General features: G+C 40.6%; 3 protein-coding genes and 1 non-coding gene across 5 annotated transcripts in view; all 4 read right to left on the bottom strand.

The window, feature by feature from the left end:
• The window catches only part of LOC131224677 (probable LRR receptor-like serine/threonine-protein kinase At1g63430), a 24,806-nt gene extending 10,606 nt beyond the window's left edge, over positions 1-14,200 (bottom strand). The window contains exons 1-7 of one of the 2 annotated variants that reach the window (XM_058219959.1): positions 13,970-14,200; positions 12,923-13,061; positions 11,604-11,675; positions 11,298-11,441; positions 11,045-11,200; positions 7,709-7,825; positions 7,352-7,422 (exon numbers count right to left, since the gene is read on the bottom strand). In XM_058219959.1, coding sequence (XP_058075942.1) covers positions 7,352-7,422; positions 7,709-7,825; positions 11,045-11,200; positions 11,298-11,441; positions 11,604-11,675; positions 12,923-13,061; positions 13,970-14,054 — 784 coding nt within the window. In that variant the 5' untranslated portion in view covers positions 14,055-14,200. The remainder of the gene's footprint in view (positions 1-7,351; positions 7,423-7,708; positions 7,826-11,044; positions 11,201-11,297; positions 11,442-11,603; positions 11,676-12,922; positions 13,062-13,969) is intronic. The other variant, XM_058219960.1, reaches the window with a different exon arrangement.
• Positions 14,201-38,219: 24,019 nt separating this feature from the next.
• LOC131225043 (protein FAR1-RELATED SEQUENCE 5-like) lies at positions 38,220-39,791 on the bottom strand. The gene has a single exon (XM_058220468.1). The coding sequence runs from the start codon at positions 39,789-39,791 to the stop codon at positions 38,220-38,222; it is 1,572 nt and encodes a 523-aa protein (XP_058076451.1).
• A 6,972-nt stretch (positions 39,792-46,763) lies between these two features.
• On the bottom strand, positions 46,764-50,118 carry LOC131224675 (receptor-like protein EIX2). Its single transcript, XM_058219954.1, has 2 exons — positions 49,274-50,118; positions 46,764-48,832 (listed from the first exon to the last, which is right to left on the bottom strand). The coding sequence occupies exons 1-2, from the start codon at positions 50,061-50,063 to the stop codon at positions 46,791-46,793; spliced, it is 2,832 nt and encodes a 943-aa protein (XP_058075937.1). The 5' UTR covers positions 50,064-50,118; the 3' UTR covers positions 46,764-46,790.
• A 13,412-nt stretch (positions 50,119-63,530) lies between these two features.
• Positions 63,531-63,637, bottom strand: LOC131226325 (small nucleolar RNA R71). Its single transcript, XR_009161718.1, has one exon. It is a non-coding gene; the product is annotated as a small nucleolar RNA R71 (small nucleolar RNA).
• Positions 63,638-72,089: the final 8,452 nt, after the last annotated feature.

Raw genomic sequence — 72,089 nt, 5'->3', positions numbered from 1 at the left:
TGCGCCATTTTAGAAAAACGGTCCACAACGACAAAAACGGAATCGTGCTTTTTTATAGTCTTGGGAAGCCCGAGCACGAAGTCCATACTAATGTCCTGCCACGGAGCATGTGGCACTGGCAATGGCGTGTACAACCCAGTATTTTGCTTTCTTTGCTTTGCCAGCTGACATGTTCGACACTGCCCTAAAACTTTGGCTACGTCGCGCTTGAGGCTTGGCCAATAGAAACGATCTTCCACGAGGGCAATGGTCTTATCACGACCAAAATGGCCAGCTATCCCTCCTGAATGAAGCTCCCAGATGAGGAATTCACGAAAGGACATACGGGGAATACAAAGTCTGTCTCCCTTGAAAAGAAAGCCATCTTTAAGAACATATTCACCTATAATATGCTGGTCACTAGAGAATGACGCGTAAGTACCCCCAAAATCAGGACATATGGGGTATTCATCTTTCAGTTGCTCAAATCCGACTACCTCTACACTCAAGGAGTTGAGCAACGCCACTCTCCTACTAAGGGCATCCGCTGGTTTGTTTTCAACCCCGGCCTTGTGTTTCAAAACAAACGAATATTCCTGAAGAAACGCTACCCACTTGGCATGCCTTGGGTTGAGTTTCTTCTGAGAATGCAAATATCTCAAAGCCTCATGGTCAGAAAACAAAACGAATTCTTGCGGTAGGAGGTAGTGTCGCCAATGTCTCAGGGATTGCACTACCGCATAAAATTCTTTATCGTAAGTGGAGTATTTTTGTTTTGCCTCATTCAGTTTCTCACTAAAATAGGCCACTGGGTGTCCTTCTTGACTCAACACTCCACCTATACCGACACCAGACGCATCGCACGCTACTACAAAGACTTTAGAAAAGTCAGGTAGACGCATGACAGGAGCTTCCACCATCTTGCCCTTAATTTCTTTAAAAGCCTTGACGGCGGCTTTAGACCACACGAACTCTCCCTTTTTCATGCACTCGGTAATGGGAGCCATGATCGTGCTAAAACCCCTAATGAACCGACGATAAAAAGTTGCTAGGCCGTGAAAACTTCGCACCTCTTGAATGTTCCTTGGTTCTGGCCACTCAACTATGGCCCTGACTTTTTCAGGGTCTGCGCGCATCCCTTCAGATAACACTATAAATCCTAAGAACACAACTTGGCTAGACATGAATGCACATTTCTTAAGATTAGCGTACAACTTTTCCTTCCTAAGGACACTACAGACCTTCTTTAAATGTTCAAGGTGTGATTCCTTAGTGGTACTATAAATAAGAATATCGTCAAAGTACACCACTAGGAATTTTTCCATGAACGGCCTCAAAGCTTGGGTCATCACCCGCATGAAAGTACTGGGTGCGTTAGTCAAGCCGAAGGGCATGACCAACCACTCATACAACCCATCTTTCGTCTTAAACGCCGTCTTCCACTCATCTCCTGGGCGTATACGAATTTGGTGATATCCACTCTGGAGGTCTATCTTAGAGAATATAGTGGACCTGGCCATCATGTCAAGCATATCATCAAGTCTAGGTATAGGGAACCTATACTTGACAGTAATTTTGTTTATGGCACGGCTATCCACACACATGCGCCACGTGCCGTCTTTCTTTGGCGTCAACAATGCAGGCACGGCACACGGGCTCATACTCTCTTGGATGAAACCCTTTGCGAAGCTCATCAACTTGCTTCTTCAACTCTGCATGCGCTGCAGGGTTCATCCTGTAGTGAGGAAGGTTCGGTAGAGTAGACCCTGGGACAAGATCAATGGCATGCTGTATGTCCCTCATAGGTGGCAACTCATTCGGTAAGTCTTCAGGAAATACATCACTGTATTCCTTCAGGACCGAGGTCACCTCACAGAGCAACTCTGATGGAACCTCAAGTGTAATTTCTCTAGCCACAAGGGCATACACCATAGAATCCTCCTTAGCCTCTTTTTCAAACTCTCTTGCGCTGATTATATGTAAAGACTTAGGTTTGGATTTCCCCATTTCTCTAGGCTCACTTGCCTTCTCATCCTTCTTCTTCCCTAGTGTATTCTCAGGTGGCATGGGATTAAGTTTGATCTTTTTACCATTATACATAAAAGTACACGCATTCGAACGGCCAAAGATCGTGACATCATTATCGAATAGCCACGGTCTACCTAGGATAACATGTCCCACATCCATAGGTAAAACATCACACCACAGGGACTCTTTGTATGACCCAAACTCGATGGGGACTAGACATTGCTGGGTGACAGGTAGGGATGTCTTGTCAACCCAAGAAACTTTATACGGGTCTGGATGAGGTGTGGATTTCGGTTTTAAGCGATCTAAGGTGCTAGTGGAAATCACATTCTGACAACTTCCACTGTCCACTATCACCTTACAATTCTTTTCACCACACTTGGCAATAGTGTAGAAGATAGTGCTTCGACGCCAGTCAGCACTACTTCTAGACTGAGCTAACACACGCCTGACTACTGCAAGCGTTGCTTCTCCATCCACTTCTTCATCAGTAAGTCCTCCTTCAGGGTGATACTCTTCAACTTCATAATCACCCTGGTCATCTCCACCCTCGTGGGATTCGCCTATAACTAAGGCTCTCCCACGGCTCTTCGTAGGACACTGATTAGACATGTGGCCAAGGTTGCCACACTCATAGCACCTCACTTGGCTCATGTTACTAGGACCGGCACCAAGAACCCCTTTGCCCTTGTCCTCCCTAGGCTTAGGCGGAATGGTCGCCTGTGCCCTAGGTTGATTACCAATATTAGGTCTAGTTCCTTGGGAACTAGATCTAGCATTGGAGTCTCGGGACTCAAAACGACGAAAGACAGGAGCCTTCAGATACTGCTTTAACTCTTGCACGACTTGATATGCTTCATCTAAGTCCGTTAAGGGCCGAGTAATAAGCTCGCGCTGAAGATCCGCACAAAGGCCCGTCTTAAAACGCGAGAGCGTTACTAGAGGGTCTTCTCGGATATCACATCGCATCACATACTCTTCAAATTTAGCGATGTAGTCAGCGGTAGGCATTGACCCTTGGCGTAAGGATTGCCATTGGTCAAGGAGCTTCTGACGGTATGAGAGAGGAAGGTACTTCTCCTTCAACTTCTCTTTCATCTCATACCAATGTGTGATAGGGGCTCTACCAACTCTCTCTACCCTACGCTCTGTGTTCCAGAAGAGCTTGGCTTGACCCACAAGCTTCATCTTAGCAAACCGCATTTGATGGTTTTTCGACATGCCATACCACTCAAAGTAGTGGTCCATGTCAGCAACCCAGTCAAGGAATGCCTTGGGATCCAAGCGTCCATCAAAACTCGGGGCCTCAACTCTCACACTCTTCATCGCACGCTCATCTGGATCATAACGGTCTTGATGACCACATGTGGTTCGTGCCCCTCGCACCACACCACGACCGTTACCACGATCTCTATCCTCACTACCACCACGTGTGGCAGCACGTTCTTCAATGATTCCTTCCACTTGGGAGTGCGCATCTTCCCCTACAGCGGGGTTTTCCTTTTGGGACGCCTCTAGTTGCTCCACCTTAGTCATGGTGGTGGTAATTTGGTTCTCAAGGCGGGCAAACTCACGCCTTTGACCCGCTTCTAGGGCGGTTATCTTTTGTATCAATTGAGCAAGTTGCTCAGATAACTGCTCGTTATTCATGGTAGGTTGAAGTCCGAAACCTCTACCTCTTCTCGTGGGCATACAATGAAGACTTGAACCAAACTCTACCTAACTAGACTACTAGGTGTTATGACTTTCAAGATGAATGCGATGAATGCAAAACTACTATGAACTGACACAATTAAGTTGAAACAGGAAACAACTCAAATCTGAAAATTTTCCAGATTAGGAACTTTCTAAAATTGAAAAGTTTCTAAAATTGAAAACTTTCTAAACCTAGAACTTTCCTAAGTTAAACCTAAAAATCAAAACCCTAATTTGATAACTCGATCTAGACAAAAACCATGCAAGCCTAGGCTTTGATACCAAATTTGACGTAGGACAGCCCTAATTATGATGCATGCTCATGGAGATAATTAAACAGCGGAAATAAAAGGAATAAATGATCTAAAATTCTAACAATAATCATCATAACTGAGAAAATCATAAAGGAAACATGCAATGGAGCGGGCCATCACTACAACCATGGAGTATGGAATTCAATTACTACTTAGGTTGGATCCGGCGAGGGATGAGACCTCCCGATCTTGCATGGTCACACCCAATCGATCAATGAAGATCACTAGTCCGAAGAACCAAGAAGTTTCTCGGATTAGGGATTTGAGAATTTGGGGATTTAGGGTTTAGATCGGTTCTCAAGATTTTGATCGAAGAGGAATTAGCCAAAACAAAAAAATAGAAGAAAGAAAGTTATTACCTTGAGGAAGTTGGAGGGGCACAAGAAGAAATTAGAAGAAGAAGATCAAGGGGAGAGAAGAAGCACCATTAGAGAGAAGAGAGGAAGGAGGCAACCAAAGGGTTTTCTTTTCATTCATCAATAGTTGAAATTCGTATTTAGGGCTTTACCCCACTTAAATAAGCACATAAAGACATAAAATTACTAAAATACCCCTAGGATAAGCAAATAAAGATATAAGATTACTAAAAGACCGCTAACTAAGTCAAAAAACGTGCAAATAACATAAGTATGGGAAAGTTTGGGCGCTCGGTCCTCTTTCTCCAATCTTCCTTCACATGTGTCTTCCCTAAGTGGGGTCTTCTATATATCCAATCACATGTGAAAGGTCTTCAGCTCCTCAATATTCGCCTATCCACAAGGACGGCACTTGTGGTTGGCGCTTTCTTCGTTGGTACACCTTGAATGCACCTGTGTCCGCATCAATATCGGCTTGTGTACTTTGGCTATTAAAAGATATAAGATGGAAAAAAGGAACCACTTCAACACAAAGAGAAAGACCAACAAGTACAAAGAAAAAGAAGTGAACTCCCCATTCTAATGCAGAGGGAAGCATGTTTCATAAGAAAGGGGCACTCTCCAGTGGTACTGCTACCACTGTAAGCTTATTGTGGTACCGCGCAGATGTGGGCCCATTGATGTACTTCACCATCCAACCCATCTATCAGATGCGTCACCTCTAGAAACCCCAGTGCTATAAGTTGGGCCCGATCTAAAGCTAACATGGGTCACGGAAAAGGGTATGGACTGTGAGGGAATGCCCACCCTTGAGACACAAGGGCCCACTTGAGTCGCAAAATAGCCTGTATTTTGGCTTGACCCTTCATCTGGACTGGCTGAAGAGTCTGAGACTCTGAATAGCCTTGATCATATGCATAAACAACACAGTGGACCCCAAAAACTAATCAACAGTGTGTTTCCTCTCAGTAAGCTACCTGTGCTATGGCCCATCTGGGTTTTCAATCAGTCTGATCTTCGGTTTTGGAAGTTTTCTGTGGTAACACATCTTATGGAAAGGTTGGATTCTGTGAAGATATCACTGGATCCCACATCTGCCTGGTACCACCATAAGCCTACGGCGGTAGCAGTAGCACCGGATCACATCTTCATCGAAAAACAGTGTTGTAGATGCTGTACGGACCCATTTTCACTACTTGGAAGCCCAAAGGGAGGCCAGAATTGGGGGCATAGGCATAGTTTGCACCACCATATCCGGTTTCAATGATCATCTCACTTTTTTAAGGTACTTCTAAGAAGTAAACTAGCTATATCTGCACATTTTGTAAGAATTAACAGCTCCACAAATTACGGCCTAAACATACCAACCATTTTTATAAGAATCATGAAATGTATGTCACACATTAATCATTTTATGCCAATATGTTCCCTTTATTTATATGCATGAGACAGTTACAGTAAACACATATCTCTTATCTTGAAAGCTTTTCTATATCTTATTCCTTCTGTAAACAAAATATTTACAGTAACAAATCTCTTTCACTAGTAACTCATGCTTGTATCATGGTTAAAAGACTCAGAGAACCAGACCGCCTTGTTGGGTCTTGAATTGAGTTGAGGGCGACTCACATATAAAATCCAGGTCTGGACCGAGTCAACTCAGACAAGTCGCATCAGACTCATCGGAGCCTTAAAACCATAATTTGCATGGACTTGGGTTATCAAGCATGGATAGTTAAGACACATGAAACAATAGAAACCCATATTGCCATCTTTCAATCATGCCCAAAGATAACAGCACGAAGGAAATAGACAATCCTTGGCACAAAGTACCAGCGTTTCCACATGGCCAGCACTCCGAGCCCACCCCTCATAGAGCCAGACTGTTCATTCTTGGGAACCACTGTGGATGGGTGATGCTGCAAAAAACCTCTTGGATCACACAATTCTACCAAGGGACTGCGAATGGACAGTTAAGGAAATAGCAAAAGTAGTCCATACACAATGGACAGATGAGATTCACCAATCTGATGTCTGGGAATAATCGGTTAGTAGAATTTTGGTCCATCGACCACCAAAATGTGACCATCAGATTGTGTCTGATCACTGAGGGTGGGCCCCAACCATAAAAAATGATGAATTGGATGGAAAAAACTGGCAAATGGGGCCAAACCTGGCATAATGCCTCACATATAGACAAGTGATGTACAATAAGTGCGAATCTTAGCACAAGATACTAAGGTACAGAGTTTAGATGGGGGCAGCGTCCCACACATACAGGACTCTGAAATACTGGCAAGTCTATAATGATATATTGCCATTCCAAAAAACAAGTCACAGCATCAATACAAGCAGTCAAGCACAGAAATACATCAGACCCAAGTCACATCATCAATGTACTATGTGTAACATGCTAATGTTATGTCGCTACTCGTGAAAATACAATAAAGAGGGTATGACTATGAGACTGAATTCTCTATTCAGCACAAACAAAGGGTTGTTAATAGAATCCGAACAAGTAAGGCCCATGGTCTGCTGGGCTAGAGTCCAGAAAGTCGACCTGAAGGGCCCCAACTGAATCTCTGGCCTCCTCTCCATAGAATGTAGATCACTGCTACACTTTTCCCTAACCATCTATATTAAGGGAAATGATTAAAGGGCCACATGACTCTCCCATCGAAAAAGAAATATATTTTGTAAGGCCAACCAGATCAACGGTCCAAATCACCACAGTATGGGCCCTATTTGTGCAGAACCCATGCACAATAGGGAACTGATCTTGTTCGAAATAGAGTCTTCCTCATAAAAGAAATATAATGATGTTAAAGTAAGGAAAAAGGTCGTTCATGTTTCTTCATGATTGGAGTGTCTACATTTCTTCATTCAACGCATGCATCTAAGTCCTTTTCGAAAAAGAAAAAGAACAAAAAAAAAAAAAAGAAAAGGGAATGCTGTGGGAAGGGTTTACAGGATACACACCACATCGCTGAGTATTAGAATGCTGCAAATTGGAGTCTCTATCTTGAAAGCAGTTCCCCTGAAAGCTTGATCTACAAACAGTAATGAATTGCAAGCCTCACTAAAAGTCTAGAACAGAAGTAGATACAAAAAGTTTTCTTAGGGCCACATGCCATCCAATCATGTTGACTCCCAAGCAGTGCATCAGGTGGGTCACATATGTACAAAAACAATGGAGAGAACATATAACCCACTTGGTGAGTGGAATGATTAGGGTCAATTCATCTACATGGTGGGCCCTACCTGATGCACTACCTTGTGTAGATGTATGGCTTACTGCCTTAGCACATCTGGCATAAGAAGAGTTCATATAGGAACCTTGGAAGATATTTCAAGCATGGGGGTATCTTTCCAACAAATGAGTTGTCCGAGAAATCCGCTATTCGTAACTGAAGTAACCGGCAGAGGCCAGTGGCATTTTTGTGAGGGGCATACCTGAAGAAGTGATCAACCAGATTAAGAAATCAATGGGAAAAGAAAATAAAGACAGTGGAACTTTCAAATTTTGAAAAACTAAAGTGTACTAAAATAACTTGAGGTTCGTTTATCCTAAACAAGTGAATGTACTGATGAAAAGCAGATTTTTACACATCTGCTGGCCCTAACTTTGAGAAAGGGCTATATGTGGATACAGCCAGTGGCGCTAATCTTAATTCAAGGAATGCATGATCTGGATTTGCCCAGCAGGTTAAAGACACAATATAAGAATATCAAACAATAAAGATCTGGCTCCACAAAATGATTGAAATATATCAATAGTAGAAATGATAACAATAATAAACAAAAGTGAGCAGCCAATCTCATATATGTGAGAGAAAGGTTGCCCACATGCACTTTGATGGTCATGCTAGTGCACATTGTCTATTTGTAGGGTGCAATTCAGGTGGGTTGAGCCTGACCTGACCCTAACAGGACCCAACCTGACCCAAATTCCAACCTGAATTCCTTTCTACTTAACCCTATACCAACCCAACCCAACCCAAATACATGTGATAATTCCCAACCAGACCTGAATTCGCTCAACCTGAACCCCAAGCCAATTCAAATCAGGTTGGAGTTTCCAAACCTAACCCAACCCGATGACCCTGACAACAGGACCTAAGCACGGGTTGGGTTAGTCAGGTCCAGGTCAACCCAAACCCAAGTTGCAGCTCTATCAATGAGGTCCAATCTAAGTGTCCGTAGGTATCTTTTTTCTTCACACACTAGCGTGCGATTAGTGTTTTCCATTATGATAATCAATCGTAATAAGTTAATAACAGAAAACTCAGGTAACTGGTTTTCCATATTCTAAAATGGGTCAACCTAAACCTTCTTAAATTGAAGAGGTCTATTGATCCTTGCTATCATAGTCATGACAAACTAAATGATTTTCCAGCATATCCACTATCTCGGAATTCAGATGCTGCATCAGGCAGCTATTGCCAAGGTTTTAAAACCTGCCAAAGCCGACCAAACCAGTTAAGTTGGAGAATAATCCTGAATCAAACCATCAAAAAATTCATGTTTTTGGACGAGACATTGTGCAACTCGTTCAATTTTGGCTGTAATGGTTTCAGCTCACAGACAAGTCCCACAAAAAAAAAAAAAAAAAAATGGAGTTTGAAAACCTTGAACCCTTAACATTGTCACATATAATGTAAAGCAACAACAAAGAAGCTGCATGAAAGGGTATGAAAATTTTTAGAACTCTAACATGCCTGGAACATGTTCAACACAGAGAGTAAGAAGTCTAGAGAGTTGCACATTCTATGCAATTATATTTCTAGTACTTGCATAAACATAGAAACTGTGAAGACAGATTCCAACTAAAGCAACTGCTTTCATCTCCAGACTCCACTCACATTCAGTACACCCATTTGCAACTTCTGCAGGTATACAAACAATCTCTACCTCATCTGCAAATCCAATTTCCCTGTGTAAGTGACTCTAAAGCAACCAGTCACTAAGGGTGGCAATGAGCCAGCTCACCTGCCCAACCCAGCTTGGGGCCGGGTTTGGGCCTCACCTGCATGGCCTGATCAATTTTTGGGTCAGGCTTGGGCTCAAGTCATTTTAGCCCAGCCTGGTGTGACCCAACTTTATATACATGTGTTATATCCTACAAAAAATGCCATTCTAATCCTCTGGCAACCCATCCATCTTGAATTTAGACCATTGGTTCCATTCCTCTGAAAGGTTTATTTCTTTGTGCACATGTGGCCCACTTGATCAACAGATAGATTAGAAACATCCAAGTGGGAAATAGGGATTTATCAATTTTTGGCGGGTCAGGCTCGGGCACAACCATTTTTTTCTGGGCCAGGCTTGGGCTTGGGTCTTAAGTGTCAAGCCAAGCCCTGGCCTAGCCTGTCCTGGCCCAAACCCAGCCCATTGCCACACCTACTACTCACAAGAAAACACCTGTACATCATTCTCTTCCTACGCATTTTGGGCATCTAGAAAATGAAAACCACAAGCAGGACTCCATTTACTCATTTTCCCCAAAACTAAACAAGTCCTCGGGTAGCAATTTTTTTATTTTTTATTTTTTATGACAACAGGGTGTCCCCACCCCATTTTGAGGTGAGATTAATCCCTATGGATGCACGCAATCACTGGGAAATAGAGTCCATTGGGTAATCCAGGGGAGGAGAATCGAACTCGCGTTTGTGGGGGGGCAAACCCACGACGCTATCCATTTGCCCAAACCCCGTGCAGGTCTGCCCATTCATAAACCAACACTGATTCGGACGGAACATATCCAATTTTTGCCATCCACCACCAAAGCAAAAATGCCAAAACATACCCATAGTTGGAAAAGAATGATGCTCTATCTTCTGATTCCCAATGCGAATGATGCATGCAAATCCGTATAGACAAAAGCTAAATTAATTTCAATTGCTCCTAGCGCTTACAGAATGCGCCATCCTAAGTTTACAAAAGAACTTTACATGTTTAGGTACTAAAAAAAATTGCCAATTTGCTATACTGCTCCAACTTGTGGTGCCTCATTAAATGTCGATGTGGGTTACAAATCAAAAAAAAAAAAGTAGAGGTAGAATTTTACTACGTTGACCTTTCCTCTTCAGATCTACTTTCGACATTCAATTTCGAGGCCACCAGTTCAGTGAACTAATGCTTATATTTTTCAACACTTTCCAAATGTCCTTCTTGGAAACAGCCAGCAAATGGCTTCTATTTGGCTATCCTTATTACCCTTTTCATGGGGCTTAGCAGCCATCCATCTCTTCTACCATCTTGCCTAAATCAGGAAGCAAAGTCAATATCAGTCCTACAATGACTCAAATAGATCCCAAGAGCCTTCTTATGGGTTCTCTATGTCATCAAAGACCCCCCTTGCTTCTCATGTCTCACTAGGCTTGGGACTGTTGACACGATGTAAGAATTTTAAAACACAATTATCAAAAGAAGAAGAAGAAGAATTTTAAAAACAAAAATTCCAACTCTATTGGAAGAGTCTCACTCAAGATTTTCTAATGCTGCTGATAAAAAGGAAGGACACACACACACACACACACACACACAGATGCAGAAAGGCATAAATGTAGTTCTGATAAAACTTAGATTTTTCTGTGGTACCCATAAAACTACAAATGGAACGCTCTCCATGACATTAACTACAGTAAAGAAACAAATGAACATTCTACTTACATTCCGTGCATATCAGATCTGAAGTTTGCTGAGATGTTGCTGCTGCCAGGAAGAATCCCTTGAAGCTTATTCCTATCCAACCGGAGGTCCGCAAGTTTCATCAAATTACCAAGCTCAGGTGGGATGCTCCCAGTCAATTCGTTAGATTGAAGATTTCTGGAACAGGTAAGTGAAAGTCAGAGAAACCATTTATGAACAGAGATTCAAATCAAAGGGAAGAACTAAATAAGACTAGCAATCAAATTTTACCTACATTTTCATAACATTGGTCAAGTATCCAAGCTCGCGAGGAATGGGGCCAGAGAGTTGATTCATGCCCAAATCCAAGAGCTTGAGGCTTGCCAACTTTGCAATTTCTCTGGGTATTGGCCCAAGAAGATTATTTTTGTGTAGAACTCTGCATAAGTAGGCCTCATTATATGTAAGGCTCAGGAAACCAACTTCATTATTAAAATTTTAAATTAAAAAAATAAAAATAAAAATAAAAATAAGAAGAGAGAGAGAAGAAGAAAAGAAAAGTGAAGGGAAGTGGGAGAGGGCACACTGATAGAAAGCATACAATTGTTGCAAGTTAGTCAGGGAGCCAAGTTCGCGTGCAATGAATCCCTTCAAAAATGAACTGGAAAGATTTCTGCAAAACCCAAGTCCCAATATTCATAGTTATTTCCTCTACTGGACACAATAACAGCTTCCACATGGCTTCCTACCTATCTACCAGCATAGGTGAATGATCACACACAGTCAATTGTGTGATAACTTACGATATGCTTGAGCTGTGCAAAGCCACCGTGATGCTATTATGATGTGAATTTCTGTGGAGCCCAAGTGACTCCATATGCAATTTAAAATAATAATAATAATTTATTTTTTTTTAAAAAAAAAAAGACCAATAGATAGGTGGGTCCACCACAGATAGCATGTGACAAGCAAAATAACCATGATCGAATAATCATATCGGCACAAATAAGGACATGAAAAATGGAGGTAACAGTAAAAATGGTCACACCATCCACTTTGCCTGCTCTAATTTGAATGGATGTGATCATCTGAAGAGGATGATATCGGTGCAATGTGCGATCCACGGTGGATCCCTCCTGTCCTATCCAATGGTCAATGGTGACAGAGGTGGACCCACTTGGGCCTCACATATAAATTCACACCTTATAAGTTACAAAGACTTCATACTAGATCATGGTTCTATAATTATTCACACAGGCACAAAAATACAAACACACACAGGTGTATGTGCACACATACACACAAATACATCCAAGGTATGATACAATGCGGGACCTGCATTACCAGCATCTCCATATGGACCAGCATTGTGTAGAGGTTGGGCCCACCTTCCAGTAACCCAGACTGTTTCATGAAGTGAGCACCATGTATGGGTAATGGACCAAAAATCTTCTCTAGCATACAATTCCGACCATATGATCAAAGTACTTCTTCCCATTTCATATGAATGGCCAGTTATGTTTCTCACTTTAGTTGTCCATCTGCTACTCGGTAATTATCATATGGCTAGGCGCCTGAAATGCAGGTGTCTGTGTGGGTACATGGGGAGTGGGAAATGGGTGGAAATTGCAATATCATCTATTGATGCTAGAACCACAGGTTGTACGGGCTGGGTCACTGAAAAGTGCACTCCACCTGTGTCAAATGCCAACCTTTATGAAAATGCCAGTATTCCAGGTTGAGATTGTTTACTTCCCATGCATGTTTTTTTTTTTTCAAATGACAATTACATGTGTATTTGTGTTGTATAAGAGTATCTCCCCATTTCTATATCTAGTCAGACCTGTATTAAAAGAAGAGAGAGAGAGAGAGAGAGAGAGAGAGAGAGAGAGAGAGAGGTAAAGGATCAAGCATTCTTACAAAGTTAGGACATGATCTCGAGTTGGGGAGCAGTAAATGCCCGTCCAGTCACAAGGATCCTCATCGAAGGCATTCCAATTCGACAGCACTGAATGGGGATCGTCGTATATAGATTCCTTGAAGGCCACGAGTGCCGAAACTGCGAAACTCCAACAATCCAATGCATAGATCCATCACAAAGGAGATTCTTTTTTCTAAGAACTCAAATGCAAATCCAGTGTAAATTCTCCAACATAATTCGAAAAGGTTAAAACCCCATTCAACATATTGCTGAAGCAGAGATGACAAGATTCTTCAAAGATCGTGAATACCAAAGCTGTGAAAATCCCAACAACCCAGCTCATAAAATCCCAAACCAGTAAGTTTGGTAAGAGCTCATACACAAGTTTAATGTAGATCTCCACAATATTTAAAAAACAAAAATCCAAATTCCTATTAAATATAAACTGATGATCAAAAGCAAAACTACCCAGACTGCTAAAAAATGGCATCGATCACACTAAATTTCTTTTCTTTTCTTTTCTTTTTCTTTTTCCTCCCCCTCTTTTCTAAGAACTCACGCAGAAATCTAATGTAAATCTCCAAGAGATTTAAAGAAACAAAATCCAATTTCCATATAACCCATCAAAACAAAACACCCAATGAGTACTGAAAGTTCAAAATTCCCAACCACCAGCTTCGTAAATCCATCCCAAATGAACCTCTTTGCTAAGAACTCACACAGAAATCCAATGCAATTCTCCCAAAAAAAAAACCATTTCACTACAAGCCCTCAAAACAGAGATTACAAGACTCGTCAAACGTAATGGCTGCCAAAACAGCAAAAATCCCAACTACCCATTACGCAAAAAATCACCCCAAATGAGTTTCTTCACACTAAATTATAAAAACAAAACTGAAACACAAAGTACAAGATCCCATCCAATGTAAAAATTGAAACAGAAATTACAAGATTCATAAAAACCAAGATCTTTCTACCAGGAACACAACATTTATAAAATAAATTAAAAAAAAAAAAAAAAACTAGAATGAAGAGAAAATATATACCTTCACTGGGTGTAAATGAGTCGCAAGATAGAAACAGAAAAGTAGAAATGGCAGCAAGAAGCTGCAAGAGAGCAAGAGATCTCATGCTTTAAAAACCCAAGAAGGAATTGAAGAAGATGGAAAATGGGAAGGTGGGTTTCACTGAGGAAAGGGAAAAGAGTTCAAAAACATGGTTTTGAAACTAGCCATGAGAGAGACAGAGAGAGAGAGAGAGAGAGAGAGATTTTGAAAGAGGAGAGAGAAAAACAGAGAGAGAAGGAGAGGAATGTCTTGGCGTTTGGTGCTGAGGGAGTGATTTGGAAATTTCTGATATTTGTGAATTGTAAGTGGGTATTACTCTTTCCTTTCTCTTTTTGCATTTTGGGGGAGATGATTCGGTAGAGTCGCGTAAAACAAAATATAGTGCACAAACTCTCTACCATAATCATGTAAGGTGAAGATACTAATCTAGACCGTCCATCTACTGGGACAAGTCATGGAAGAGCTCTTATTTAAAAATAAAATGTTTTTCTCAATCAATGAGATTATTTTGACCATTATTCAATTTCATCTGTTCCATAGTTTTGAATTCCTGTTTTGAACGGCTAGGATTATATTAATAACTTAATATGTTAAAAAAATTTCATCCTGAATAGGACCCACTAGATAAACAGTCCAGATTAAAAGACCATTGTTCTAAGTTTACTGTAGAGAGGTGCGTATAGCATATTCTAGTTCTTACGAGTCTACCATATCTTCTCCCTGCATTAGGGGGAGTGATGGAGTGTAATGATGTGTCTTAAGAGAGGATGATTGATTAGTTGGGTTGGAAGATCAGAAATGAAGAGATATATCATACTCAGGCTGTTTATGATATTTGATACGCGGGCGCTCGGAAATTGTACAGCCTGCATGTATTAACTCAAGTTAAACCGACTAAAATTTGGAACTCATTGTTATTAAGTTACATTATTAAAATCAGATTGGTTGGACAATCTTGGAATCTGATCTGTGGACATAAGTTTGTCAAAATGGGACTGTTAGATCTTTTTCAATTTTAACCGTCCAATATATGTCCACTAATCCAATGGTCAGATAACAAAGAAACGTAATTTTGGGTTCACGATTCATCTGGGAGCCATAACTTTGAAGGTTTAAGTTGACTATTGCACGCCACGCATGCAATGCCTGGGTATCATCCGTCAAACTTCAAGAGTATCAATGTTTCTCTCACCTGGAACGGAGAAAGATCTCAGACCCGTCTTCCCACGTATGAGGCTCCTTGCCTTTGACTCACACGTGTAGACCAAGCACACGGATGTGGTGAATGCGCGCAAGATCCATACCGTTCATTAGTGCATGGCATGTGATGTGGATGTGGTGGATGTGGTGGATGAAACTTTTGGACAGCTGCTCGTAAGGTCTACCGTTTTGGGTTTACGAAAGAAATGGATGGTTAAGAAAGAGAGGGATTGTATGATACATGGCCAGCATCTTTACACAGTTTCCACGGTTGAGATGTGAATTGATCAGATACCGGAATCCAACCCGGGAACCAAAGATCTGGATGAATTTGGGCAGTCTGGATTTGAGGCCAATGCCACTTGTACGGTTAAATGTCCAAATTCAACAAAAATGTCCACGTGTACGATTCATACGTAGATGTCAATAGTGTCTTGATGCACCCGTTCGCAGATAGTGGGGACTTCTGTTCGGTGATCCAAACCGTTGATCACATGGGCCCACTGTAGATGATACATGTATCAAAATATTTTCTATTAAAATATTCTAATTGATTTCGAACATGACCGTAAAAGGTGAACAGTAAATTGGGCATTAAAAGTTGTATCATTATGGGCCGCTCAACCAATCAATCTTTTTATTAAAACGGCGGTTCATTTAGTCCAAAATTGCATGATTTTAGTTTTAAAATGAAATTTTAAAAAATTAATAATATTTTTAATCAGGTTGTACACTAGTCCAACTATTTCAAAAACGCTCACTTGACTCAGCTTGGAGGGTGAACTCCGGGTGAGCCAAGCTACTTTTTAAAAGTTCAGAGTTAAGTTTGAACCGAGTTCAAGTATGGTACATATCAACTTGACTTGACTTGACTTGAACTCAACTTAGCTGAAGCTATATTAATATAATATAATATATATAATATAAAAAATTTAAAAATAAAAAGTAAAAAATTAACCAATTCTACCTGACTCTCCAATTCCCTTCTCTCCCTTACCTTATCTAAAAATGTAATAAATTGGCATATGTATAAGTGTGACCCGACTCAAGTCCAACTTGACTCAAATCGAATCATTATCTTAACTCGAGCTCGACTCGAAAACTTTGACAAACAAACTAAGCTTTAATGTTGAGCTCTAGCTCAATCTCAAACTCAAGTATAGCATTAGCAAGTTGAGCCGAGCTTGACCCACCTTAGCTCGCCTGGCTCAATGTACTGTCTTAATTTTTATTAATTTATTATTTTTAGACTTTTAGATTTTCTTCCTAGTCTTTTAAAATAAACTTGTAATTATATTGGAACTCTTCTAATGAAAGTTTATTTAAAATTTTTATTTTTAGAAATTAAGTGGCAGAAGAGTTTTACTAGAATTAGAATTAGGAGTTTGAGTTGGAGTTTGATTATGAAACTTCTTCCTACATTTCATATTTTATTTTATTTTCTAATTTTATATAATGAATTCGGAGGTATCTATGTGAGATTCCAGATAAGCTCGTAGATTTGGAGTACTCCATCATCGAATTCATCACCTTCATTCCTGCATCAGTCGTCTATCCATCCATGGCCACTTGCAGTAAATAAAAATTTAAACTGTTTTCATTGAAAAGGCAGCCTATTGTAAACGTTTCGGGTCCCATTCAAGCAGGGCTCATGTGATTGACGGTCTTGATGTCCGAATCATGGACGCCACTTTTACGAAATGTGGCATCAAGAACCTATTCTACACAGAATGAGCATGCAGAGAAAAAGAGCTCGCGGCGAGCCAATACGGTGCGTTTGTACTTATTTTCCATGTTGTGCCTGCTACAAGTGGCCTGTATCTAAGCCGTCCCAGACTCTCCAAATCGTGGCCACGCTTTGGAATTATGGGATCACATCGATTGGATGATCTTAACCATTAGTTTCTGCCCAGTTGAATTTGGATGGCTAACAGTTTTGTTTCTAACAGTTTATTATGAATTTCGGTCGATATTCCATCCACAGCATGGCCACTGATTTGGACGGTATGGATTGGCATTACATGAACACGTATTACCCACATGGTAGTCTGGTGGACCTACACAATATCCAATCCTAGCTTACCATCCAGTAGTCCAACCATAAATGGGTTACAACTTGCAACCCATAAATCACGTGAAAACAATGCAAATGTACGGTTAGAAAACGGCCAGCAGACTACAAGTCTACAACCAAGAAGCAAATCGATGGTAATCTGAGGATCGACCAACCCGTATAATTTTTAAGTTGTGGCTCAACTAAGAATATCTGGACATCATGTTAGCTTACCATGTATAGAGGAGATGGACGGACTAGATTGTTGGATACTTGAGTGGAGTATTAAATAAAGCTTAGGAAGGAAAGATGTTATTTGATGCATCGGAAGAGTAAGGTGATCCGACTGCAGGCATAGCCAACGTGGCATGTATATGTAACTTAAAAGTCAATCCAAACCATCGTAGGAAACCATTTTGGTCAAGGGACAATTAAAATATTACAACTAAGGAGATATCCCCACTACTCTATCGGCATCCATTAAATGGACGGTTTGAATGAAAACGAATAATTTGATAAAATCCAGCAAAAAAATGTCCATTCCTGAGAAATTAGAACACACGATCAATTGGAATATGTGGTTATGCCCATCAGTTCCAAGATCGGATAATTTGAATTGAGGATATCAATGCCACGTGTCATTGGATGCATGTACGCGCATGGATCTTCGTACTCATAAACAGTATCGATGTTTTTTCTCTGAACAAAAGTAATTGCTTTTAAGAGACCTGTTGTTATAGGTAACATCAGCCGAGTAGAAACTTGCCGGACGCGGATTTCCTGCTAAAGCCCTGCCCCGGAACTTAGGTGGGGCCCACCGTGATGTTTGTGAGAAATCTACTCTGTACATCCTCTTTAAGAGATCATTTTAGATTATTAGCCTAAAAACAATCTGGATCCAAGACTCAAGTAGGCCACACGAGAGGAAACAGTGGGGATTGAGCAACCACCGTTGAAACATTCTTATAGCCACAAAATTTTTGTATCAGGATAATTTTTTGTGTTTCCAGTTCATCCCAATGGGAATGACATTATAAACGGTTTGGATTTCATTTAAACAACAAGGTAGAGCCCAGGAAGCTTTCAACGGTAGGAATTTCTTTCCTCAATTTTCCCTCTAATGTGGCTCACTTGATAGTTGGATCCAGCTCGGCTTATTTTTTTTTTTTAACTTCATAAAATGATCTCAAAAAACGGATGGACGGGATGGATTTCTTTAAAAAAAACACAGTTGCCCCACCTAGAACTTCCAGCAAAGGCTTCCGCAGGATATCCGCGACCGAACCTGTCCGAGCAATGACCTATCGAAACAAAAATGTGCGTTTGCAACACTCAAAAAGAACCACTTACATGGAAAAGCCGCACCATCTATATCCATTACAGGATCATTACTCTATCATGATTAAAATATTTAAAAAAATATCTGAGTTCAAGAGATAAGATCAAATGGTAATTATCAATCTGACTTCTAATGCCCAATTCGTGGTGGGCCATGTTCTGGCCAGTCTGAATAGATATAAAAATGTCAGCCATGCTTATCGTGGACTGATGAATGTGTATGCATGATCCAACGTACCATGCCAAGATAGGTCATGATTTCCAATTCCATAAAAGAAATGATAATTCACCACCATTTTAAAGTCGTGGTGTCCCATCTGCTAAATACATAAACGGATCAAATTGTGTGGTCCCATGTCTATGTATAATGGCCCAAACATCTCATTAATTTGATCGAGGAAGATCAACCATCTGATTTTTTGCTCGCTCGGTTTGACTCACTGCAATTTTAATTTGAACCATCTATTCAATAGCAACCAATTGAAAGGTTAGGATGGTTCATCCAGACTGGGGACCTACTCTAGACTATGAACCATCCATAATGGGAACTACAGTTTGGACGGTCTAGATTGTAGTGCAAGCATGAGGAAGGGGATAGTTCATGAGACACCGGAACTTAGGAAAATGGTGGTGGGCCCATCTCAGTGTTCTCCGCGTTAATAAAATCTATAATAATTAGTTTAAGCTGAATCCTTCCTGCGGGCGCATGTTAGATGCTGCCCATGAGGTGGCACGGTAGACGGATTTATCTATTTCTCTTCAGAATATCGCCTTCGAGAGATTTCCTAACCACACACGCGCGCAGAAATCAACAAATGCACACGCCACCAAGTATGCCCGCATGGCATACAAGTGAAATATCCAAGCCATCCAACATAAGGAAAATACCATATGTATTCCATAATAATTATGTCAGTCCATCAGTTATATGGTCTATAAAGAACTGAAAAAATGAACGGTTTCGAAGAATTAGCTGAAGTTTTCTACTCTGTCAACTTATAAACCTGCTGGATCACATTTATCTTGTTGAAAGAAATACGCAAGATGACTTCCACTATATGAATAGCTTGGATTTTTCATCTGTTTTCCACGCTGGCATATGGGGTGGCATGTGTGCTGCTGACTGTACACGCGTGTCGGCTTATTAAAACTAACGATAGCAGAAAACAAATGTAAATAGCTGTGAATTTGAAAGGATTCCCTCTCGGAGTTTATACAATACAACGAGAAGAACCTGAATACGGTAGCGCTATGTCTACATAGTAAACGTGGTAGGACATTGTATCAATCGGGACCGTTGATAACTCTTAGTATGGATAGATATTTTATCGATATCAATACATCTGATAATATTATCAATATGATCACTGACCTCCAAATAAACGGTTCAAAACAAAAATAGCTAATGATCAGCTTCAAGTGCTGAAAAAATGAAGACTTTTTAGGGAAATGATGTCTTTGTAGGTTTAAATTTTGAAAGAAGGTCATCTATGATTCGCCCACTAGATAGACGGTAGCGATTGAGACAAAAACCTGCAATGCGTAGCGTGGAGAGATGGTGCATTTCTTTCTTTCGTTAGTATGCTGCCTGCTGAGGTATGGCCACGTGCAAACGGTTGCGGTGACCTTATCACATGCAACCCAATCTACTACTCCCAACCTATGATATTCGGACATCCCGTCCGTACAAATTGTGGGCCCTACGATAAAGATCACTTGGTACAAAATCAAGACGGTCTACTTGTGAGGCATTGAATCACATTACCGGAAAGTCTGATATAGACCATCCATTCGCTTAGTGGGATGCGGCTTGGGTACTACCGCGGCTATGTACGGACAGGGGCTCTGAGGTGTTACTGTGATGTATGGGTTTATCTACACCGTCCATTCATTTTTTTTCATTTCATTTTAGGGTTCAATTTAATTTAAAAAATGGGCAGTTCCAAGGCTCAAGTGGACCACACGGTGGTAACTAAATACTACCGTTGAAAGTTGTTTGAGTGCGATCAATCTGATATTTGTGTTTTACATTTATCTAGGTCTATGTAACGTTGTGAACAGGTTAGATGGAAATTTATCATCACGGGAAGGTTTCAACGGTGAGTATTATTATCACTCCTACTTACTGTGGTGTGGTCCACTCAAGGCTTTGACCTAAGTCATTTTTGGACCTTTATCTTAAAATGACATGAAAAAATGGATGGACAGTACAGATAAAAATCATACTCCAAAGTGCCCCTATTATGTTTGTTGTTATCTATGCAATCCGTCCAGCTCATTTGTACGGATAATGATGTTCCCCTTTGAAATTTTCCTGGCTTACACTGATGTTTATTTGCCATTAATACGTTCATAAGGTTATAATGACAGGAAAACCACAAATATCATCTCATCCAAAACTTTTGTGTGCCTTAATGAGTTTTCAACGGTAGGAGTTGAATTCTCATTATTTCCTATGATGTGGTCCACTTAAGCTTTGGATATGCTTTAACTTTGGGTTTATATCCTAAAGTGAGCTTAAAAAACAGATGAACGCAGTGGATATAACACGTACATCATGGTGGGCCCCACAGAGTATCCACAGCTCCTCACTACGCAATCCGCTACCCCTCCAAATCTTCATCCGTTTTCAAGGGCAAAATAGGAAACCAAAATTCTGGAAGCATGAAAGAATGGGTTGTACCGTTTGCAGCGTACAACTGGTTGCGGGTGAACAGTACTCGTTTTAATATAACAGTACCACTTCGTACTACGTATTCAATATCTTATCTTTAACTATGGCGAATGTGGGGCCCACCAAATGATACGTATATAATAATCTAATACCGTATAATAATTCATCGACGACTTGCTGATACTTTACGTATCGGTTTCATGACTGTGCATCTCAACTAACGGAGGAACATGACACCACAACCTACAGAAATCAATGTTTGCTTTGCTTTCCGAGGAATACGGCCGGAATCCTCAATCAATGCAGGCACACGTATCGCCACGTGTGGGGGCCACGTTTTGTCATGGATCATTGATCGTGTGGACCCCACTTGGGTGATACTCAGATCTCGTGACTTGGTGGTAGGTCCTAATCTTGTAATCCTTCTGAGTGGTGTGGATCAGAAATAGACGGTTAAGAAAAGGACAACGGCAGTGGTCCACGTTCAACGACGGAGAAAAGGCCAAACATTGGAGCGCTGTAAATATTCCAATCTAGGTATTTTTTGATGTGTACACCGGTGGGCCCCCCACTTGATGGGCTCTTTTCGTAACCTGGAAGGTGTCAACTTTCAATCAGACTGGAATCCTTTACGATATCTGTTTTGCATATTGTAAAACACTCAAGCTTTGTGAGCCTAAAATACTATCTATTAACATCCACTCCGTCCGTCAGATGGGAATCTTCCATGCTGGTCGCAGATGATAAAAATTAGAAAGATGGACTATCCAGGTGGGCCACACCACAAGAAACAATAAGGACGGTATGCCTTCCATTTATTTCTTTTTGGGGCCAAGGCAAGTATCCTTCATCAAACCCGTTCATCAGGCGTTGATCACAAGGATGAATGGAGGAAGAGAAAATAATTCGAATCTAAATCTAAGGTGGGCCACACCGGGTGAACTTATATGTTTATATTGTTTCCACATGAACGACCCATATGCGTTTTTATTAATCAGGATGATATTTTATATCTAGGGCTAAAATAAACTTTCTCCGATGATGGACGGTGTGGATTTTACACATACATTACAGAGGTTCCACATAACTTGTGTGTTTTACGCAGTGTAAAACAGGCATTGTAGACGATTCCGTCCCTTTCACTGTGGCTCAAGCCTTTGTGTGAGGGTTCACTACCACTTTCTTTGGAAGTAACCTGATGTCTCTTCCACTGCACACCGGACAGACATACAAGGCAATCTGCAGGGTCAAAATAGTGGACCTCGCAGTGAAAGAATCACAGGCCAAAATCGACGGTGATCATCAACCAACCTTGATAATCTGGCTTCGCTTGCTGGATGTTGACCTTTGAATATTTCGTTGTTGACGTTAATTGGATTATCATTTATACATATTATTTCATCTTATCCCACATACAAATTGGGCCTTATGATTCAGACGGTTTGGATTGACACGTTTGTGTTCCACGTGTTCAGCCGTTGAAACACATCAAATAAAAAGTGGTGGTGAACTAACACCATAGTCTTATCTTTTTTATTACTAAGAAGGTTGCATAGTGACGATTTCCTCGTAATTCTCTCATTTTTCTCAAAAAGTTATGTACTGATGCGTTTATTTTATCCAAGCAGTTGACCATTTTTCATTGATCGAAACCGTTGGTACGATGGGACCCACCATCGATGATAGTGGTCCAAACTCTTCTGCAGACTGGATGATCCAGTCCATCCCATCTGTGTATGCTATTTAGGATCGTTGATGTGTTTTCTTCCTAACTATATATTATTGGCCACCAGCAGTCTTGGATATTTCTATATGATTTTAGTCAGTACCTGCCCATTATAGTTTCTTTCAGATCAACGGTCAGGATCTTCTAACCATAGGCCCTAAATATAAAATCTGATGCATCAGGACACTATTCAGGTTGGTGTCCCTATTTGCCTTTCTTCTCCATGAAGAAAAAGGATAGCTACTCCCGGGGCTGGCTCCTGGAGTTTTGTCCGCACTGTCCGAGAGCGGACGATTCAGGTAGGGCCCACATACATAAAAGAAATGGACGGTTGAAGATTTGACCAAAGGTCCGCACTCAATGTTCAAGTGCACTCCAGCTAATGGCCTACAATTAGGCACGCGTGTAACCAAAAGCTCCGTGGGGCCCACTATGATGTCCACACGCAATCCACTCCTTCAATCAGTCTCCCTGGCTCATGCCCGAGCATGAGCCTTAAAACAAGGCGGATTAAATATGCAAGTACGCCACACTGCAGGAAACAGTGGGGGAGTAAAAGCCCACCATTGAAACCTTTGTGGGCCCCACCGTGATGTTTCTACGCCATTCAACCCATTCATAAGGAGATGGAGGGAAGCACAAACAACAGCCTGATCCAAAAACCAATGTGGGCCCTGCGAAGGTTTTAAAGGTGATCGTTCAATCAAATAAATCCCCACTGTTTCTTATTGTGTGGCCCACTTGAGTTTTGAATCTGTCTGATTCTTGAGATCAGATCTTAACGTGAACTGGCTCAATGGATGGGCGGACTGGATACAGCATAGACATCATGGTCAGCTCCACACAGAATAAGTGGGCCCAACTAATGAATGGCTAGATCTCACATGTACAAGCAACATTTGCACGTGTAAAACTGCTTATTGAATGAAAAACTCTCTGAATATCATAGAGAAACCGAGTTTAGCACTGATCTCGAGAACCAGGTCATTCTGAGTTGACTCAGCTGAGTTTCTAGTCAACGAGTTAGCTTTTGCACGTTGGTCCCAGTAAAAGGAGACATGGACCCAATCGAGTCGTACCTGGAGTGCTCCAGAAGCAATGTCTTTCCATCTCAGTACAAAAACTGCAAAGCCACGTGAGACAGAAAGCTCTCTAATTGAGTACGATTAAAAATCCTACTTACACGTGGCAACTTAATGCACGTCCATCAGGCAGGCCCCACTGGGCCTTGCTCAACGTATTTAGACCGCTGGTTGAATTTTTAACCATAGTTTTCACACGTGTGGCCTGACTTTTAGACCATTACATGGTAAGCCCGCTCGATGTACAGAAATTGCAAACTTTAATCTTACACATGGCTCTTGATAAGATAATTCACCACCATTTTGTTCCTCACACGTGGCATCTCTTTACAGCTATCCGGACCATTCAAATTGTGGGCCAGATTGTGGAAGGAACATATCTCTAAAATTGGACTGATCAAGAAATCCTAACCATACAATTAATGGCTACGAAATGGACATTAAAAAGTAACATGTCAAGTGTATGGTTACGATCATTTATTAGAGCACTTTTTTGGGTCATGCACCATCCCCATCTAGGTCATCGATTTGGACGGCCTGGGTAGTTGTAAAACTATGCCAAGTGTATGGTTGACGAATTGCCACCATTTTCAATGGAGGGGTTATATGATACTCAGGCAGCGTATGATGCTTGATACGCATGCACTGCCAAATTATACATGTGTCACATGTTAACTCAAGTTAACCTGACTTGATAATTCCCAGTCCCAAGATTATACTGGTTGAACAATCCTAGCCATTCGTGTACGATGAATGGTAGAAACAGGACTGTTGGATTATTTACATTTTTAACCATGCACTAAATGTCTACTAATCCGTCATCTAGATAATCAAATGAATGTAATTTTTGGTCCATGGTAAATCTAAGCTGGGAAGCATAATTTAGACGGTTTAATTTCTATGTGGATGCATATCAGAATTTGGACGGTCTACACTAACTGTTTTCACGGTTGTATAGATGAAATATTAATATCACTTGGGTAAGTAAAGGCCTTCCAATGGCAACGCGTCGAAGGAAGAAAATTCAAAAGAGAAAGAAAAGGTGATTGAGATGGGTTTGAGTATTTAAAACGAGAAACGTTGGCAAGGTTTTCAAATTGGGAAAGTACTTTGATACTCTGGCTGATTGCGACTGATGATATGCAGGCATAAATATTTTATTTAGAAATTGTAAGTAATTCAAACTTAAGCGTTTAAATTATGGGGCCCAGTTAGATATTTAGTGAGCAAAATATTTTTCTATCTTGTTATTTGATTATTAGGTTAGGTTGTGGACTTTTATTGGATGGTCAAAAATGAAATTTATCCGATTGTCTTGTTTCAAAAAACAAGTGCCATGAATCAGAGGTTATGATTATTTAATGAACTTGATTTTTAGATTATAGGTTAGAGTAAGTGGGTTCCATGATTTAGTCGGTTTAACTTGAGTTAACTTATGCTACGTGTCCATTTTTATGTGCCTGTGCATTAAGCGTCATAGTCAGCCAGAGTACCAAATATTTCCATTTCCAAATAAAGCTAACTATGATTAGGTCCTCCGCTCGAGGATCTGCACAGTATACTCGGGATATAGATTTGTACACTTAAGACTCCTATTTCTGTGATCCGGTCCATTGATTTGTTGGGTCCCAATTGCAGATGGACCATGCACCAAAAATTTCCTCATTAGGCTAATCTTAAGCTCTTCATATAAACCGTACGTCTGTTGTGTCCCATTGACATGGCCCACGCCTATGCAGATGTGGTTTCTCAATTCCGAGAAGTGGGGTTCATAGCTTCGTAATCTAAACCGTACGTCTGTTGTGTCCCATTGCCGATAGCTGTTCTAAAAAAAATAAAATAAATAAAAAGTCCTCCATAAGATAGTTTTAACATTTGATCCACGGCCTACAGATAGAGGTAAAGATGAGAAATATAAGAAGGTGGGTCTTGTTTGGGAGATCTATTTTGGGCTATCCATGACTGGAAGATACAGATCAGTGGTATGGATTGGTCCCCTCACCTGAGAGAATTGAAAATGAGAGCATGCGGTGCGTGTCCTGGGGTGGATCACATGATGCATGTTTCAAGTAAAGCAAAGACAAGGTGGGGCCCACCGGCAGGTGTTTTACAGACAAGTGAGATTGGGTTCCAGCTTTTAAAAGAGGTGCAAAATCAAGGGCCCTTGTGACCTTTCACTTGCAATTATACAGCCCCATGTGCTCGCTTCAAGCAAAGGACTGCCCATTGAAAGCGCCCTTTTGCTTTGGTGGGATCTACACCGTTTGGTAGGTTCTAAGTAAGGTGGGTCCCACCAGTCTTATCTTACCCTTTCTGTTTTCTTATTCCAGAGAGGGAGAGGTAGATATCTTGTCTTTTCACTGGATTGAACTCAAATGGATAGAGGACGAGATGCGGCCGAACCACCGCACATCTTTGTAGATTAAGCTTAACTTACAACCAGTTGAATGTAGGCCCTCCGTAATTTTTCATCACATCCAAGCCGTCCATCATGTGAGTCCCTTTACTTTATCTTTAAAGGATAAAAATTAGGGTGGTCCAAAATTCAAGTGACGCACATCATGTAGTGTGGTCCACATGAGTTTTTGAATGGTCTGATTTCTGGTTCGTTGATAACTTAAGGAGACGAAAAAAATGGACGGACTAGATTTCTTGTAAACATCACAATGGGCCTACATGTCGTGTCACATGTAGTTTAACTTACAAAGCTGTACAGTGGATCTGGCCTCGTACGGGTTTGCTCATTCTACAAGCGTGTGATAGCCTGCCCGTATGTACGATTGATCAGGACATTTCACGCCTTAGGTGGGCCACAGCATACCAAACAAATGAATGGACAATGTTTTTTTTTTTTTTTTTGTTAACGGACAGTTTATTATGTACATGTTGACCACCTGAGGAGTAAAACGGCCTGATTTTCATGACATGATCTAGGAATTCTTTCCAACCATATGAAAAGCTTAGATCTTGCACATGTGTTTCATATCTGCACGTGTGTCTGCGTGCGGATGGTGTTTGATCCACACGCGTGTATGGTTTCAACCCAATATTATTTACCATTGGTTAGATGGTCTTCGAAACTATCTGAAAATGCAGCCAGTGGGTTCGCTACAAAGCTCAATGGTCAGTCAATCCTGTCCATCTAATTGATATACTTGGTAGAAAGTGAATTTCTGGCCTTTTATCTGAACCAAAACTGCAGTGGGTCCCACTGGGCTGTCCAATCAATGGTGATTTTCGCACCACATGCCATCTAGAGTTGGGTCCACTGAATTAAATCTTTAAGATTAAGGTGCATCCAATGCAGGATAAACGCCCCGAGAACTACGATTGAGGTGGCTCCTTCAAGGAATCTGCCATTTTCCAAATTTAAGGACAAATCAGATCCGGCCAATTTCATGGAATCGCTCCAAATAAGATGGCTAGAAAATGCCAAATTTAGTAAAACGGTCTATAAAATGCATGATTAGTTGCAAGGAAATCCCAAGCTAACCGTTGGATTGCTACCTTTCTAAGTTTTCTTTTGCTGTTTCTCAAATATTCTTTTCCCATTTCATGACTTCTTTGGAAAAGAAAGGATGGTTTCAAAATAGAATTTTATTCCAAATTTCCTTTCTTTTTTTAAAAGATTTTATTTATGTTTTAGTTTTTACTTATGAATTGAAATACAACAAGTGTGGATGAGTGAAGCCCATGGCCCACCGATCCACACAGTTGATTTTATGGTTTTCACCATAAATAGACCATGCAGAAAAATCCCTAAGATTGGAAGAATTCTACCCCTTAAATAGTTGGAAGCGAATTGGCGTGAGACCTTTAAGCATCCGACCAGATTAGTATGGGGACCATCAAAAATGATGTAGATCTAACGCTCTAGTAGGCCACACCAAATGGTAACCTTGGGTTTTATTAAATGCACGTTTAGTGCACAAAGCATTAAACGCAAGGTGCACTAAATGCAAGAGCCATATCTGGTGTGGTCCACTAGAGTGTTGGACCGGCGTCATTTTTGAGCCCACACCTTAACGTGATCTCAAAAAAGGGATGTACGGCATGGATAAATTGACACATCACGGTGGGACCCACATAAATTTGGTCAGACCCTTGGGGGTTTGGCCAGGCAGATTGGATGGGATTGGATTGGATGGGATTTAAAGGTAATGATGGTGATGTCAGTGGATTATCTTAAGATCCATGGGATTGCTATATCTCGGGATCAAGAACCCGTGTTTGGCATGCTTGGCCAATCCCAGGATCTATCTTCCAATCCCATCCAATTTGCCCGGCCAAACAGGCCCTTAAAGGCGCCGATTGGGGTCGGATAGGCAATCGGCTTCCCAAGTAGTTGGTCAGCAAATAGTCAACTAAAAGAGGAAATACAGCAATTGTTAACATTCAACCGAAAATGAAAATGCTGGACAGCTAAGAACTTACTATCCGGCAGAATTTTCGGTGCATGGGCCATGCAACGTGGGGTCCTTTGTTTTCATGGTTTGGATGATTAAAACATGAAGTCGTGGACCATTGCGAATTCTCGACCTTCATTGAATGTCTTTGATTATCTGTTAGATGAGACTCTACCGCATGGTTTTGACCCCAAAGCTCATTTGGTCTTGAGTCGACTTGACCCATCTGAGACGGTGGCATGGGAGGGACGAGTCCGCGGTCCATGCTGCAGGACCCAACATTACTATGGGCCCTACATGTGCGTGTTATATGTAATTTAACTTACAAAGCTGTACAGTGGATCCGGCCTCATACGGGTTTGCTCATTCTACACGTGTGTGATAGCCTGCCTGTAGGTACGATTGATCAGATCTTTCCATTAGCAGGCAGAAGTATTTAGGCAAAATCAGGCCATTTCACCCCTTAGGTGGGCCACAGCATACCAAACAAATGAATGGTCAGTTTTTTTTTTTTTTGTTAATGGCCAGTTTGTTATGTAAATGTTGCCCACCTGAGGAGTAAAACGGCCTGATTTTTATGACATGATCTAGGAATTCTTTCCAACCATATGAAAAGCTCAGATCTTGCACATGTGTTTCATATCTGCTCATGTGTCTGCGTGTGGATGGGGCGTGATCCACACGCGTGCTTGGTTTCAACCCAATATTATTTTCAATTGGTTAGGTAGTCTTGGAAACAATCCGAAAATGCAGCCCGTGGGCTAGTTACAAAGCTCCATGGTCAGTCAATCCTGTCCATCCAATTGAAATACTTGGTAGAAAATGAATTTCTGGCTGTTTATCTGAACCAAAACTGCAGTGGGTTCACTGGGCTGTCCAATCAAGGTGATTTTCGCACCACATGCCATCTAGAGTGGGGTCCACTAAATTAAATCTTTAAGATTACTTAAGGTGCATTGAATGCAGAGTAAACGTCCTTGGAACTACGAGTAGGGTGGCTCCTTCAAGGAATCTGCCATTTTCCAAATTTCAGAACAAATCAGACCCGTCCAATTTCATGGAATGGCCCCAAATAAAATGGCCCGAAAATGCCAAATTCAGTAAAACGGTCTATAAAATGCATGATTAGTTGCAAGGAAATCCCAAGCTAACCATTGGATTGTTACCTTTCTAAGTTTTCTTTTGTTGTTTCTCAAATTTTCTTTTCCGATTTCATGACTTCTTCAGAAAATAAAAGATGGTTTCAAAATATAATTTTATTCCAAGTCTCGTTTTTTTTTTTTAAAATATTATTTATTTATTATTTTATTTCTTAACTATGACATGAAACACAACAAGTGCGGATAAGTAGAGCCCATGACTCACCAATCCAAACTGTTGATTTCCTGGGTTTCACCTATGAATAGACCATGCAGAAAAATCCCCAAGATCAGAAGAATTCTAACTCTTAAATAGTTGGAAGCAGATTGGGGTGGGACCATTAAGCTCCGACCAGATCAGTGTGGGGGTCTACCATGATGTGTCTATTAATCCATGTCGTCCATCCATTTTCTAAGATCATGTTGAATTATAGGCCCAAAATGATGCAAATCTAACACTCTAAGTAGACCACACCCAATGGTATGCTTGGGTTGTATTAAAAGCACATTAAAAGTTGCATTAAATGCAAAGTCATATATAGTGTGGTCTACTAGAGCGTTGGATCGATTGGCCTCAATTTTGGGCCATACCTTAAAGTGATAAGAAAAATAGGGATGGACGTAGTGGATAAACAGATACATCACGGTGGGCTGCACACAAATCTGGTCAAACACTTAAAAGTCCGACCCAATCGGCTTCATTAGTAGTTGGTCAGGAATTAGTCAACTAAAAGAGGAAATACAGCAATTGTTAACACTCAACTGAAAATGAAAATGCTAGACAGCTAAGAGCTTCCCATCCGGCGGAATTTTCGGTGCATAGGCCATGCAACGTGGGGTCCTTTGTTTCCACGGTTTGGATGATTAAAATATGAAGTTGTAGATAATTACGAATTCTCTACCTTCATTGGATGTCTTTGATTCTCTGTTAGATGAGACTCTACCACATGGTTTTGACTCAAAGGCTCCTTTGGTCTTGAGTGGACTTGACTAATCTGAGTCGATGGCATGGGAGGGACGAGTCCGGCAGTCCATGCTGCAGGGCCCAATTTGAGCTTTGAATCCAGTCTCATATCCAAGCATTGCCATCTATTTAAGGTCCATCTCTACTTGTATGAGGCTAGGTCCAAAAACCCAACAGTCCACCTTAGCCGGTTGCCATCCCTAGAAGTGGGTCCCACATATTGGTATGATAATCGGGTGGGCCATGGTATGTTGGGTGTGGGTCATTAGCTAAGTTCTTATTGGCAGTGCATTTTGGCACACGTGTGATCCCATCCAATGAGCAAATGGTTTTGATGCATGTATAGTAAGCTAAGTGTAGCTAACTTTCCCATGCATGTAGTTGCAATTGGACGTCTTGGCATCTAAATCACCTATCTAGACCGTCCACTAAACCCAGTTCACTCTTCATTTGATGCCTGATAAAAATCATACAAATCAGATGGTCTAATGTTTAAATTTTAGTTTTAAAAAAATTTAAATATTTTGTTAAATTTTATTTTCCAGTTAAAATGATATTGAAATTTTCAAATAGAAAACTGTGAAAAAGAATTTTGTACTTTATATGTAAAAGTGTACGTAGTATTTTTAATCGTAGAATTGGAGGTTAAGATGCTCGGGTTGTGTTGACACTCGAGCTGGTTGCGATGATGCACTTTGCACCTTGCATCAATTAACTCCATCAAACTTTAAGGACAACATGTGTGTATAAAAGATGATACACAGATAAATCCAAGCAGCTCTAACCTGAACATGGACTTGTATTCCTGACTCTTTCGAGGAGACTCAGACTCACTTGAGACCAGTACAAGATTGAACGAGCCAGGACCGTTTACCAGGTCAAAAACCCATCACTATAGTAGAACCATGTCTCCACGGACCATGTTGCAAGGCGTTCAGTCCATCCATATACTGGGCCTGAAATGGACAGACAAAGAAAGTAGAAATGGTTAGTGGCCACGTATTAAATGGGGTAAGTTGAAGAAAGGTGATGAGTGGGATTGTCTAATAACTTTAGTTATTAAAACACGTCATCAATTTCCTGCAAATAGACGGTCATGATTGACATGTGACACTTGTAGGTGCATGGTAGAATGATGACTCTACCAACAAGCTGCCCAAGGCCTTGACCCTAGCCCAACTCAACTTAGGTTAGGGTTGAGGATTTCTAACCAGATCTCAACTGGGCTTGACCTGAAGTCCGGGTTAAGACCATAGCCTTCAATTGAATCTGATTCAAGTTACACCCGTAGCACCATCAGTTGTAATCCTACTTTATTTCAGCAAATCTAAAACTTAAATGAGACACACCAACAGAAATAATGGGGATACAATAGCCCAACATTAATACCTTCTTAATGAGCGCCACCATGATATTTCTATGACATTTGACTTGTTCCTAATGTTTCTATGGCATTTCATGAGGTTATTCTTTTCTGAATGTTTTTAAGCTAAAGAGTTATTGTACAACAGAAGAGTGGAAGAGAGATAAGTTTTATATTTTTAATTTTTTTTCTTTGAAAATTTATTTAACTGAAGCGGGTAAATAATTTTTAATTGATTTTTTGAAAAGTTTATCATTAAATTATTCAAGTAATTCTTATCTTACCATCTTTTTCTCTTTACAGTCTCTTTAAGGAGGACTTGCATGATGAATAATTCATATTGAAAGTAAGGCTCAACATGATGAATGGTCCACATCAAGGTGGGCCCAAATAATGCATGATCACATTAAAGGTGGGTCTGACATAATAGATGCCCGACATCAAATTGTGGCCCCTCATGATGGATGACCCACATTAAAAGTGGAAGCCACTTGATGGATGATAAACATTGAAGGTAAGATCACATGATGGAAGGTTGACATCAAAGGTGGGCTCACATGATGAATGACACATACCAAAGGTTTTGTTTTAATACATGTAACTTGTATGCCACATGTGCCAAAGCAGCCACGTTTTCCTCTTTCTGTGGATTGTCTACAAAGGCTGGACCCCATCATATCAACAGTCTAGATCACTTAACCACGAGTCCCACTTGCAGAGACTCAAAACCCGAGTATGCCATGAACCATGGAAAAGAATAGTGGTGATCCACCACCAGATTTAACTCATCCTCATAAGGGGTCCACATTTAAGGCTATCCAGACCATGCAAATATGGCCCACATTACCGATGAGGCACATATGAAGAATCTCACATCATGGATTTGGCAATCCTAGCCATCGAATTGTGACAACCAAATGAATTATTGAAGTAGTTAAACTCGACTAGAAAAATCAAATGGCGGTAAGTCTGCTCCGTGTCATTTTTGGGTTATAATCCATCCACAACCGGATCAACAATTTGGACGGTCCAGATCACACTACTATGCCATTACATGCATTCCCTTTAATGAATAACAAAAAGTCTCCATACCCAATCAGTTGTAGCAACAAACAGCACAGTGGAATTAAAAATAAATGAGTTAAGACTTCTGTATTAGTTTTCCACCGTCTAAAAAATGGTCACCACTCTTTAAACCAAACTTCAAGCGTACACGTGGCATGGTTGTAAGGCAATCCAGAGGATGGACCATAACTAAGACTGAGATGATAATATTAACCATCTGATTCATCCATTCTAATCTGGACCACTCAATATTTTTCTTTTAACCGTTCTTTGATAGTCATCACAATTCGATGATTAGGATTGCTCGATCCATCCACGATGTGACCCACAGTTTGGATGGTCTGGATAGCTGCACAATTAGTGCCACGAGCGAGGAGTGCAGTCACCATCACTTTTTAAATTGTGCAGAACTAACATGGGAATTTATTCCTAAAAATACATAACCAAACATGCATACGTATTTACATTAATTGAAATTTTATATGCATGCATGATTAGGACCATATGCTGTGTCCCTTGTCCGTCAAAGTAGACCAGGTCATGATCATTTTTTACACGTGGGGACCATGTGTTGATGATTCAGACCGTTGATATGGTGGGACCCACAGGCAATGCATAATGCCTTTGAAAGTTGTCTGGATTGTATGATGTCATCCATCCCATTAGACCATTGTGGTGTTTTCTATAAATCCAATGGTTGGAATTTTTGGATCTGAGATTTTTTTTTGGGCAGTATCCATCCATAGATTGGAAGGTCATGAGCAATCTACAATGTTAGGAAAGAGGTGAAATAATTAATAGGTAGGATCTTCCAGTACTAAAGATATGCAGGCCAGCCTATCCATCTTGGGCTCATCAAGTCAATGATCTGGACCATTGAACTATGGCCCCCACCTGATCAGGACACTTAAAATCAGGGCCCAATAATTCCTCTCTCTTGATGGCGCATTATTGTTCCCTATTATTTAGGCAGATGTAAGGTGATGATATAATAGAAGAGGGTAAAAACAAAAGAATGTAGGATCATCCAATTGCTATGTATCCTTCCTTCCCAACATCTCCACTTCTCTCCCTATTCGTAGGCACTGTCTTTAATTGAATTGGTGGGCTCCCCCCCTTGATTTGCATTTCTCTTCACAATGGCCAACTAGAGTTTTGGATCAGGCTGTAAATTTCCTCTCTCTCTCTCTCTCTCTCTCTCTCTCTATATATATATATATATATATATATAGAGGAACGCTCAGTTACGCACCGGTTCGCACGTCATTATGTGCGAACCTTTCTATCAACCGTCGGATAAGGTAGACGGTTTGGATGAAGGCGCTCTTAGCGCGAGCTTAAAAAAGCGAGTTTTCCTTCTCTTGCACGTCTCTTCACCCCCTCTCCGAAGGATGCGGCGAAAGCCTTTTCACATAAAATTCTTTCGCTGGGATGCTAGGTGGGTCCCACCAAGATGTTAATGATAAATCCATGCCGTCCATACATTTTTAAAAATAATTTTATGGTATGAACCCAAAAGTGAGGTAGATCAAATTCTCAAGTGAGCCACACAGTGTTGATTGAACTCTCACCAATAAAAATTTCCTAGGGCTACCAAATTTTTGGATCAAGTTGATATTTGCTTTTTTTTCATCATTCAGGTTTGCATGACCTAATCTACAGGTTGGATGTCAAATAAATATCACAGTGGGCCCTAAAAAATATTTAACGGTGAGAATCATTATCACCGATGCTTCCTGCGATGTGATCCACTTGAGATTTGGATCTGCCTCAGTTTTGGGATAATGCCCTGAAATGATAAGGAAAAATGGATGGACGGGGTAGATTTCTCAAAAAGATCATGATTGGCCCCACCTAAATTTTCAACAAACTTTGATTTCCTGTGAAAGCCTTTCGCAAGACGTTCCTGCGCAAGGATGCTGGGTGGGGCTCACCACCATGTTTTTGGGAAATATACTCCGTTCATCCGTTTATAGAGCTCATTTTAGGAAAATCGACCAAAAACGAGGTGGATCCAAAACTAAAGTGGGCCACACGAGAGGGAAAATTGGAGAAAGAAATACCTACCGTTAAAACCTTCCTAGGCTCTGCCTTGATGTTTATATGCCATCAAAACCGTTTATAAGGTGATTAACATAGGGATGAAGTGAAAATATAGAAAATTTATCCTTAAAAAAAGCTTCTATGATCATAAAAATGTTTCAACGATTCTCACTGAAACCCCACTGTTTCCTCTCGTGTGGCCCAGTCGAGTCTTGGATCCACCTCATTTTTTGTTGGTTATCCTAAAATTAGCTTGCAAAATGGATGAACGGAATATATTTTCCAAAAACATGGTGGTGAGCCCCACCCAACATCCTTGCCCGGGAACATCTTATGCCAAAGGCTTTCGCACGAAATCCGCGTCACCACAGAGGCTGACGCGGAATGGATACTGGCGTAGGTTGAGTAGCCAGAGTCGACTGGAGTGACGTCACTAAGTTCTGTGTGCCCCACACGATGTATGTGTTGTATCCCCACCGTCCATACATTTGGAGAGATCATTTTAGGATATTGACCAAAGAATGAGGTAGGTCCAAGGCTGAGGTGGACCCCACCATAGAAAACAGTGGTGAGAGTGACGCCTACTGTTGAAACCTTCAAAAGGTCCACCATCATTTTTATTTGAGATCCAATCTGTTCATGTGTTAACGCAGACATGAAAGAAGGGAAAACACAAATATTATCTTTATCGAGAGCTTTTGTAGCCCTTGGAACTTTTTAATGGCGGCGTCACTCTCCCCGCTACTTTCTGTGGTGGGGTCCACTAGATCTTGGGATCTGACTCATTCTTTGGATCATGCTCTAATATGATGTCCCCAAATGGATGGGTGGTGTAGATACAAAACATACATCATGGAGTGGCCCACAGAACTTGGTGACTTTCAGTTCGTCAGGGAGTCTGTGGACGCGTACCGCGTCCCACCTCTACCCGTCCCTGGAACAGGAGGTAGCTTTGAGTGGCCACGGTAATGTTTTCTACGGTCTTATCCACACCGTCCATCCATTTTTTTTCATCATTTTAAGCTATTAGCTCAAAAATGTGGCAGATCCAAGATAGATGTGGGCTACACAGTGAGGATTAAACTCTTACCGTTGAAAAATTCCTGGTGGCCAAAGAAGTTTTGGATAGAGCTGATATTTGTGTTTTCTCTTCATCCATATCTATGTAAATTTATGAATAGGTTGGATGGCAAATATAAATCACGGTGGGCCCTAGAAAATTTTCAACGGTGAGAATTATTATCACCGTTGCTTCCTATGGTGTGGTCCACTTGAGCCTTCTATATATATATATATATATAAAATCGTGATGGATATAACACATAGATCATGATGGATCCCACGGAACTTGATGACGTCATCATGCTACTCAACTGGTCAGTAGCTAATCTGCGTGCGGTAATTTCTCGCCAAATCCGCACTAATCCTTTTACTCTCTCTCTCTATCTCACAAGATATAGAGGCTTTGAAAAGTATACTCGGGTTTTCATTTCTCATAAGTGGGCCCATGTTTAGAAATCCATGCACCTCCTGGCTCTTGTTTTAGCTTTTCCGCTTTAACTCTTTTGTCTGACTCTTTTTGTATGTTTTAACTGTACCTACATTAGCCACATTCAAGTGTTTTTTTTTTTTTCACAGTATGACATTTTGAATTGAAAAAATATTTATTGGTCCTACTTTAATGACAAGGAATGTTCATCCATTCGAGTGCCTGCACATCAAGCATTGTACTGCCTTGAGCATCATATGACTCTTCAAAATATGTCCTTAGCAACCTGACCGCTATGACCTATTGATTTCTCAAACATTACTTGAAACATTTCAAGATTTAAGTGCATAAATCCCACTGTTAAACAACTCTTGTTAACTAGAAGCAAAAACAGCAACAGCCTAGCACCACATCCATGGGTGCTAGGCCATGGACCCACCAAAACCAATGAACAAACTGTAATCCTCTAATATGTAAACCAATGAAAAGAAAAACAAAAAATGAAAATGACATCTGTAGATGCTTGACCTACTCTTTTTTTCTTCTTTTTTATCCTGCTCATGTTGGGGACGATTGAACACAACCTCTTCAATTTTCTTTTCCTACAAATTATAGATATTGCCCAAACATTAGAAAAAAAATTGATAATATTTGAAGCACACCAATATTTGAGAAAAATGTTATTTCAATTACATAAACAAACCCTTTAATAAGTTCTATGGAGAGAACAATGCTGTGCAAATTTATGTTCTACTTTTTTCATTTTATTACAGCCAAGAAAAATAAACGAAAGAAGTAAACTCATATAGCATCGACCACTCTAAGAAACTTCTCGATCGAAACCTAGATAAAAAAAAATGTCATCAGATTTATAGAATTTATTTTACAATCAAACAGTTTTCTTAATTAAAAAAATTACAATGCTATAATGTACACATATAAATTAATGAAAAAATAGTATACCTTGTGCTCCATGCTTTATAACAGAAGTACGTGTATCACATAATGCTGGACAATTTCTTTTGTCATGCTTCTTTCCACGCTTACCACAACCATTGCATCTTCTTTGATCCTTTTTCTTTTTAAAACTCTTTTCCCTCTCGGATATCATTCTCTTTCCGGTTCCTTTCATTTTGGCAGGTTTTGGATCATTGATTTTCATTTTCTGCTTTCTAGTTGGCTTCCTTGCTGGTTTTCTTATAATTTCAGTACATGGTTCCGACTCTATACTTCGAACATCCCTTAAAATGTCATACAACCTTTCCTTAGCCAAGAGATACCCTTGTTTTGAGGAAGACCCTTCATCGACAAGTAATCGGCAAATCTGAGATAAATCACTATGACGTAGTGAGATGGAATCATCACAATCTGGCTTGATTGAGGCCTCGTCATTGTCGTGAATAGAACCTACTCTTGCATACCGTGTCCATCTCTTCAAAATGTAATACTCTGGCAATATAGGTATACGAACATGTCGAAGTACGCATAATATATGTCTACACAGTATACCTTCGAACTGAAATTTGAGACAACTACAATCAGCATGTTTTTTACTCACTTCATATCTAACCACTTGGTCGCAATCGTTTTCTTCCAAGCTTGCAACTTTGAATACGTTATAGACATAAATATCATCATTTTCCCTTTCACCTTCTGCAACATAATCCAATCCTTCAAATAATTCATTCTAAAATTTATAAAATATCCTCCTCGTGTATGTCTCGCCCATTACTTTTTCCATTTCACATGGCATTTTTAACTTTGGCTTACTACTTATCGTTTCATGATCTGCAGCAAGCTCGTTATGCCTTTGGCGAGCAAGTGCCCTATCAAACCGAACAATGAAATCTATAAATGAATTACGTTTCGAGATATAACTACGAAAGAATGCATTCATACTTTCACTGCGCTGGCTACTTGACATACCCGCGAAAAATACATGCCGTACAAATGCGGGTATCCATTTATGACGGATTGCATATATAGAGTTCAACCATACATTATCTTCCAAACCATTCTCTGTCATCAATTTTTCCCATGAATCTTCGAAATCTTCAGACGTTTGCGAATTCCATACACAATCATTGAATGGTCGAATAAATTCATCCCTATGTGCGATGGCTCCTAATTTCTCAGGTACCTTCTGCATTATATGCCAAATACAATACCGATGGAATGTATTTGGAAATACAATAGAAATGGCCTTCGTCATTGCTGGATCTTGATCTGTTATTATGGCTTTAGGTGACTTTCCTTGCATCGCTTTACGCCACGACTCAAACAACCAAATAAAAGATTCAGTGGTTTCATCGTGTATGAAACCACATCCAAGAGTAATAGACTGCCCATGATGATTTACTCCCGTAAATGGAGCAAATATCAAACCATACCGGTTGGTATTATAAGTAGTGTCAAAGACTATAACATCACCAAAATATTTGTACGACTGACGTGCAATATGATCGGCCCAAAAACAATGTAATAAGCTATTTTCTTCGTCAACTTTCACTTCATATTCAAATGTTAGATGCAACTCTTTCATTTCTTCAAAATGTTCGTACAACATCTGAGCATCACAACCCTTGGATTTCTGTCTCTTATCCCTTTCATAATTTGTCAAGTCTTTTTCAGTGCAACCTATATTTTCGTACCCACCCAACTGTGCTGAAAGAACGGCCATTGTTTGTGTCGTCTTAATGTTGGATGCTTGGAAGTCGTCTTGTAAGCTTCTCTGCGTTTTCGTCACCATACGATGGGAGTTCAATAGATGCTTCTTACGAGGTGTGGCCAGGTCATGACTATGCACCTCAATGAATTTTTTAACTATGTATTTAGAAATGGATTTTTGAAACGCCACAATCATAACGGCAGGACAGTTATCTCTTGTTTCACCCCTTCTCCTTTTTAGTTGGCCTTTTTTCTTTTGTGCCTTCTGATCTGTATTTCCCTCTCTCGCACATACAAATCTTTTCCAAACTATCAATCTATTTTTCTTCAAGTTTAATTCATCTTCCATTTCACTACTGCTATCATCCATCTTACTTTCGCTAGCATACTTGCAAGAGCATTTCCTAACACTAAAACCAGCACATCTTGCATAGTTATTGTAAAATTCATAGGCCTCTTCCAATGAAGAGAATATAGTTTTCCCTACAATTGGTTTTTTAGATTCTTCTACTTCAGGAATCCATTCACTTCTAGAAACAGTTCCTTCACATGATTCAGTTGCCTTAATGGGATCCTCTCCATCGGCATTCATTTGTTAATAGTAGTACGACCTACAAAAAAAATTGATGCTTTCTCAGAGGCATTGTCCAAGTCCAATATGAGGAATAGAAAATAGCAAAAGTACTGCACATAACAATAATTTCATTCTAAGCAGCCTTTGAGAGTGACTCATCTGAACTAAAAAAGAAATTACATGTTGACATATGTTAGGGGATTCGTGGGAGTAGAGATTTAGGATAACATTAGTCACAATTGTGTCAATGTAGTACACATTTTCAAGATCCAGGCCACTCATCAGGTGGGTCCCACTATCAACAGTCCCTGGACCAGAAAAAAACCCCATCAACTGTACTAGCATGTACATTGAATAGCCTATTAGTCCATTTTTTTTTGTTACAACTAGGGCTTGATTTTGGGTAAGGTGTTATTCATGGTGGACCCATCTAATGAGTGGAACGGATCTCTTCCTAGACCACCATGACTCCCACATGTGCTGAAAATAACATCTTCAACTCTCTCATATTTAGAATCTTATATCACTTCACTTGTAATTAATTCAATCTCATTGCCTATGCTAAATAGATTACTATTATAATTATTCATTGATACACATTGCTTTTTTTGGATATGTTTTTTTAAGGCAATGTTATAAATTTTTTTCCTTATAAGTTTATCTATTTAAGTTTGGTTTTTTCAATTAAAAGGAGAAGGAAAAACTTTTTTGTTCAATTTCATGATATCTCTTTAAATCTGATTGTTTCTGATTAAGTTTCTTTTAAAAAAAAATATATATATTTTTACACAATGCAGAAATTGGAATATCAAAACTCTAACCAGATTTAGCTTTCCCAAATCTAGGAAGCCCTAACCGATCCAAAACAATAGAGAATGGGGAAGAGAGAGAGAGAGAGAGAGAGAGAGAGAGAGAGAGAGAGAGAGACCAGATTCTGGGAGAGTGGAAGAATGACACAATTAGAAAGCTGTCACGGATGTCGAGCCAAGAGAGAGAGAGAGGTGTATGGTGTTTTTGATAGGGTGGGTTTGAGAGAAGATTTTCTCTTCGGATAGAGAGAGAGTATGAGAGGGGGGCATAATCTAAAGAATGAGTCAGATCCCAAGATCTAGTGGACCCCACCACAGAAAATAGAGGGGAGAGTGACACCTGCCATTAAAAATTTCCGAGGGCCACAAAAGCTCTCGATCAAGATAATATTTGTGTTTTCCCTTCTTTCATGTATGCGTTAACACATGAACAGATTGGATCTCAAATAAAAATGATGGTGGACCTTTTGAAGGTTTCAACAGTGGCGCCACTCTCACCACTGTTTTCTATGGTGGGGTCCACCCCAGCCTTGGATCTACCTCATTCTTTGGACCATATCCTAAAATGATCTCTCCAAATGTATGGACGGTGGGGATACAACACATACATCATGTGGGGCACACAGAACTTGGTGACGTCACTCCAGTCGTCTCTGGCTAATCGACCTACGCCAGTATCCATTCCGCGTCAGCCTCTGTGGTGACGCGGATTTCGTGCGAAAGCCTTTGGCATAAGATGTTCCCGGGCAAGGATGTTGGGTGGGGCCCACCACCATGTTTTTGGAAAATATATTCCGTTCATCCATTTTGCAAGCTAATTTTAGGATAACCGACAAAAAATGAGGTGGATCCAAGACTCGACTGGGCCACACGAGAGGAAACAGTGGGGTTTCAGTGAGAACCGTTGAAACATTTTTATAATCATAAAAGCTTTTTTTTAGGATAAATTTTCTATATTTTCACTTCATCCCTATGTTAATCACCTTATAAACGGTTTTGATGGCATATAAACATCAAGGCAGAGCCTAGGAAGGTTTTAACGGTAGGTATTTCTTTCTCCAATTTTCCCTCTCGTGTGGCCCACTTTAGTTTTGGATCCACCTCGTTTTTGGTCGATTTTCCTAAAATGAGCTCTATAAACGGATGAACGGAGTATATTTCCCAAAAATATGGTGGTGAGCCCCACCTAGCATCCTTGCGCAGGAACGTCTTGCGAAAGGCTTTCACGGGAAATCAAATCTACCCCCTAATTACGCTCGCAATTTGCAAAGTTTGTTAAAAATTTAGGTGGGGCCAACCATGATCTTTTTGAGAAATCTACCCCGTCCATCCATTTTTCCTTATCATTTCAGGGCATTATCCCAAAACTGAGGCAGATCCAAATCTCAAGTGGACCACACCACAGGAAGTAGTGGTGATAATGATTCTCACCGTTAAATATTTTTTAGGGGCCACCGTGATATTTATTTGACATCAAAACTATAGATTAGGTCATGCAAACTTGGATGATGGAAAAAAAAAAGAAGCAAACATCAGCTTGATCCAAAAATTTGGTAGCCCCAAGAAGTTTTTAATGGTGAGAGTTCAATCAACACTATGTGGCCCATTTGAGAATTTGATCTACCTCGGTTTTGGTTTAATACTATAAAATTATTTTTAAAAATGTATGGACGACATGGATTTATCATTAACATCTTGGTGGGACCCACCTAGCATCCCAGCGAAAGAATTTTATGTGAAAAGGCTTTCGCCACATCCTTCGGAGAGGGGGTGAAGAGACGTGCGAGAGAAGGAAACTCGCTTTTTTAAGTTCGCTCTAAGAGCGCCTTCATCCAAACCGTCTACCTTATCCGACGGTTGATAGGAAGGTTCGCACATAATAACGTGCGAACCGGTGCGTAGCTATATATATATATATATATATATATATATATATATATATATATATAAATATATATATATATATATATATATATATATATATATATATATATATATATAATGAAAATAAGAAACCAATAAAGCATTGTCACAAGCACCCCAAGTTAGGAATGTACGCATAGGTAGTTAAGGGGCGCCTAGATTAAATCCTAAGCCCGGCCATTATTTTCAAAATCAAGACAAGCCAGGCCCATCGGGCATTGTTCTTGGCTTCTACTGGGCCACAACTCGCAGTAGCAAAGCCGTTAAACATGTTAACTGCCCCAGCCTATTTGTTTATCCCATCTGAATATTTGACTCAGGCCTATGTAAATGGCCTGGCCCAGGCTGATACTTGTTTTGGGGGTGCCAATGGACCAAGTTTAATTTGGACCCGGCCAGGCTAGGCCCGGGACCTGGCTGAGACTTAGGAACCAAGGTCTAAAACTAGCACAGGCCCATCATGGGCCTATTACAGTAGGCCAAGGTCCAGCCCAACCTGGACCAGACCGGTCCACAGCAAATTTATAAAATCCCTATTTCCTTATCCACCCATTCATCATTCATAGAATGGATACACTTGCATATATAAAGATTAGAGTATTCAAATTATACAATTTTCCTAAATTAATAAAACTTACTAAAGATGCCAAAAACGACTCAAATTTGTAACCTACACATAACTTACCTAAACAAGTACTCGAGGACAAAAATGGGCTCTTAAATCTGATGTAGCGAGTGCGTGGATGAAAAAGAAGAGATTAGATCATTGCTTCCTAGGATGATTATTGAATCCACAGAGAAATAAAAAAATTTTTAAAAAAAAAATAAAAAAATTAATATTATTGATGAAAAGTATTATTTATGCTGTTATTAATAACCTTATACGAGCGAAAGAGGCTTTAGACTTTGAGTTTGACTTTAGACTTAGTTGCATTAAGTGGTCGGTGATGATTTTAATTGCATCATTTCACATCAAAATCATTAACACAAAAGAAAAATAACTAATAAAAAAACTTATTAATAATAATAAGTTTGGAAGTAAAATGGACCCAAATTCTCTACTTCTTCACCATCCGTGATTTCTTTCGCAACCTACACCACATCAAAATTACTTCATTTCTCACATCCATTTGCTTCTTAACCCGATCAGATGCCAGGATCGTAGGACTCGATGGGTCCTGAACCACTCGAATTCGGCTCCAATACATTGTATACATTGCCTAGCCTCAAACCCGACTGCAACCCTAATCCAAGCAACTGCCAGCCCTAGGCGCAACCTACTAGCCAACCACACAGAAAATAGCCTTAGATTGGTCTAGCTCAGGACATTATATGATCCACCCAGATTGATTATTCAGCCTAAAAATTCATGCATGGCCCACTCACAAGGCCTATAGGATGCCCAGCCACTTGCAATCCTACTCATGCTAGCTGCGTCCATAAGCTGAGGAGACTAGATCATATGAGCGGCCAATGGTCCACATTAAAATCACATGCTGGTCCACTGGAGGATTGGACCTATGTGAATTTTAGGTGAGACCATCTACACGGGTCCCACATGATGAACAGGTTGGAGCTTCCACGTGCCATGTCAGCAAATTGACATTCACTATTCATAATCTGGGCCAACCCATGAGTATGCGATGGATAAGATATAGGATGGTCTGACTATCAGGTGGGCCACACATTGTATGTAGATTGTGGCCAGCCAGTGACTGCATGTCCTGATTGTTGGGCTAGGTACCCACCTGATGAACGGCCTACATTTTTTACACGTGTACACGTGTGGCACCGACTAGCCTTAGGCCTTAGCGAGGTTCTTATCATTTGGGAGATGGCGTAATTTCCACTTAACCGGATATATGTGGGAAGTTAATAATGTCATGGGCCATGCTCATGAAAAGCATGACGTGAATGGTCATGATCAAAGGGACCCACCAAGCTTCATCACCCAGACCTTCCTCTCATGCTGATAGTTCACCACCACTTTCAAAATGGAAGTAACTCATCAACTATAAACTAAAAGCACGGTAATCAGGATCGTCCAATCCATGATCCACCTGGTGAATGGGACGCACTGACCATCCAGTCCTAACCACCCGAGTGGGGGATGAATGGTTAGAATTAGAATGGGCAGATTTCCAAATTCAACAGGTGAAATCAGATGGCTAGCATTACTCGATCAGTGTGAATTAAAATATTATTTTTATTTATTTTTACATATGCACAACCCACGATGGGAATCATAGTTTGGACGGTCTAGATTACAATAATGTAACCATGTCGTTATCCGTTAATTAAATCACCTTCTAAAATGGTGGTGAACCATCATCACTGTATAGCTCTCCACTCACGCACTCACTATCTGTGGGTCCCACCTAGTGACCAGCTTGGGTAAAACTGGCACGTGTCCGGGAGTGCACCAACATCTCCCAGCCTTCCAAACCAGCTTTCTCATTGTTGCAAGGGACATAAAAGCAAAAAGTGCTTTTGTAGGGCTGAAAAGTCTCCTTTCTTTTTACCATTGCACGCCTTGGCCCACTTCTCTCTCCAAATTTCAAAATCCAACGCTCCAAAAAGACTCCCCACAATTTCCTTATAGGATACTTCTAGCCGTTCATTCCATTCCGAGATCAAACCTTCAAATGCCTCTCTCTATAAATAGGATCCCAAACACACTTCTATTTCTACACAAGAATCCTCCTACACGCATACATTTTGTTCTATCATATTAAACTACAAAAGCATGTCTGTATGTATCCATTTTGGTTTTTGGTAGTGATTATATTGTAATTAGTGACTAATCACATGCTATATAACGTCTGATCAATGCCGCGGCCCGGTTGCAGGTGATACAGGTGAGGGTCCCAAACCTCGACTGCGAGGGATGCGCCACAAAGATTCGGAAAGCTCTCTTCAAGCTCGAAGGTATATACGTGATCAATCTCTTATTCAGGCTTTGTTTGGTTGCACCAAATATCAAAAAATTTCATGATATTGTGCAGCCAAACACGGCCGAAGAGTTTGTATCAGTATTGCTTGTGCTGGTCACAGCTTGTTTGGATTATCTGCAACATGATATGATTTGCAATCCGAAGCTGTCCATCTTGTCGAGCATGAAAAATACACCAGTTGGATAATCATATGACACAACAGGCTTTTTAATTTGTTTTCCTCTTCTTGATCATCTAACATAAATGGACGTGGTTCTTAGTCCATAGTCATTTGGAATCGGGCCCACCAAATGAATGGTTGGGATTGTTGAGCCATGCAGCTATATGGGCCCCATCCAGTAACGCACATTTTCTAATCCTAAGCATGCTTCTTGTGTTAACTAATGGCGTGTTTGTTTGCACCAAATACCATGATATTTCATGATTAGTCAGTCTATTTTGGCGCAACATATAATGAAATTTCATGATATTTGGTGCAACCAAACGCACCATAAACAAACTCAATATTCAAAGCCTCGTCATCTTTTAGCAGATTCAGTTGCCAGCTTCCAAAATGCAAATTACTTCTCTAGCTTCTCACATTGGGTTAGGGGTCCAACCCGGATATCGGTCCAGATTGGGCGTACAAAAAACCTCAAAGTCGGGTATGGGCCTTATTTGAAAATGGACCCAGGCCTACAAAAATTTATGTTACCCAAGTACAAGTGGCAATGGAAGAGGCTTGTGTCAGGCCTAGCTAGGCCCTGGTCGACCCAACAGTTAAGAACCAGAGCCTGATCCTGGCCTGAACTTGCATGGGCCCACCAGACAGGCCCATTTAAGCCCAGCAGAATTGGTTGCCCGAGCCTGCCCAAGACTCTTCTCGGCCTGATCAGAAATTGATAAAATTCTTATTTCCCACTTGAATTTTTTCTATCCATCCGCTGATCTAGTGGGCCACACATGCACAAAGAAATAGACACTTTAAAGGAATGAAACCAATGGTCTCTATTTAAGATGGATCCATGCCATATTTGTAATATATATTAATACATGTACGTACGGTGGAAGTCTTAAGTGGGGCCTACTTGATGAACTGATTGAATCTTGAACACACACACACACACACACACACACACACACACACAAAGGTGGGAGCACACCGCCTGTAATTTTATTGATACTCGAAAATCATATACATTAGAGGGGCAACACTGGCCAGTTCCCTCCCCAAATTTTCATTAATTATAAAGCTATTTATTACAACTCTCATAAGAAGTACTAACAAAAAGAAAATCAACCTAGGTTACAAACAATTATTCATCATTCATGACCAAGGTTTCAATCTAGCATCATGTACAATGACAATTAAAACAAAGTCTATCTTTCATCTCATCAAAGAAGTGGTAATAGACAATCCTCCAGGACCTCTTCAGTACTAAAATGCCACAGAAGGCCCAAAACCCAATTGCAAATCCCGGTCCCAGTCCAGAGCAAAACCAACGCATCTCATCCTCTTCTTCATCTTTTTCAACGTCACCACTAACAAGCATTGGACCTTGAGGAGTCTCATCGCTAACACACTTATGTGGAAGAGGAGGTCCACAAAGTCTGTTGTTGCCCATATAAATAGAAGGATCTTGAAATGTTTGGAGCTGATTTCCAGATGGAATTTCCCCCCACAAGTTGTTAAATGACAAGTTCAAGTAACTTAGAAAAGTTAAATTTGACATGCTCAGAGGAATTGTACCTGAAAGCTGATTTTTTGAGAAATCAAGAGACTCTAGCAATGCCAGTTTACCAATCTTGTCTGGGATTTTTCCGGTCAAATGGTTTCCCGAAAAGTTTAAGACTCGCAATCCCAAAAGACTTGTGAGTCCTTTTGGGATCTCTCCAGATAAGTTATTTCTTGAAAGGTCCATGCATATGACCAATGATATTGTTCTAGTGTATTCAAGAATCAGCCCCTTCACTGACACAAGCAAGTTTTCATTATAATATGTTCCTGTTCTTCCATAGGAAAGATTGAGGTTTGTCTTCTTCATGGCCATGAGATCTTCAAAACATTGAGGAATTGAGCCAGATAAATAATTTTGTCCCACATCAAGGATCTGAAGAGAAGTCAAGTTCGATAGTTGTGCTGGGATGTTGCCAGTAAACATATTTGATCGTAAACTCAGAATTCTTAAAGCCGGAAAGCTTTTGCCAATCCAAGTGGGAATATAACCTGAGAAATTGTTGTGTCCAAGGTCGAGAGTCTCCAGACTAGTACATTTCTTCAAAGACGAAGGGATTTCTCCCGATAGGTTATTGTTGCTCAGGTGCATTGTTTGGAGTTGACGTAATAGACCCAAAGACGTGGGTATTCCTCCCGATAACCTGTTCTTGCTCAAATCAAGTGCTTTGAGTGCTATGCAATTACCCAAACTCAATGGAATGATACCACCTATATTGTTTCGGGAAAGGTCAAGGACAGTCAAGGAGTTCATTCCTTCAATGGATGAGGGAATCATGCCACTGATTTGGTTACCTCTGGCAGAAAAGTAATATAAATACTGCAATGTGGATGTAAAATTTGGTGGGATTGGCCCAGAAAATTGATTGTTGGAGAGATCGAGAAAAGAGGCTCCATTCAATATGCAGGGTATGGGACCACTGAAATTATTGAAGCTCAAATCAATGTACGAGGCTTGAGGCTGCATTTTTAAAGGGTTGGGCAATTGGCCAAACATCTGGTTATTTGAAAGGTTCAGTTGAAGAAGTTGGGGTGTTAAATCCCAAAACCAGGTGGGGATGATGTCAGAGATGGTTGTGTTAGAGAGATCGAAAATTTCTACATATTTTTGTGTACGTAGCCAGAGAGGAAATCGAGGACCTAAATGACATGATCTCAGGAAAATGTAAAAAAGCTGAAATGGAGGGGCCCAATCAGAGTGTGGAACAAAAACCAAAGAATTGGAAGACAAATATAAGGACGTCAACTTTTTGAGGTTTTCAAAAACACTTTCAGACACGTTTCCTGTCAAGGAGTTGTTAGAGAGGTCAAGCGAATACAAGTTAGAAAGTTGTCCTATAGTTGTTGGGATTGTCCCATTCAACTGATTCCCACGGAGAGATAAATCTCGTAAGGAAGACAATCCTCCAAGAGCTGCAGGGATATTCCCATTCAACTGATTCACTGAAAGGTCTAAATATTCCAAGGAAGACAATCCTCCAAGAGCTGCAGGGATATTTCCATTCAACTGATTCCCCGAGAGAATTAATTCTTCCAAGGAAGACAATCCTCCAAGAGAAGCAGGGATATTCCCATTCAACTGATTCCCACGGAGAGATAAATATAGCAAGGAAGACAATCCTCCAAGAGCTGCAGGGATATTCCCATTCAACTGATTCCCTGAGAGATCTAGTTCTTCTAAGGAAGACAATCCTCCAAGACGAGCATCAGGGATTGGGCCTGTCAGCATGCAATCGGATAGAGATAGGCGTTTAAGATTTTTGAGGTCATATAACCAATCAGGAATGGCCGCATGCATTTTGTATCCGTACAAAGACAGGCTCTCTAAATTGATAAGCTTAGTTATGGCTCTTGGAATGCTACCTGTTATATTCTCACTGAATGACAAAGAGAGAGACTCAAGTGATGTCATATTCCAAATAGAGTTGGGGATTCCTCCATGCAGCTGACTGAAAGATAGATCAAGTTTCTTCAGCTTCCTCCAGCTGCCTTCAAGGAACTTTGACAGATCAACCCTCAGGTAAAATGAGTCCAACCACAGCTCTTCCAAGTTAGGAAGTAGTGAAAATTGATAAGGAACCTCACCATGAAAGTTGTTACCTGAGAGATACAAGGACACGAGGCTACTAATGTTAGCTATCCAGTTTGGAATGCTAGAATTGAAGTTGTTCTCACTGAGATCGAGGACACGGAGAGATGTGAAATTAACAGAAGGAAGAGTTGGAGAAATATATGAAAGACCACAGTTCCATAGGTACAACTCAACGAGGGAAGGAGACATGTTCATTACGTGCACCCAATCATGGCTTGCCATGGAAAGGTTCACATAAGACATGTCGAGGTAATTGAGAGAAGGTAGGCTTGTCAACCACCAAAGGTTTTTGGCACTCAAAGAAGGTGAAGAAAGCTTCAGGGAAATGAGTTTAGTGAGGTTTCCAAGCTGACGAGGGATTCTCCCGCTGAACCCTGCATCTGACAAGTTCAAATGCCTCAACTCCTTCATTGAACCCAGGAAATCTGGAATTGGTGCGCCATTAAAAGCATTCGAGCTCAAGTCCAAGAACTGAAGATGCTTCAGTTGAACCAGAGCTGGATCAATTCTGCCACCTAGTCCGAGGCGGGAGTCCTTGACATGGAGGTCGAGTTTAAGAACAAACCCAGTTATGTTGTGGCAGGTAATACCTCTCCAATTGCAGCAGTCAGAGGCATCATCATCCCATGAAGAGAGAATATTGAAGGAATCGTTGAGAGCCTTCCGAAAGGTGGTGAGAGCTTTTCTCTCGGAATCGAAGCAACCACTCACCTTCCAATATCCTCCCCAATATATTAATACATTTAAAACAAAGACAGAAATAAGAAATCTTCTCTGCTGAGAATAACAACTCTCCATTCCTTTTCTCTCTGCTCTAGAAAAGGGAAATTGATTCTTTGCTGATTTCTCCTTCCGCTCTCCTTAATTTATAAGATCTGAAGACCGCACACATCCATCATGCTAGTTCACCACCATTTTCTCTTAACACTGATCAAGCAATCCTAACCAATCCGATTCCGCTCTTGATAAGGCAAGTCTCTGGCATCTTGATCGTCTAAGACATCCAAACCGTTTATCAAGTTCCTTAGCACATCTTGGGGACAAGGATCATCGTCCATTCATTTTGGGGTCAGTCTGGTGGACAGCTGTATGTACGATTCCTGGGAAACAGTGGAGGGAAGTGCCAGTCTGGTCCTCAAAACGAGGACATACAGAGTCTTCTTACCCCTTTCTTTGTACAACTGGGGCCATGCCTTCTTCATCCAAACCGTTGATCTAAATGGTACGTCTGCCTAATTAGTGGACCGGATTGATTTTTATTATTTTTATTTTTTCCAGGTGATCTTGTGGACTAGCTGGCGTCAAAGTTTTGGATCAAGGTGATATTTGTGTAGCCTCTTCATCCAGGTCTTTGTGACCTTATCAACAGGTTGGATCCACAATAAGCATTTTGGTGGACCCTACGAAGCTTTTAATGGTAGGGATTCACTCAAGATTATTTCATGTGGTGTGTTCGGCATGAGATTTGGATCTACTTCATTTTTTGTACCATTTTATAAAATGAGCTTTCAACATGGATGGGCAGAGTGGATGTAATGAAAATACATCATACTCATGGGGCCCTACAGTGGGATTCACCGGGGCCCACCTCAAATGGGCAGAGTGGACGGGATTGATATATTTTTTTTTAATTTAGGTGATCTTCATGGTACGGCCCACCATCTCAACGGTCTAGAAGAAGAGAAATTACATGAAACTCAGGCTGCGGTTGAGCTTGATACATGAGCACTCAAAAATTGTACACGTGGCATACATTAAATCAAATAAAATAACAGGATTATGCAGCCTACTGTAGCAAAGTTACAATCCCAAGATTAGATTAGTTGAACCATCCTAACCTCTGATTCCTGGAGGCTTGTTTGTGAAAATTAATAAGATTATAATTAAATTTTTTTTTTCTTTTTTTAAAAAAAAATCAAATAAGAATAATTTTTGTTAAGAGTACATCTACATTGGATACCCTAATTTGGATAGTTTAATTTGACTACTTGTATGGCACGTGTGTAATGTATACATTTTCTTTCCTTAATTGTCTACGTATTGAAGGGGCTGGAAAAGTTCTTAGTGATTTTTTTTTTTGTGCATGGGCCCCATGAAGCTTTTAATGGTGGGGATTCATCGCGTGATTGGGTGGCCTTTTCCTAGTTAGGTCAGCTGGCTCAATACTCTATCTGTTTTTTAAACTAGGTGTTAGTGTGTTGTTTTTTTTTGGCTCATTGGGTTCATCTGCCATAGGCGACCATAGTTCCAGTGGGTTGGTTTAGTAAAGCATGGGCTCCACTTGCACAATCTAACCAGTCTAGCTGTATTGGAAACTCAAATTACCATCGGTGCAAAGGATCCATAGGCTATTCTTGGTGGGACGACTGTAATCCAAGGATCAGATTGTATGGCTTTCCTAGTGTCACTAGAATAGTGGGTGGGATTGGATGGATGGTCTGGATTGATTCATTTGATTAGCATTGTAACTTAAAAACTGAGGGAAGCAGATTGCCTTCCCAGTAACTCTTAGCGTACTGATTAAACTCTGTGGGGCCTACCACGATTCATATATTTTATCTACTATATCTATCCATTTTACCATATAATTTTTGGGCTTAAGCCCAAAAATAAAGCATATCTAAAGCTCACGTGGACTGCACCACAAGAAACGGTGTGATTTGAACATCTACCATTGAAAAAATCATGGGTGCCATAGAAGTTTTGGATCAAGCTGATATTTGTGTTTTTCCTTTATTCATGTTTGTGTGATCTTATGAATAGGTTGAATGACAAATAAACATCACTTTGGGCCCTAGGAAGGTTTCAACATGGAAATCATTATTCCCACTATTTCCATATGCAGTTGTGGTTCACTTGAGTTTTGTATATACTTCAATTTTGGGCTCAATCCTAAAATGAACTGGAAAAATTGATGGACAGCATGGATAAACCACAAACATTCATGGTGGGCCCAACAGTGTTGGCTAGTACAAAAAAGCCTACTAAGTTACTCGGTACTCAATCCCATTTCAAAACTACGAATGTTTTTGTTTGTACTTTCATTTCGAGATTATTATTATTATTATGAGAAATTATTTATGCAAAATATCTAGGATGGTCAACAGTCAGGTTCCCTCCAAGATGTGGTTCAGCCAAAAACTCAAGTTGGCTCAGGCCCATCCATTAGGTGGGCCACATGTACCATGACTCTGAACTGCTGGATATGGTTCATGGTTTAAAATGATTCATGTTTTGGCATCTTATTTTAGGGTGTGGTCCCAAAAAATTAAGAAGGTAAAAATTTCAGATGGACCACACCACAGGAAGTAGTGCTCATTGGATGTTTATTATTAAAATTTTTCTTAATTATTAAAATTTTTCTTAAGGTCTACTGTATTGTTTGTTGACCATCCAACCTGTTGATCAGGTCCAACAAACTTGGATAAAAGGAAAATATAAATATCAGCTTGATCCAAAACTTTTCTGGACCACAAAAATTAAGCTGATATTTGAGTGGTCTGTCTGTATGACCTTATCAACAGATTACATGAGAAGTAAACATTTCAGTGGCCTTCAAAATTTTTTTAATGGTGGACGTTTAATCAACATTATTTCTTGTGGTGTTGTCCACCTGATTTTTGAATCTACTGAATTTTGGACTCAATGACACGTGAATATAATAGAAATTAATACTTTATGGTGGGCCGTTAGCCAACGATCTACCGACCCAGGTGGATGTGGGACTCATTGGGTATGTTTTTCAAAAGATAATATGACCTCCGTCACCTTCACAAAGGGATAATAACAGTGCCCTCTAACCCCTTCTAATTACCATACAATGGGAGTCTGCAGACCCACTAGTAATTTCCATTAAAGTGTCCCAATGAAAGGACCGCACGCCCTTGGGTGAGCGACTCTCTATTGGATGGTGCTGTGTCGCCACCATCATTTATGTGTTTATACGGCATGGATGGGAGTGGATTAGGTAAGACCCTCAACTCACCCAAGACGCTACAGCATGCACTTACCGTGGGCCATATCCTAACGTGATCTGAAAAAAAAAAAAATAAAAATGGATGGACGGGATGGATTTCTCACAGAAATCACAGTGGGCTCCGTCTAGCTTCCCATTGGCAGGAAAATCCTGTCCAAGGCTTTCGCTAATTGAAATATACTTGTTACCACTTTCACAACAAATGCTAATCCTACATTCTCTCTTTTCTACTCCACTTTCACCTATACTTGTAAACAACGTATTTATTATAAGAAGTAAAATATTAATTAGGAGTATACATTTTTCACCTATACCTGTAAACAACGTATTTATTATAAGAAGTAAAATATTAATTAGGAGTATACATTTTTCTGTAATTCTTTTTATATCCTCATGTATATAAAGTTATCATTTCACATTCCTAAATTTTTTTAATACACGAGTCGACGTAATTATTTTATTTAAAATTAATTTTCAACAAAACTAAATGTGGTAAACATATGCAAGATCTAGGTAATTGGATTATGTTCTGCCTACATTGACCAATCCCTGTGTTACGAATTCTGCAACCTGTCCATCATGTGTCCACATGGGCAAGTTAATTTTCTCATACGCATCTATACTTTCTTATACCCATCTACAGGTTTAATGAACTGCAAGGATCTTATACACATGTGCCAACAATCACCTCTTAGAAGGTTAAATTCTTGAGACCCTATGGACCCTTGAAGTTTAGGTTGGAGTCAATATGAATCAACAAAAAAATAACATGAAATCACTTGGTATGTCCCACCTGAGTTTTATATCAGCCTCATTCTTGACTCATGGCCCTACATAAATCAACAAATCTAAGGGTCAGAGTGGATTTCACAAAACATCTCTATGGGCCCCACACTTATGGTCCATGTGCACGGCCTGTGCACAGCTACGATGCACTGAACCAGCAATATCGATCAAACTGGGTTTGAACCGATATTTTTAAAGAAGGAAATCTTCTCCTTCACTTTCCGCCAGTGACGAATGGTGTTGTTTCGAATTGTGGCCCACCATCTGAGATCAGATGACTAATCTCAACCGTTCATCACATTAAACCGTTGATTCCGACGAATGAATCAACTAGTATTGATGATTTCTCGGTGATATGGGCCACCCGCTGGACGTTTCTAATTAGAAAACGGGGCCCACCACAAAAAGATGGGTTTCTTGGATTGTCGGGAAAGATGATTGAGTGATCATGACAAAACCCCATCAGACAACTTATCTAACGGTTTGATACTTCTGGATGGAGCAGATTGGTCTCTCAAAGCTTGTGGGACACACCGATCATCAAGGTATTCTAAAAAACTCAGTGGGTTCTGAGTTTTTCGGCCGCACACAATAACTTGCACCATAACGAGTTATCTCTTGATAATCTCAAAATGAAGCAAAAGGGCTACTAGGTTACCCCAATAATCAACGGCTAAGACATTTTGGAAAGCTTTTTAAATGAATTAGAGAACTCAGATTGCATCCAAATCTCTCTCCTCTAATAGACTCCAAATGAAAAATATTCCCGAACACCTCAACAATCCTCGGGAAACATAATGGAGGATTGGGATCTCCCAGTTCGAATGACTAAGATAGCGAAGACAATCCCCACCTAGATTATCGCCAGCTCACCAATCCAGGACAAAATTTAGCACATTTGAGCCTAAGTTCGAGCCTACCCACGTGCATTGTAATGTGAAATTTGCCTCAGAAGAATGTTAAAACCATGGTCCAAGGAAAGTAGTGAGAGGGTTTCGCACAACTTGAGATAAGGAAATACATTTATTGTCCACATCCAACTTAAAATTTCACAAAATTGTCATCAAGATCATTCGGTCTGGGTTGTTTTTTGGGGGAACGGTGCATCCATATTCTGTAAGGAACAAAATTCTCTACAACCCCTCTTAGGATGTTCTTTCAACCCCTGAGCTCTGTGAGCTTAACGTTTTATGTGTGTGAAATATGCTTCATTCATCTGTTGCGATCCGAAAGAAAAAATAAAATCAGGTTGTCTTCTTGGTAGTCCTCAATAGCCTCCATGTTTAAGGCTTGTCTACATGATAGGTGTGGTCCGGGTTTTTTGTTGGCCCCACCTGAATGGCTGTAAAAATTTTGTTTCCTTAAATTATACAAGTAGAAGATTTCCAAAAAAAAAAAAAACAAAACCAGGGAAAAGTTGGAATTGGGAGCACCACCGAGCCTTTCTAGGTCCACCCACATTGTTTCTATGCCATCAAACCAATTCATTGTGTTAGCTCTCCCAGATTGCATGGGATAAAATTTATCTAGAATTCGGCTGGCCGAATTCTCATGAAATTCAAAATTTTATATTGTTAGAATTTGATTCGAACTTCACTCGGGTTGGCCAAACTTCAAGTTAGGCCAGCCGAACCAAAAGTTACACTAGCCGAATTTTCAACAGATTTTGAATTTTAACCTGAACCTGAAGTTAGGTTAGCTAAGAAAGTTAGTTGGCCAAACTCCAGAACACATACACCAAAAATAATCCAAAATATATGATTTTTTGAAAGCATATGACCTAAGGTCTTTTTAAGATTATATCACCTAATGGTTAGTAGATTTAAAGATCATCTGGTCTTGAAATCGAGCGACGTCTTTTTGAGATGATAAACCGATCTTGAGCTGATCTTTAGATATGTAAAGTAGTTGTGATCTAACTGTACTTATGATCTGACTGATATCACTTTGTCTCACAAAATTTGACAACCTTATGTGTGCTAAACATATAAGCACTTACACGTTCTAATTTAATCCTCACCATTAAAAATTCATGGATCCCACTTAAATGTTTATTTTCCATCTAACCTGTTGATAAGGTCACAAACATATAGATGAAGAGACAACACAAATATCACGTTGATCCAAAGTTTTTGTGGCCTCAGACTACTGAAACATTAAGGTGTGCCCTCAGAAGTTTTTAACTGAAGGGCATTCATTCATTCACCACTGTTTCTAAAGTAAGGTCCACGTGACAGTTAGATCTAATTCAATCTGAAAAAATGGATGGAGAGCGCATGTGGTTACATAATACATACATCAAGGTAAGCCCCATGGTAAGGGCCGCAATGTCTTGGGTGTGTCTAGGTCTCAGCTAATCCCCTCGCCATATATGATAGCATTTAGAATGGGATGCCAAGCTAAGTGGTGTTTGGCACTATGGGACCAACTCTGAGGAATGTGTTTTATCCACCCGCATTCATAAGTTTTGTTAGCTTACTTTGGGGCATGAACTAAAAAATGAATTAGATTAAAAGCTCAAGCTGACCATACCACAAGAAACAATCATGATTTAATGCCCACCATTCAAAACTTCCTGAGGACCACAAAAGCTTCGGATGAATTTGATATCTGTGTTTTCCCTTCAACTAGGTTAGTGTGACCTTATCCACAGATTGCATGGAAAATAAACATTACTTTGGGCCCTATGAAGGTTTCAATAGTGGGTGTCATTATTCCCATTATTTCCCGTGGCATGGTCCACTTGAACCGGTTATCTAGTTCATTTTTGGGTTCATACTTTAAAATGAGCAGACAAAATGAATAGACAACATGGATATCCACCCCCCAAAAAAAAAAAAAACATAGTGGCCTCACAGCGCATCCACTTTGCAAGTTCATTTTCGACCATGGGCTCAAATTTGAAGTATACTCAAAGCTTATCAAGTGAACCACACCATAGGAAATAGTGGGGATAATGATGTCCACCGTTGAAACTTTTCCGGGGTTCAGTGATGTTTATGTGTCATACATCTTGCAGGTGATACATACTTGATGAGGAGAAAACACAAATATCAGCTTATCCAAAACTTCCATCCTCAAAAAATTTTCAATGGTATAGGTCTACTTGGATCCCATTGTTTATCGCCGTGTGCTCCACTTTAACTTTGGATATACTTTGTGTTTACTAGGAATTTATATTTGTTTTTTCATAATTCATTTTACATTCTTGCGTATAAAAGGTTATCTTTTTTGTATTCCTATACTTTTTAAATACATAAGCTTTATTTAAAATTAATTTCCAACAGATTTAAATGTGGTAAACATATGCAAGATCTAATTCATTGGATTAAGTTCCACCTACCTTGAACAATCCATGCCTTAAGAATTCTGCAGCTTGTCCAACATGTGTGCCAAACTGGCCGGGTCATTTTCTTATACAATCTACACCCTTGATGAATTGTCAGAATATGAGAAACGTGTGCCAACAATCACCTCTTCTAAGGGTGGCATTTTAAGCTGTGTGAAACTTTCAGCTCACTGCTCTCCTTGGAAACCATGGTTTTAATATTCTTCTGAGGCAGGTGCAACCTAATGAATCAAACTTGGACCTGACAAGACCCTGTCTGGTTCGACATGATGGGTCATCCCCTTAATTCGAATAGAGGCTTGACTTAGGGTCAACCAATCGATTCATAAGCTTTTCATTTTGTTTTGATCCACTTTCAACTCAAAGGACCTACAAGTCAGGATTTTGGTGAAATTTTCTTTTCCAAAGGTTAGTGCAGGCCATCGTGCACGTCTTAGAAACATGTAAACCAAGCTCAGGTAGACACGTTAATGTCAGGAATGGACCCATTTAAGAGAAAAACAAGGCCTTTCATCAATTCAGTGAACAAGGATTGTAAGTCACGGGGGAGAAAAACAATCCCGTCAACGAAAAATCAATGCCAATGTGGAGAATCCTTTGATGATGAGTGGTATGTATCATTTCCACATTCTGATGGAAATTCATCCATTCAAATGGTTGATCCAATTGTCAATGAGTCACCGCCATTTTTCCAATGGTGGTTGCATGCCTAGCTACTTATGCACCACAAAATTAAACATATGGCATATAAAATAGAATCGGTGTATTAGTCTAAAAATGAAGTAGATCAAAATCTCAGGTGGACTACACCATGGAAACAAAAAACTACTTATGCACCACAGAAGTTTTCCATTAAGTTGATATTTGTGTAGTCCTTTTATCCATGCCTTAGTGACCTTAGCAACCAGTTAGATGGAAAATAAATATTCTGGTGCAACTTGACTAGTTTTTATTAAGGGTAGTTATCTAATCACTGCTGTTCCTATGGTGTGGTTCATTTGAGATTTAGATATACTTTATTTTTAGGCCTATATTGTAAAATGACCTGGAGAAATAGATAGACGGCATGGATATAAGACAAAGATATCAAGTTGGGCCCAAAGCGTGGGATGCACGGAAGCCACGTTTGTCAATAATGGCGTTTAGACCGGGACGCGGTTAGTCGTGGTGAGTACGTCTGTCTTTTTTACGAATCTTTCCTAGGGTCAACACAATGATTATTGCTCATAAAATGACACTGACGTGAAGGAAGGGAAAACACAAATATCATAACGTGGAAACGGATTAGCTACTAATCCTGCCACTAGCCAATGGTTAGTGGTCGGTGCTCTGTGAGCTAGGATTGCAAGTATGTGTTTCATCCATGCCGTCCACCCATTCTTCTGATAAATTTATAGTATAGGCCCTAAAATGATTTTGATCCAAATCTCAAGTGTACCGTGTGGTGTTGATCGAACGCCATCATTAAAACCGTCAGGCGGCCACAAAAGTTTTGGATCAAGCTGATATATATTTTTTCCCTTCATCTAAGTCTATATGATATAATCAACGGGTTAGATGTCAAATAAACATTACAGTGGGTACTATGAGGTCTTTAATGGTGGACATTCAATCACTATTGTTTTCCTATAGTGTGGTCCACCTGAGATTTAGATCTACATAATTTTTGGAATCAAGCTTAAAATTATCTTTCAAAATAGGTAGACAGCATGGATAAAACACATACATCATGTGGGTCGACATAGCACCAGCACCGACCACTAGCCCCCTGGCTAGTTGCAGCATCGGTGGCCAAAGCACTTGTTAGTCAGGTATCCGTACTAGCCAAGTAATGTGGGCCACATCATGATGTATGGGTTATATCTACATTGTCCATCCAGTTGGAGATATCATTTTAGGGCATGAGAAGAAGAATAAGGCAGATTCAAAGCTGGAATAGATCCCACCGTAGAAAACAGTCGGAAGAGTGAGGGCCACCGTTTACACCTTCTTAAGGTTCACCGTGATGTTTATTTAAAATCTAACCCGTTCATAAGCTAACACATAACACAGACATTAAAGAGAAAACCCAAATATCAGCTTGATGGAAAACTTTCGTTTCCTTAAAAGTTTTTAACGGTGGTTTCACTCCCTTCACTGTTTTCTGTGGGAGGGCTCACTTGAGCTTTGGATCTGACCCTTTTTTTTTTTTGGCTCATGCCTTAAAATGATCACTCCAAATGAATGGACGGTGTGGATACAAAGCATAGATAATAGTGGAACCCAAGGAACTAGGTGACTAGGTGACGTAATCTGCGTCCATTAGCTGGGGTTCAACCTTTAAATGCATGTTGTCGGTGCGTTGTTATCGTACTGAGTAAAATCAGTTAACCCACTTTAAATGTATGTTGTCTATCCACGTCGTCCATATGGTATTATGAGGTCAACCTCCTAGTAAACTTCCCACGAGGTTGAGGCATGTGAGCCCACCGTGATGTGTGTCGATCATATATCCCATTAGTTGGATGGACAATTCCATGATATGCCACAGTGCTTAAAAATGGCGTCAATCCATGACTGGGTAGGCCACACCACATACAACAATTGAGAGGGGTTACTCTCCCATTAAAATATTCATAATCATTTATTGGAACCGCCGAGATGTAATTTCCAAATCCAAACCATCCATTGTGTGTGTCTCACTTGGATGAGGAGTCAAATGTTGAGGGTCAAATATTGCATATCAGACCCATTTATTGCATGGATTTACAAGCATAACACCGTTTAATAGCCTAATTTAGTTGAATTTGTGATGCAGGGCGTCTTCATGAGCTTGGACTGGGAAAGGACACTAAAAAGCATGGATTTACCGATCTGATGATACTAAAGCATGGGACAGACTCCAGAAGACCAAGAGCGACGGAATTATACACCAGAGGTCCGCAGAAATCGATGAATCGAAGCTCAAGTGGCCTGAGAAGTTTCCAAAATGCAAGATCATAGGGTTCCCACCATCTGATCAGTTCGAAACTTCACACGTGGCTTGAGGACCATAAATAAACCGTACACGTAAAATTTCAGCCCCTGGATCACTATGAAAGTGGCCCAACGGACAGATCAGCCCCTTAAATCCTTAAGTGGGACCCACCTGCTGTTTGGATCTGCTTCATCTCCGGTCTCCACGGTCTAAATGATGTGACAGAATGGATGGACGGAGCGGATTTCATATATACATCATGATGGACCCCATAAGGAGCATGCGAGTGCATAGACGGTGCACTCCTGTGGTGCACCGAATTCCTACAAAAGGGTCAGCGGTGGCTGACCCGCGTCCTCTTCAAAAACGCAACAGCGTTTTCGCTGTCGTCCGCCGGTCCTCCTCAGTGGGGCCCACTCGACACCTGGAGTGATGATCCAAACCGTCTATTGTATCAAGAGGGTGGGCGTGAACATCGCCTAGGTGGCATAATCTCGGAAGATAATGGAGAGTGGATTTCAGCTGTTAAAATGGATGATTAACGGTGACTTGAAAGATAACGTGGGTCACATGGAATTTAATCTAAAAGTAGTGCTTTCCACCTGATTTTTCGAGTAGAACGCAGTGGACGGATTGGATTTTCCAAAAAGACAGTAAAGTGGGGCCCACCATCGTCACAGCGTCGATGACGTTACCCTGTTTTCAACCGGAAACCGTCCGGTTTTTGCGGCGGATCCTGCTCTCGTGGGAGCGGTCGGACGGCTGATCCGAGCCGTTCATCAGGTAGGTCTGCCAAAAATCTCCCAGGGGACACTGCCCTTTTGGAAAGAAGACAAAAAAAAATAAGAAGAAAGGAGATGCGGACGCGGCTGCGTAAACAGGGAGTCCGGCTCCGTTGTAAACTACCTGCGGAAGGACGGTTTATGTAAGCTAGTTCTGGTGGGACTCCACAGCACCGGAAGGGGGGGGCTGGCCATCTTTAAAAGGAAGGAAAAGAAGAAGAAAGGGGATCCACGACGGGAGAGAGAAAAAGAGGAGAAACGGTTGGGGAAGAAAAAAAACAGAGAAGACTGGGAAGAAGAAAGGCTGGAACGGCTGGAGCAGTTGCTGCTGCTGTGTACGGTCAGGGAGAAAAACGGGAGGAGTGCAGCTGTTTTGAACGTGAGGAAGAAAAAAAAATAGAAAAGGAAGAAGAAAAAGCGAGAGGATTGAAGAGAGAGTGAAGGTTTGTTTATGTCTTCTTTTGTTTCCTTTTTATTTCTTTCCTTCTTGTTCTTTTCTTTCTCTTTTTATTTTTTTCTATTTGTTTTGGGTTTAGGCCAATCATGAGTGGCTAAACCTCTTAGCTAGGGCTAAGAGGTGAAGCCTGTAGCGAGATGGGAGAGTTTATTTTATGCATTTAATTTAAAATTTCTGAACTCAATTTGATTTTTAAGTTGATAATTCAAGGAATATTTTCTCAGTATTTAATGGTCTGTTGTGACTGAAATTACAATGGATTTGCAATGGCTTTGAATATTTCTCTCTCTTTTAATATTTATGACGTCAGGAGGCCCTGTTGTTCACCATCGTCTCCTGGGCATGGTAGGATGACAGTACCCTTCCTGATCTTCATACATTGTCGATTGGTTGGTAATTAGTTTAATCCTGTTGTTTACTTTGTCTCCTGGGCATGGTTAGATGATGGAATCCATTCTAATTCATACACCTTTCATCTCTTGAAACCTATATCAATGGCAGTTCAGTAAATTTCCATAATTTGTGATCCTGGCATACGATCTCCCTGATCTCTACAAGTGGATCTTCTGAATCCCTAGTTCCCGTCCTCTGAATTCCTTAAAGTCTTAGATAATTCTTCCACAATTATTCCTTAATTTCTATTTGGTTTAGATCACATCTTAGTCTAGTTCTAGTTCTTCTTGGTTTCGGATAACGTACAGGTATCAGTCCCTGTGGATTCGACCTCGGTCTTACCGAGTTTATTACTACATCACAACCCTGCACTTGGGGAGTGAACAAGTTTTTGGCGCCGTTGCCGGGGACTGACGGTTACGTTTTTCTGAAATTAATTAGTTTTAGAATTAGGTTAAGATTAGGATGTTACTAACTTTAGGTTAAAAGTTTTTACTTCATTTTTAGAAACTAATCTGTTTTCCTGTTTTGTAGGATCCTGAAATAACTTCTAAATTGGTAATCCCTTTCTAATTCCTCTACTTTTTCATATTTTTGAATTAGGGTTTAAATTTTAGAAATTTTCTAATTCTAGTATCCCCCCTTCTGTAGGAAATAGTTTATTTTTAGAATTTTCTGTTTAGAAACTAACCTTCCTATTTTGTAGGCCTTTAAAATAGAAATCTCTAATTCGGTACACTCCTTCCCTACGTTCTATTTTTCAAATCTCTTGTAGTAATTTACTTTTTAGTTTAGGACTTTCTTAATTTAATTTAGAAATTTCTACTTTCTTTTAGAAATTAATTTACTGTTATTTTTCTTCTCTTTTTAAGAATCTAACTTATTTTTGTTTTATTTTGCAGGTTTTAACTTAGGACTCCAATTTGGTAATTTCTTTCCAACTCTCTCTTTCTTTCTAGATTTTCTTTCTTAGGATTAGGTTTTTAATCGAGGGCTGCGAGTGTTTTCATGCCCAAGTGGGCCCGTGACGACACTCGACGTCTCTTGACTGAAGGAGGATTGGTTGAGGGGTTGACTATCCATCGCAGGACTAGACACCACTCGAAATCCCCTGAGTTAAGTGAAGTTATGGCTGAAGACCAACCTCCTCTACTCCCACCCAGGGTGGAGGATACCCAAGATGAGAATGAGGTGCAACAGGCACCCCCGCCTCGTACTTTACGAGATTTTCTACAACCGGCGGGAGTGAGTACGCCCTCATGCATGATTTTTCCTGAAAATACAGGACAAATGGACATCAAGCCAGGAGTTATCCAACTCCTTCCCAAATTCCATGGACTTGAATCTGAAAGTCCATATTTTCATTTGAAAGAGTTCGATGAAATAATAGCTACATTATGTTTTCCTAATGTATCTGAAGATACAATTAGGCTGAAACTCTTTCCTTTTTCCTTAAAAGAGAAAGCTAAGACGTGGTTACATTCACTGCGTCCTAGATCCATTGGCACATGGAACGACATGCAGAGGGAATTCATAAAAAAATTCTTCCCACATCATAAAACGATTACCCTCAGAAAAGCAATCATGAACTTTGCCCAAAAGGAAGATGAAACATTCTTCCAATGTTGGGAAAGGTTCAAAGATTTGGTCAGTTCATGCCCACAACACGGATTTGAAACGTGGCGCATTACAAATTTTTTCTATGATGGACTGACATCTTCCATGCGCCAAATGGTCGAGACAATGTGTAATGGAGAGTTCATTAATAAAGATATAGACGAGGTATGGGACTACCTCGACAGTTTAGCTGAAAAAACACAATCTTGGGACTATTACCCAAAGTCGAACACCACGTCTAGGCCGACTCAATTAAAGGAGAAAGGTGGATTATACCTCTTGAAAGAAGAGGATGATCTCAAGTGTAAAGTGACTACGCTCATAAGGAAAGTTGAGGCCATGGAAGGAAAGAAGGATAAGGTCAATGAAATTGTTTGCGGCATCTGTGATTGCAACATTCACACAACTGAAAACCGTCCTACAATACCTGCCTTTCGAGGAGTGTTGAATGAACAAGCCAATGCCGTAAATAACTATCAAAGACCTTTTACTGGACCTAACTCCAACACATACAATCCTGGCTGGAAAAATCATCCAAACTTTAGTTGGAGGAATGGACAAACGGCGACTCCTCCAGGTTTCTTCAATCAAAATCCAAATCAAGTGAAACCTCAAGAGGAACCGGTTCAAAATCCCATACAAGAGCTGGCTCAGGCAATGCGGGGAATCACAGATTTTATGCAAAAGATAGATTCTCGTATGACGGTTATAGAAAAGGGGATGCTTCCTGCACAACCTCTCCCCAATCCTAAACCGCAGTACGAGAATAATGATCCCAGCTCTTCAAATCAGATGGGACATGCTAAATCCATCACCACTCTTAGGAGTGGGAAGATCATTGATAAAACTCTTCCGGTTAGGCCCGAAAAGCCTCAAGAACCAAAAGAGGACAACAATGATGGATCCAGTGATGCCCCACAAAAAGTAGAACCAGAACTTTTAGAGAAGCCGGTTGCTCCATTCTCCCAACGGTTGGTTTCACCAAAACCTCTCTCTAACTCTCAGGATATCCTAGAGGTGTTGAAACAGGTGAAAGTCAACATTCCTCTACTTGATGTCGTTAAACAGATACCTTCATATGCCAAATTCCTAAAAGACTTATGCACGACCAAGCGACGAAAAATTATTCAAAAGAAAATCTTCTTGACTGAGAAAGTGAGTGCCATCCTGAAGCAAGACGTGCCGCAGAAATTCAAGGATCCCGGTAGCCCAACCATATCATGTGTAATCGGGAACCATCGAATTGATCATGCACTTCTTGACTTAGGAGCAAGCGTCAATCTGATTCCCTACTCGGTATACAAACAGTTAGGTTTGGGTGAATTAAAACCCACCCTAACCACACTACAACTTGCTGATCGCTCTGTTCGTGTACCAAGAGGGATAATTGAGGATGTGTTGGTCCAAGTTGATAGATTTTACTACCCTGTAGACTTTATCATCCTGGACACCGAACCCATCAATAACATGAGCACTCAGATTCCCGTCATTCTTGGTCGCCCATTCCTTGCCACGTCAAATGCAATTATCAATTGTAGGAATGGTATCATGACTATGTCTTTTGGAAATTTGACATTGGAGTCAAACATTTTTTTCAATAACGGCAGCAACTCAGAGGACGATGACGATTTCCACGACATTAACATGATTGACTCTTTCGTGGAAGATACGACACCTCTGACCTTATCCTCCGACCATCTAGAGACGTGCCTGGCCCACTCCCATGATTTTGATGATGACATGATTAGGGAGACGTGCGCCTTGCTTGATACTGCACCGGTACTTGAAGTTAACCGATGGAGGCCACAATTTGAAGAATTACCACAAACTGATGTAGTGCCTCTACCGTCTAACCTCAAGTCGCCGAAGCTTGACCTAAAACCTTTGCCCGCTGATTTGAAATATGCATATTTGGGTCAAGATGAGACATACCCGGTAGTGATCTCTGCCCACCTGGAGAAAGAACAGGAGAGTATGCTTATATCTACTCTCATTGAGCATAAAGGAGCCCTGGGATGGACGATAGCGGACCTCAAGGGAATCGATCCCTCGATTTGTACTCACCACATATATCTTGAGGATAATGCAAAAACCGCTCGGCAACCACAACGTAGACTAAATCCAAATATGAAGGAAGTGGTTAAGGCCGAGGTTCTTAAGCTATTGGATGTGGGTATTATATACCCTATATCTGATAGCCAATGGGTGAGTCCAACTCAAGTGGTCCCTAAGAAGTCCGGAATCACCATCGTAGCCAATGCTAATAATGAACTCGTGCCAACTAGAGTCACTACTGGTTGGAGAATGTGCATTGACTACAGGAAGTTGAATACCGTCACGAGGAAAGACCACTTTCCCTTACCATTCATTGATCAGATCCTGGAAAGGTTAGCTGGTCATTCCTATTATAGTTTTCTTGACGGGTATTCGGGCTACAACCAGATAGAGATAGCCCCTGAAGACCAGGAAAAGACCACATTTACATGTCCCTACGGCACCTTTGCCTATCGAAGGATGCCATTCGGACTATGTAATGCCCCTGCCACCTTTCAGCGATGTATGCTTAGTATCTTTTCTGATATGGTGGGGCAATATTTAGAGGTCTTCATGGACGATTTCTCTGTTTACGGTCCATCTTTCAGCAAGTGCTTGGAAAGTCTTAAATGTGTGCTGAAAAGATGTGAAGAGAAGAACTTGGTACTCAATTGGGAGAAGTGCCATTTCATGGTTCAGAAGGGAATTGTCCTTGGGCATATCATCTCGTCCAAAGGAATCGAGGTAGATAAGGCAAAAATAGATCTTATCTCTAATCTACCTCCACCCAAGAACATCAGAGACGTGCGATCCTTTTTAGGACACGCAGGATTTTACAGGCGATTCATAAAGGACTTTAGTCTTCTCTCTCGTCCTTTATGTAATCTTCTTCAAAAGGATGCTCCGTACGAGTGGACTGAGCAGTGCCAGGAAGCTTTCACCAAGCTTAAGGGCACGTTAACCACTGCACCCATCATGCAGCCACCCGACTGGAGCCTCCCTTTTGAGCTTATGTGCGACGCTTCTGATTATGCTCTTGGGGCGGTCCTAGGCCAGAGAAAAGATAAGAAACCCTACGTCATTCATTACGCGAGTAGGACTCTAAATCCTGCCCAGGTGAACTACTCGACTACGGAAAAGGAACTCTTAGCTGTAGTGTTCGCCTTGGACAAATTTAGGTCCTACTTGATCGGATCCAAGATCATTATCTACACAGATCATGCGGCACTTAAGTATCTTCTTTCTAAGAATGATTCTAAGCCCCGCCTGATACGATGGATCCTCCTACTTCAAGAATTCGATTTGAAAATTAAAGATAAAAAGGGAGTAGAGAACGTAGTGGCCGATCACCTTTCTCGCCTTAATACCTCTGATTCCCTTGAGGCGACCCATATCAATGACATGTTCCCTGATAAACAACTGTTCAGAATCTCCCATTCACCTTGGTTTGCTGATATTGCTAATTATCTTGCTACAGGTGCCATACCAACACAGTGGACTGCGCAAGATAAGAAGAAATTCTTCACCGAGGTGCGCAACTTTTTCTGGGACGATCCTTATTTATTTAAATATTGCCCAGACCAAATCCTAAGGAGATGTGTACCAGAAGATCAAAGTGTCATCTCCTTCGTCACTCCAGGCTGTGGTGGTCACTTTTCGCTAAAAGACCACGGCCAAGATTCTGCAGTGTGGCTTTTCCCCCCTATATTCAGGGACACTCATGAGTTTTGCAAAGCTTGTGAGCGTTGTCAGAAATTGGGAGCATTGTCCCGTCGAAATATGATGCCTTTGAATCCCATCCTTATCATTGAAGCATTTGATTGCTGGGGTATCGATTTCATGGGACCATTCCCCCAATCGTTTGGAAATCTGTATATTTTGCTCGCTGTGGATTATGTCACTAAATGGGTTGAAGCGATCCCGTGTCGAAAGAATGACCATCGCACGGTCATTAAATTCCTGAAAGAGAACATCCTTTCTCGATTTGGAACGCCTCGAGCCATCATTAGTGATGGGGGCTCACACTTTTGTAATAGACCATTCGAGAGCTTAATGAAGAAATACGGTATCTCTCATAAGGTGAGCACCCCATACCATCCACAGACAAGTGGACAAGTTGAGATTTCCAATAGGGAGATTAAACACATTTTGGAGAAAACGGTTAACCCTGATCGTAAGGATTGGTCAATCTGACTGACCGATGCCTTATGGGCATACCGTACTGCATTTAAAACTCCTATTGGAATGTCTCTCTTTAGACTTGTCTATGGGAAAGCTTGTCACTTGCCTGTGGAGTTGGAACATAAAGCGTACTGGGCGATCAAAAATCTTAATTTCAATCTGGACAACGTTGGCTCGCTACGCAAACTTCAATTGAATGAACTTGAAGAAATCCGGAATGATGCGTACGATAATTCGAGAATTTACAAGGACAAGATGAAAGCATTTCATGACCAAAACATTTTGCGAAAATCATTTACGCCTGGTCAGAAGATCCTTTTGTACAATTCTCGATTACATCTCTTCCCGGGTAAGCTTCGATCTCGTTGGACCGGCCCTTACATTGTTGTTACTGTTTTTCCTCATGGGGCCGTCGAGATAAGAGATCCCGACAATGGCAAGGAGTTTAAAGTAAATGGACATCGTTTAAAGCCATTTGTCGAGAAATTTGATTCAGAGGATATGTCCATGCCTCTGACTGATCCTGTTTACCAGGACTGATCTCCTAGTCTGATGGAGGTATAGGTAGGTTTATCGCTTTCATAGGATTATGGTAGTTGCTTTGGTCTGGCTGAAGACGTCAAACTTAGCGCTCCTGGGAGGCAACCCAGCTTTTCAACTTATTTCATTTTTCTAGCAAGTTCAATGTTTGTGGGTAACATTACTGCAAACCCTCACGAGACTACAACTCGTCCACTAGGGGTAACCTAGGGGTTTCAAGGCTTGTTGCATGCGCTAAATGCAATCGAGAGCACCTGCGAAAGTGGTATAGGTAGGATTTTATTTTTGTTAGTTTTGTTTTACTTTCTCTCTCGTGCTGACCGGATTCCATGCTGCGATCTCTTGGAAAGTCCCTCACGATTCATCATCCAGGTACTATCTTCCCTTCACTTTTTCTTTACTTTTGTTGTTCTATGCGCATTCCATACTCATATCCTTTACATTGAGGACAATGTAGCTTTTAAGTTGCGGGTGGGAGATTAGGTTACCTAATCAGTATTTTCTTGAGCAAAAATTGTGAAAATTTTTAAATTTTCTCTGGACTTTCTGGTGAATTCAAAGTGATTGGACGACCATCTTTGATTTAGAATTACAGGATATGGAATGTTGGTGATTTACTGCTCGTGGATTCAGTTGCTCGTTAGATTTCACAGTTAAGTTTAATTATTAATCCATGATTAGAAGTTGTAAACATTGATTGAGTCATGATTTCACATGTCACATCTCGCTTACATATTAAGATTTCAGTTTGAAACTGAAGGGTTAATTTGGTGATCAGTAAGCATAGAAGGAACCAACTTGAACAATTGCCCGTCAAGATCAATTAAAAGGAAGAGATATCGTCGAGAAAGGTTAGGCAAAGAATCTTCACTATAGGTTTGCTCCCTATAAGTGTGGACTTCATAAAAAAAAAAAAAAAAAAAAAAAAAAAAAAAAAAAAAAAAAAAAAGGAATGAAAAGATGATCTTTGAGGCAAGCTTTGGTTATTATGAATTCTCTTGTTGATTACCGACAATATCCTGAAATAAAGACTTGAATATTAATGTTGAAAGTTGGGATTACACTTTACATCTGTGGAACTCAATGTTTAGAATTATTTCTAATTAAGGGACTAATACTTTGAATGAAGTTTATCGTGTGTTTGAGTCTAGGAGAGAGTAAGGCCCAACATTCATGAATTGTTGAATTCTGAATATCTAGATTGTTTTCAAAAATCACTCGAGTTCATAGAAATTCTCCTGTAATTCTCAACTTATTTTTCGCATACTTTGCTCGGGACTAGCAAAATGCTGGTTGGGGGTTGTGTTGAGGGTCAAATATTGCATATCAGACCCATTTATTGCATGGATTTACAAGCATGACACCGTTTAATAGCCTAATTTAGTTGAATTTGTGATGCAGGGCGTCTTCATGAGCTTGGACTGGGAAAGGACACTAAAAAGCATGGATTTACCGATCTGATGACACTAAAGCATGGGACAGACTCCAGAAGACCAAGAGCGACGGAATTATACACCAGGGGTCCGCAGAAATCGAGGAATCGAAGCTCAAGTGGCCTGAAAAGTGTCCAAAATGCAAGATCATAGGGTTCCCACCATCTGATCAGTTCGAAACTTCACACGTGGCTTGAGGACCATAAATAAACCGTACACGTAAAATTTCAGCCCCTGGATCACTATGAAAGTGGCCCAACGGACAGATCAGCCCCTTAAATCCTTAAGTGGGACCCACCTGCTGTTTGGATCTGCTTCATCTCCGGTCTCCACGGTCTAAATGATGTGACAGAATGGATGGACGGAGCGGATTTCATATATACATCATGATGGACCCCATAAGGAGCATGCGAGTGCATAGACGGTGCACTCCTGTGGTGCACCGAATTCCTACAAAAGGGTCAGCGGTGGCTGACCCGCGTCCTCTTCAAAAACGCAACAGCGTTTTCGCTGTCATCCGCCGGTCCTCCTCAGTGGGGCCCACTCGACACCTGGAGTGATGATCCAAACCGTCCATTGTATCAAGAGGGTGGGCGTGAACATCGCCTAGGTGGCATAATCTCGGAAGATAATGGAGAGTGGATTTCAGCTGTTAAAACGGATGATTAACGGTGACTTGAAAGATAACGTGGGTCACATGGAATTTAATCTAAAAGTAGTGCTTCCCACCTGATTTTTCGAGTAGAACGCAGTGGACGGATTGGATTTTCCAAAAAGACAGTAAAGTGGGGCCCACCATTGTCACAGCGTCGATGACGTTACCCTGTTTTCAACCGGAAACCGTCCGGTTTTTGCGGCGGATCCTGCTCTCGTGGGAGCGGTCGGACGGCTGATCCGAGCCGTTCATCAGGTAGGTCTGCCAAAAATCTCCCAGGGGACACTGCCCTTTTGGAAAGAAGACAAAAAAAAAAAAGAAGAAAGGAGATGCGGACGTGGCTGCGTAAACAGGGAGTCCGGCTCCGTTGCAAACTACCTGCGGAAGGACGGTTTATGTAAGCTAGTTCTGGTGGGACTCCACAGCACCGGAAGGGGGGGGGCTGGCCATCTTTAAAAGGAAGGAAAAGAAGAAGAAAGGGGATCCACGACGGGAGAGAGAAAAAGAGGAGAAACGGTTGGGGAAGAAAAAAAACAGAGAAGACTGGGAAGAAGAAAGGCTGGAACGGCTGGAGCAGTTGCTGCTGCTGTGTATGGTCAGGGAGAAAAACGGGAGGAGTGCAGCTGTTTTGAACGTGAGGAAGAAAAAAAAATAGAAAAGGAAGAAGAAAAAGCGAGAGGATTGAAGAGAGAGTGAAGGTTTGTTTATGTCTTCTTTTGTTTCCTTTTATTTCTTTCCTTCTTGTTCTTTTCTTTCTCTTTTTATTTTTTTCTATTTGTTTTGGGTTTAGGCCAATCATGAGTGGCTAAACCTCTTAGCTAGGGCTAAGAGGTGAAGCCTGTAGCGAGATGGGAGAGTTTATTCTATGCATTTAATTTAAAATTTCTGAACTCAATTTGATTTTTAAGTTGATAATTCAAGGAATATTTTCTCAGTATTTAATGGTCTGTTGTGACTGAAATTACAATGGATTTGCAATGGCTTTGAATATTTCTCTCTCTTTTAATATTTATGACGTCAGGAGGCCCTGTTGTTCACCATCGTCTCCTGGGCATGGTAGGATGACAGTACCCTTCCTGATCTTCATACATTGTCGATTGGTTGGTAATTAGTTTAATCCTGTTGTTTACTTTGTCTCCTGGGCATGGTTAGATGATGGAATCCATTCTAATTCATACACCTTTCATCTCTTGAAACCTATATCAATGGCAGTTCAGTAAATTTCCATAATTTGTGATCCTGGCATACGATCTCCCTGATCTCTACAAGTGGATCCTCTGAATCCCTAGTTCCCGTCCTCTGAATTCCTTAAAGTCTTAGATAATTCTTCCACAATTATTCCTTAATTTCTATTTGGTTTAGATCACATCTTAGTCTAGTTCTAGTTCTTCTTGGTTTCGGATAACGTACAGGTATCAGTCCCTGTGGATTCGACCTCGGTCTTACCGAGTTTATTACTACATCACAACCCTGCACTTGGGGAGTGAACATCAAACCAAGTTTCAGCTACATCCAAAACTCAGGTGGACCCCACCAAGTACTTTTATATGTTTATGTTAGGAAAACTACTTTTGGATACACCGAAAATAAATAATAAAATAAAATTATCACTAGGCTGAATCACGTATAAAATACGCTGTCCTTAAAGCGTGATTCGCCCCCTTA

Source organism: Magnolia sinica, chromosome 14, assembly GCF_029962835.1.
Source record: "Magnolia sinica isolate HGM2019 chromosome 14, MsV1, whole genome shotgun sequence".
Taxonomy (NCBI): domain Eukaryota; kingdom Viridiplantae; phylum Streptophyta; class Magnoliopsida; order Magnoliales; family Magnoliaceae; genus Magnolia; species Magnolia sinica.
Note: the sequence above shows the minus strand (reverse complement) of the source record. Positions and strands in the feature narration are given on the sequence as shown.

What these genes read in the sequence shown, in the direction of transcription:
- LOC131225043 (XM_058220468.1), bottom strand. Translation starts at nt 39,791, where the DNA reads ATGAATGCCGATGGAGAGGATCCCATTAAGGCAACTGAATCATGTGAA.
- LOC131224675 (XM_058219954.1), bottom strand. Translation starts at nt 50,063, where the DNA reads ATGGAGAGTTGTTATTCTCAGCAGAGAAGATTTCTTATTTCTGTCTTT. An exon ending in CGTGTCCTTGTATCTCTCAG is followed by an intron (nt 48,833 to 49,273) that starts GTAACAACTTTC and finishes TAGATCTCTCAG; the next exon opens with GGAATCAGTTGAATGGGAAT.